Source organism: Emys orbicularis, chromosome 8 (genome assembly GCF_028017835.1).
Source record: "Emys orbicularis isolate rEmyOrb1 chromosome 8, rEmyOrb1.hap1, whole genome shotgun sequence".
Taxonomy (NCBI): domain Eukaryota; kingdom Metazoa; phylum Chordata; order Testudines; family Emydidae; genus Emys; species Emys orbicularis.
In genome coordinates, this window is record NC_088690.1 from 75,108,682 (window position 1) to 75,179,069 (window position 70,388).

Consider the following 70,388-nt stretch of genomic DNA (forward strand, 5'->3'; position numbering starts at 1 on the left):
AAATTATAATAGCCTAATCAATACAATATCAGGTGCTATTAATTCAGAAATAATGAAGATGTAATACTACACCATGGCAATGAGATGTTGTTCTAAAGTATAGGATCCAAGAGCTTCTTTCTCTGACTCTGAGGCACCTCACTTACCCACCCACCATATTGATACAAAACCACACTGGGGAGATTCTAAGACTATTTGCAAATCTGCAGAGTGAGGACTGCCCTTATTTCCCACTGACCACAGTGAAAGCTGCGGGAGTTCAGAACGTTGCACAATTATGAGCCCTAAGCACTTGGATAGTGATTGGGAAAAACATTCGCTTCCAATACAAGATATTTGATTCCCTTTCAAAGGTGCAGAGTAAACCTCTCGCCCACATTCTTACTATAAAGTAAAATAGAAACAGCTAAACTAGATTAGCCGAGGAAAAGTTACAGTGGGCCTTAGATTAACTTTAGCAGCCTCTGGAGGTTACACATGCGTCTCACAAACCAAGACTTCAACCACTAATGTGTATAAAGTCCTAATACCTCCCCCACAGTGGAGCGATTCCACGGTCTCTTGAGGCAGAACACTGAATTAAATATACACTTGTTCAACGTGATTACTTTAATGAGAGGTATCCCTGGGATTCCTTTATGCCAACCAAAAGCTAAGGAGCATTTACATCTTGGACATCTACTTCCGGGAGGACACTGGACAAACTATGACACTTTTCAAAGTCACTTAATTTAGGGAATAAAACATGGCGGAACAGTGGGGATTCGTTATTCCTGCCGTTCAGGAACAGCTCACTAAATGCCGACACAACACAGAGGGACATAAAGTCGCGTTGACCGCCACAGCTGCAGCAGCCAGGTAAAAGCCAGTGGTTTGTACCTATCTCGAGCTGAGAGCTGACCACACATTACCGAATACATGTGAGAGGGCTACATTACCTCGCCGGGAGCGGGACACCTGCTAGCTGTGTCTATTCTCTGATGATATAATCCGGGCTCGCAGTTTTTCACAGTGTTCTGCCGGCTCCCAGTGGGACTGGGGGCGAAGGGCTTTGTGCACAGAAGATCACTCTGGCGGGAGTCCGTGGTAAGATACACCTGCTGGTAGAAGTTCGGAGGCACATATCCACCCCGGACAGCGTCTATGCGGGTGAAAGGCCCCGGCGTTCCGTACAGGGAGCTCCTGGAGGAGCTGAAAATCTCCTTCGATTGCCTCCATTTGTAAACTTGAACAATGCTCACCCCTATGACCGTGACAAAGAAGGCCACGGAGACCAAGATCACAGCCAGGATTAAATAGAAAGTCAACTGCTTCTTTTTGTCTTGTGTGGGGGACACATCAGTGAGGTCCGTCATGGCCTCCTTAGCAGTCTCCGCTACGGCTATGGTGATGGTCGCGCTAGAGGACCGGGCTGGCTCCCCATGGTCTTTGACCAAGATGACCAAAGTGTGCTTAGGAGCATCGCCCTCCAGCAGCTGGCGAACGGTGCTTATCTCCCCGCTGTGCAGTCCCACCGAAAAGAGGCTGGTGTCGGTGGCCTGAAGAAGGGTGTAGGAGAGCCAAGCGTTGTATCCCGAGTCCGCATCCCAGGCCACAAGCTTGGTGACCACGTGCCCGGCGCTGACTGTCGGCGAGATCATCTCGAGGTGCAAGGAACTGGCGTTTGGAGGCGGGTATAACACGCTGGGCGCGTTGTCATTCAGGTCCGTAACAAACACAGTGACAGTGAGCTTGGTGGCGAGCGCCGGGAGGCCGTCATCGCGGACATGCACTGTTATTCTGAATTCCATGATGTCTTCGTGGTCCAGGGAGGGCAGGGCACAAATGGTGCCGTTCTCCGGACTGATAGAGAAATACCCGCCAACGACATTGCCCGAGGGGCTGTTTTCCAGGATGGAGAAGGAGAGGCGAGAGTTCTGGTTCAGGTCTGGATCCCAGGCACTTACGTTAAATATTGGCGCGCCAGGGAGGTTGTTTTCCGCCACATACACCTGGTAGGAGAGCTGGGGAGATTTGGGGGGGTTGTCGTTGATATCTGACACTTGCACTAGTATCTGGCTTTCCGCCCAGAGTGAGGGCGATCCCGAGTCCCTGGCTGTGACGGTGATGTTATACTCCGACACAAGTTCCCGATCCAAAGCTGCTTTGGTTTTCAATGTGTAGTAATTCTTCAGGGAGGAACTGAGTGTGAAAGGGATGCCAATGGGCATCAAGCAGTTTACCAGACCGTTATCTCCAGAATCCAGGTCAGTGACGCTTAGCAAAGCTATCACTGTCCCTGGGGCGGCGTCTTCAGGCACCGGGCTGTATACTGACGTCACTGTGATCTCAGGGGCGTTGTCATTTACATCAATGATTTCCACCAGTACTTTGCAATGAGCCACTCCCGGATTAGAGCCCTTGTCTTTAGCTTGTATATAAATCTCATAAAAAAACGTTTCTTCGTAATCCAGAAGCCCTTTGACCCTCAGTTCTCCAGTAGCGGAGTCCAGGGCAAAGAGCTCTCTCACTTTGGCAGCGGTGTGACTACTGAAGGAGTAAACTATATCTCCATTGGGCCCCGCATCCAAATCAAAGGCGCTGGTTTTGACCACCAGAGTATCTGTTCGGGTGTTCTCCCTTACGCTCGCCCGGTAGGTAGTCTGGTTAAAGACCGGGGCATTATCATTAGCGTCCAGAACATCAATGTGGATGTGCACACTGGCAGATCTCGGAGGGCTTCCCCCATCCAGTGCTGTGAGGACCAGCTGCAGTTCTGGTTGCCCCTCCCTGTCTAGCTCCTTTTCCAGCACCAGTTCCGCATATTTGCTGCCATCCCCTCGCGTCTTCACATTTAACACAAAATGCTGGTTGGCGCTGAGCTGGTAGGTCTGCAAAGAGTTACTCCCCACATCCGAGTCTTGCGCGCTCTCTAGTGGGAAGCGCGCTCCAGGCGCCACTGACTCACTGACTTCCAGCCTGATTCGGCTGGCCGGGAAAGCTGGGTCGTTGTCATTGATGTCCTGGATTTCCACTGCAGCGCTGTATAGCTCCAGCGGGTTCTCTAGCACAATCTCAAAGCCCAAGGTGCACGGAGACAGCGTCCCGCAGAGTTCCTCCCGGTCTATCCGCTCCTTCACAAACAACATCCCGCTCTTCAGATCTGCCTCAAAGTACCTCTTGCTGCCTCCAGACACCACCCGGAGCCTGCGATCCGGCAGCCGCTTGAGCTCCAAGCCCAGATCAGCTACCACATTCCCCACCGAGGAGCCTTTTTGCGTTTCCTCGGGTATGGCATAGCGAATTGCTGCGGAAGCCCACTCCGAAACGCCAGACAAAAACAACAAACTAAGTACTTGCCATTCAGTTACCCAGCGGCTCCTTCCAGCAGCGCGTTTCATGTCACTGTCGGGCAACTTCTTAGCCAGGCGTTTGCACGGTCTATTTCCCTTAAAAATCCTCAGCTCGTCCCTTCATACTGAGACCCGGTAAGTCCCTGGACTGGGCTATGTGGCTGAGACTCGGGCATTGGTTTCCGGCACAGCTCCCGCTCGGCTCTCACTGTCTCTGCCTCGTCCCGGTTCACAGCAGGAAGGGCCGCCAGATCCCCAGCTCCTTCATTGGCCAACAGCGGCACACAGAGTCCCAGCCAATAACTGCACGGAGAACTGCTCCAGCAGGCTCCCAACTACTGCGCGTGCGCAGTCCAAGGACCGTTGTCTAACTTGTCACATCGCTACCCAGTGGTCATGGGAACGCGGTGTCACAGTTGGGGTTTAATACAAAACTAAACACGTCAGAAGAAAACGCATTTACCCAGGCACATAGGAATTTGGGATTTAAGTGGTTTCGCACTTCTGTGTATGTCCTAGGAAGGCACATTTCTTAGAGCCATAACACATCGTATCACAGCTCTGAAAGCCAAGGAAATATTCTCCTCCTACTCCTACATGCTGATCTCCCACTGACATAGTGTGGATCAAAACAAATCATTTACTTAAACTAGATATCTCATCAGAGAAACCAACGAAAATATCATGTCAGCCTAACCTCATAGACCTATTTTTCCAGGTGGGACAGAAAACCACACGCAGGCAGCAGCAAAGGGTAAAAATAAGCAGGGGCGATGAAGTGAACCAAAGCATTTGTAGTGCGCAGAAGACAGGTCCGCTTATAACAAGGAATGAGAGACGCCAGTGGTAACGGAGCGTGTGGGAACAGGAGGCGAGAGGTACAGCACAGGGTTGAGGGGTCACTAACAGGTGTGTGCAGGGCAGGGGAAGGCGAGGAGCAAGTGGCTTACGAGGTGGAAAGGACAGTGGGAGGCCACAGAGGAGTGGGGTCGGGAGGGAAGAGAGGCAGCAGAAGTCCCGTTACAGTCACAGTAGCGGGGACATGGAGAACCAGTGAGAGCAACTGCTATAGCGAGGAAGGTGCTCCATTGCGGGCACATTCCTTGACTTTGCCTGTCTGAACTGGAAGTGGAAATGGATCAATACTATCGTACATGCTATTTCAGCATCTTTTCGAAGCGGTTTCAAAGGGGCACATCTTAACCGAGTTCCTGCCCCTCCCCTTTCTCGGATGACTTCGCCCCATTGAGTCTTCCGGAAGACTCTGCAGATTTTAGTTAGAATGACGCGCTTGCTTCGAACGCCACATGATTTGACTGTCAACAAACCAGCAACTACCACGTGGGTAGGAGGATAATAACGATAACGATGGGCCAAATTCTGCAAAGGGTCTCGCACTGGACGCTCCCTTTGACTTTAGGAAGCCAGTCATCGTTCATAGCCAGGGGGAATCAACCGGCCCAATAGTCTCTATGATTCTCATCTCCTCCCATTGATTGGTCTCTTCGCAAATGACCATTTCCGAGCTACACAAGACGCCAGAATATAGGCGTCTAGGAGACGTTCCTAGCACCTGCCCTGCCCCCCTTCGATCCAGACAGTTATAATCACACGACAAACAATATAGCAAACCGAGGTGAAGACTATGAGGCAAGCTCACAAAAACACAGGGATTCCTATTTAACTATCCCGATATGAATTAGGAGGAAAGGTTAAAGGAATTAACTGACTTAGCCTGAATAAGTGCAGGAGGGGTGATCACTCCAGCAGAAAAGAAAGCTAGCTTAAAACTGCAAGGAGAAATGCCCATAAAAGGGGGGCATATCTTGCAGTTGATATCTGTCCTCTCTCTTGCTCTCGGTCTATCTGTAAACCTTAGGTTTTCCATTAGCTTCCGTCATCCTACCACCCAAGAGGTAAAGTCATCCGCCAAGGGTGAAGAGAGGCAGAAGCACAATCATTGAATATCGGATTTGTATTCCCAGCACTGTGCTCCGGTAAGGTGTTGGATAAGGGGCTGTAAATAGCCTAAAAGCACCTCCACACGTGGAGGCGGGAAGCAGCTGGCCCCGTACAAATCAAAGCAATAATTCGGTAAATTGGACCGAGGAGTGGAATGGGTATTGCAGAAAGCGGGGTTATGCAAAACTGCAACCTTGCAACCGCAGAGCGGTGGGATCTTATGGCAATGTCACACTTCTCACCCATGGCGCACATACAGCATTAAGCAGTAGGCAGGTACCTCAGGGCTGGCTGGCAGCTTTCATCATGTGGGTACTTGGCAGTTGACCCTGGCTTATTTAGTTTATGCTTCTGTTGCCTGTGAAGCCCACACCCAGGGATGGGCAGATGGGAGCCTGCGGTTCTGCCTTCTGACCTTTGGCCAGACCCTCTTTTCTGGGTTCCATGCCCCTTTTCTGTGGGTGCGCCAGCTGTGTGCACCTGTCATACTGAACTGGCCACACTTTACTCCCAAAGAGAAGCTACAAATCATCCCCCTTTTCATGTAAGCTATCCTCCTTTGGCGGATAAGATATATTACCTTTTCTTTTTTCTTGTCTATTTGCCATTCAACTGAGGGGATGATTGGACCAGAGACCTCTGAGATGAGGATCATCCCATTAATATTCAAAGGCGATTGTATCCGAAGGAAAAGGTCTGCATAAACTGGCCATTAGGAGTAAATAATACATTAAAAAAAAAAGTGGTGGTGGTGGGGGGGGGGGGGGGGTGTGAGGATGAATTCAACTGGGAAACCGAAGAGTTTCCCTGCCGGAAAAGGAGAATTTAAAGTGGAATCCTTTGCTTATTGAGGTAATCATGGCAAATTATTTGGAAGCCATTCAGGATGAGCTTAACGACTACATATAAGGAGTAAGATGCAAAAAATATACCTCACAACATTTTCAACTGCAGAGACCTTAATGGAACCCCAAACTTCCAATCCCCCACTCACACCCACCGATTTCCATCTCAACTCTAACTGCCAGTCCTCTATTTGCCTTTGTCAGCCAGAGCGTCTGGTTTTCTCACTTAAATCTTGACCAACATAACATAGTTTGAAATCTACTGGTGTAGAGTGAGTGTCCGATATTTGCGCTAGATAATCTAATTCAGCTGTTCTCAAACTGTGAGCTGGGACCCCAAAGTGGGTCCTGACCATCTGGTCCGGCTCTACTGTTTTTGCCGCCCCAAGCAGCGCAGGGGCAGTCAGTGTACCATTAGGGTGGCAGGTGTGTTTCCGCGGCGGCAGCAATTCGGCGGCAGCTTCTGTCTTCAGCCGGAAGACAGAAGCCACCGAATTGCTGCCGCGGGCAGCTGAACATAGAAATTGCCGTGGAGTTGCCGCCGCCGAAATGTGCGTGCCACCCTAATGGCACACGGACTGCCCCCGCCGTCTACGGCGGCAATTCGGCACACTGCTTGGGGCAGCAAAAACACACGGACTGCCGCCCCTTGCAGATTGCTGCCCCAAGCACCTGCTTGGAATGCTGGTGCCTGGAGCCGGCCCTGCCAACCATGTTTTAATGGGGTCACCAGGGCTGGCTTTAGACTTGCTGGGGCCTGGGGCTGAAGTCAAAAGTCCGACTCCCACCACCCAGGGCTGAGGCCAAAGTCTGAGGGCTTCAGCCTTGGGCAGCAGGGCTCAGGTTACAGCCCCCACCTGCTTAGGGCTGAAGCTGTCAAGCTTTGGCTTCAGCCCCCCGTCACAGGGGTCAAGGCTCGGGCTTCGGCTTTGGCACCCCTGCCCAGGACGGAGGGCTTGGGCTTCAGTCCCCCTTCCCGGGATCTTGTAGTAATTTTTGTTGTCAAAAGGGGGTCGTGGTGCAATGAAGTTTGAGAAACCCGGATCTAATTCAATAGGCCATTTGCAAACTGATTAACCCCATCATGATACAAAAGGTGCACCAGGATCATGTTACTGTGCTACCACATTTTGGACCAAATTAATCTCTGGCTGCCTTTTTGTTTATTTTGATATGGTATTTTTTGTTAACAATAATTTGTGATTTTATTGTCTCATGATTAGAGAGTTAGTTTAATTATGTGTCAGAACAGAATTACTGTAAGTAAAGATATCAATACAATTAGTACCTAAAACTGCAACATGTAATTATGTAATCATGATACTGCAAAAAAATCAAATCAAATCAAATAAACTTGAGCAGAAAACGCAGTACAAAAGGCATGATAAAAAAACATTAAAGTTTTGGCAATTTCCAATGTATTTTTCACAAATTACTTTGCATCACAGAACTAATCAATAATGAGCAGCCCTCAGCAGACCCAGGATGAATGCAATTCTAGATGTTCATTAGCTTACCTGAACCTTATCTAAACTATTTGAAGCTCTTTAGGCTGCAAAATTTGGCTGGAAATTTACATCTGGGTAAAGTGGGTATGAAATACTACCAATGCTGTCACCAGTGCAAATGACTACACAACAGAGGATCAGACCCCTTGTACTCATAGGCTTTCACATGTGCTTTCAATTCCAGGCCTGAACAGAAAGCAGAAGTGAAAAAAAACCTATCTACATATTTCAAAAGCTTTAGCATTAATTTTGTTTTAAACATGGGTGATGGATGAGGAAGTTAGTTTGCCCACACTTGTTCAGCTATTTTCTTTAATACCTACAAATCTGTTTTGAACACTAAACTCTGTCAAAAGTGCATTAAGCCACTTGAGAGATTTTGATCACAAATACATTTGTTCGGTTCTCACCTTAAAGTGAATGAACTGATATTTAAAAAAAAAATCCCCCACCACACACACAAACCCACAAATTAGTTATCCATTTACACTTTATGTGAAGTTTATGTTGGGAATGAATTTTTACTACTGACATGCAAACCCTTGGAAACAAGGTGTCTAATGGAAATGATGCACCTTTAACTCTGGAAGGATTACCTGCCACAGGTATTTTATGGTCCTATGTACAAATCTTTACAATAGTCTGTCCACTGTCATTCTTCCCTGAAACAGATAGTCAACTACTGTATTGAAATTTTAATTTCTCTTACTGTAATCTACCTCTGTCTCTTCTAGTTATACTCACATCCTTTCTTATAGGCCTCTCTGCAGACAACTTGCTGTTATTTCCCGCCCCCCCCCCAAAGATGACTTAAGAGAGAGAGAACCAAAGTTCATCACAGTCACCCCTTTCAAAGTAGACTTGAACGTTCTCACCATTTTTCTGCTCTGGTACAAAAGATTTAGATGGTACCTCAAGTAAAATTGATGTTGGAAACAATAAAATATCCTGACTTTATAGAAACACCTTTAACTATTTTTCAAACATATTTATGGCAATTTCTTGACTTTTGTTTACTGAATAACAATTTTCATTTCCAAAGTATATACTGCAATTATGAAAAGCACCTTTAATCTTAATATATGTACACAAAAAGAACAATTATTCAGTAGCTTTTCTGCATAATATCTATAGAACAGTGGAAGTATTTCATACAATTATGGTTTATACCCATTTATTAAATGCACAATCACAATATTTCAAAAGTCTGTATTTCGATTGAATGAGCGAGGTGAGCTCTAATTCTTTCCAGTAGAAAACCCCATACTCAATGTTCTTTATCTCTATTTCTCATTTAAGTTTCTAAGGTCCTGAAAGTCTACCACGTGAGCTAGCAAGAGGAAGAGGAGTCTAATTGTACAAATTACCTATAGATGAGAAAGCATGCCATCCCAGACCTCAGTACAAGCTCATATACTGGAATACCAGCAGAACATATCTTTCCTGCTCACTGTGCCATTGTGGAGGTATTTTGATAGGTGGATATCTGTAATACAGAAGCTTAGTGGGGACACAGCAGTATGTTTATATCAATCTGCCACATAAAATGACTTCATAGGTTTTTGCTATCATCTAGGGCACATACCGTATTTTCATAAATACCAGTTTTCTTTTCATAGAATCATAGAACCATGGGGTTAGAAGGGGCTGCAAGGATCATCTAGTCTAACCCCCTGCCAAGATGCAGGATTTGTTGCATCTAAACCATCCAAAACAGGTGGCTATCTAGCCTTGTTTTAAAAACCTTCAGTGTAGGAGCTTCCAAAACCTCTCTAGGCAGTGTGTTCCATTATCCTACTGTTCTTATAATTAGGAAATTTTTCCTGAGATTTAATCTAAATCGGCTATGATGGAGTTTGAACCCACTGCCTCTTGTCCTACCCTTTGTGGCAAAAGAGGACAATTTTTCTCCATCAGCCTTTCATATTTGAAGACCGCTATCATGTCCCCCCTTAATCTCCTCCTATCCAAGCTAACCATACTCAGGTTTCACCAGCCTTTGCTCAGATGGCTTGCATTCCATCCCTTTGATCATATTTGTCCCTTGCCTCTGGATCCTTTCCAGCTTCTCTACATCCTTTCTATACATTGCTGACCAAAACTGGACACAGTACTCCAGCTAATGCCTAACCAGCACCGAATAGAGTGGTACTATCACCTCCCATGACTTGCATGCTATGCCTCTTTTAATGCAACCCAAAATTGCATTTGCTTTTTTTGCAACAGCATCACATTGTTGACTCACGTTGAGGCTGTGATCCACCACAACTCCCAGATCCTTTTCAGTTGTACTGCTGCCAAGCCAGTTATCCCACATTATGTGTTGGTGCATTTGGTTTTTCTTCCCTGAGTATAGCACCTTATATGTGTCTTTGTTGAATTTCCTTTTCTTGTTTATAGCCCAGTTCTCCAGTTTGTCAAGATCCCGTTGAATTTTAGCTCTATCATCTAAAGTGTTTACAACCCCCTAGCTTTGTGTCATCTGCAAATTTGATCAGTATGCTCTCTATTCCTACATCCAGGTCATTAATAAAGATGTTCAATAACACAGGACCCAGAACAGAGCCCAGCGGAACCACACTTGAGACCCCCTTCCAATCTGACATCATTCCATTAATAGTTACTCTTTGTTTGCCGTTGCTTAACCAATTATGTTTCCACTTAATGATAGTTCAGCCACCCCCACATTTCTCCTGCTTTCTTATCAGAATGTCATGTGGCACTGTGTCAAAAGCCTTGCAAAAGTCCAGGTATATTATGTCCACTGCATTCCCTTTTAACATTTTCATCAAAGCCATCATCACAATTGACTCTAACTGACAAACTTGGCAGAATCAGCCAGCAAGACAAATCCAGACAGAGCCATGGAGACAAAATTACCCTTTCTTCCCCAGATGTGCTCCTCCAGTTCGCAGCTGGAGCACATTGATGGGTATGGCATGGGGGGAAATGTCCACTTCTGCTCCCCTGGGTATGAGGATGAAAAGAGGATTTGAGTCTCCAAGACTGTTGTTAAGCACCTTTCACAAGCACTACAATCTGTTCAAAATTGTAAAAGGTAAATACATTCAAAACCACAGAAACTAAAATTCTAGCTGAAACAGCACCTTGAATCATAGAATATCAGGGTTGGAAGGGACCTCAGGAGGTCATCTAAGTCCAACCCCCAAATTAATGGATGGAGATATCCTGTCTCCAGAAGGGACCTTGAAAGGTCATTGAGTCCAGCCCCCTGCCTTCACTAGCATGACCAAGTACTGATTTTGCCCCAGAACCCTAAGTGGCCTCCTCAAGGATTGAACTCACAACCCTGGGTTTAGTAGGCCAATGCTCAAACCCCTAAGTTATTCCTCCCCCCATATAGAATATCAGGGTTGGAAGGGACCTCAGGAGGCCATCTAGTCCAACTGCCTGCTCAAAGCAGGACCAATCCCCAGACAGATATTTTCCCCAGATCCCTAAATGGCCCCTCAGGGATTGAGCTCACAACCCTGGGTTTAGCAGGCCAATGCTCAAACCACTGAGCTATCCCTCCTGCCCTTTGCCTGCATTAATGATGCACTTTGGACACAAGTCCCACTGGGACTTGCTCTTAGATCCACTGCCCTTGCCGAATCCTTGGCCCTGAGTACAGAGTTTTGCAATACTCAGTGAAGTCGGGAGTACATAATATAACACAATATATATAGTATCACAAAGAGGAGAGGGTCAAGAGTCTTAATTTAAGGACACCTGAAGTAAAGGGAATAAATTTAGAAAGTTAATCTCAGGTTAAATATTAGGAAAATGCTAATGAGTGTAAGAAAGACAAGGTGGGTGAGGTAATAACTTTTAGTGGATCAACTTCTGTTGGTGACAGAGATAAACTTTCCAGTTTATGTAAGATCCAAAGATCATCTCTCTCACCCACAGAAACTAGTCCAATAAAAGATATTGAGGGGAGGGATAGCTCAGTGGTTTGAGCATTGGCCTACTAAAGCCAGGGTTGTAAGTTCACTCCTTGAGGGGACCATTTAGGGACCTCGGGCAAAAATCTGTCTGGGGATTAGTCCTGCTTTGAGCAGGGGGGTGGACTAGATGACCTCCTGAGGTCCGTTCTAATCCTGATATTCTCTGATATTACCTTACTCACCTATCTCTCTAATATTCTGGGTACAACATCACTGCCTTATAACAATATAGGTATAAAGACATTTGAAATAATCTGCTAAAGTAGATTGTGGAATTACGTCATCTGGAGATGTTCAAGGCTGTCATATGACACATCTAAAATAGGGATGCTTTAGAGAAAATATTGGCACAATACAGGGGAATGGTCTAACCTACTATAGTTCCCTTTGGACTCGAATAATTCCCTGACCGCAGACTTTCCACCACTAGAGACTGAAAGTGTCTGAAATAGTAGTTGGTCCCATACAACAAATAAACTCGGACATATTCTTTATCGAAAATAGTAAAATAATCTATGAAAATGTTTTACATAAAGGACACTGAGAACCTTCCATCTATTCTGAGAAGGGAAACATTCATTTCTCCTATATCATAATGCAGATGATGCTGATCAGAATGAAACTGAAAAGTTTAACAGGATTTTCACTTAACTCTTATAACACTTGTTTATGCGGTAAAATTTAGATCTATTTGCAGTCTACATACTTGCTGCAGAATTACAGGGAAGCACTACCCAGATTACTGGTAGAAATATTCTCTACGTTAGCAAGACTTGCATTTCATGAAGGTGTCTCACCTGTGCCTGGCTGTCAGAGCTCAGGTTTCCCCTGCCAGACTGATTCCCCATGCCAGAATCCTCATCAGAAAGGAGAACGTCGGTCAAGGCCTTTTCGCCCGGTTTGAGAAAGGTGAACTCGTTCTGCCCGGAATCGGCAGCTAAGCACACCTCGTAGGAATAGGGCAACTGCAAGGTCCCATTGCTGTAGTTGCAGGAGAATTTGGGGCCGAGACTAGAATACAGATCCGGATAGTAAGATCCAAAAACTGGGGGAGTTCTAGGTCTCCTACATTTAAAAATTAAAACTGATATCGCTGTAAAAAAGAATAAAAACGAAATCAAAGCTAGAGCTACCACCAAAATAATAGTAAAGCCAGACTGAGATTCTGAGTCACTCGATTGGTCGCTGATTTCCGGAAGAGCCTCTTGGAAGTTCTCAGCAAACACCAGGTTGAGAGTCACTGTGGCGGAGAGAGGCGGCTGCCCGTTATCCTTCACCAGGGTGACCAGCCTGTGCTTCACAGCATCTCTGTCCGCAAAGGCGCGGGCTGTCCGGATCTCCCCGCTGTGCAACCCCATGCTGAAAAGCGCCGGTTCAGTGGCCTGGAGCAGATGGTAGGAGAGCCAGGCATTGTGTCCTGAGTCAGCATCCACCGCCACCACCTTAGTCACCAGATAACCTGCCTCGGCCGAGCGAGGGACCATCTCGAACAAGGCGGAGCCATCGGCTCCGAGGGAAGGGTACAGGATGCGAGGGGCGTTATCATTCTGATCCAGAATAAACACCCTGACAGTGACATTGCTGCTGAGAGGCGGGGACCCGCCGTCTTGGGCCTTCACTTGCATTTCAAACTCCCGGAATTGCTCGTAGTCGAAGGAGCGCTGCGCATAGATAGCTCCGGTCTGGGAGTTAATGGAGATGGAGGAAGAGAGAGGCACCTCCTGGAGGTTGCTGCTCAGGATGGAGTAAGTGAGTCGGGCGTTCCGGTCCAGATCCCGGTCTGAGGCTTTTACACTGAAAATAGAGGCCCCCGAGGGATTGTTCTCTGGCACATAGGCGATGTAGGAACGTTTCTCAAAGACAGGGGCGTTGTCATTGATATCCGAGATCTGCAACAGGATGGTTTTCTGGGTGGAGAGTGGGGGAGAGCCGTTGTCTGTGGCGGTGATTGTGATATTGTACTTCGGGGTCCTTTCCCTATCCAGGGTGCTGTCTGTAAGGAGCTTGTAGTAATTATTAGAGGAGGATATTATTTTAAACGGCAACTCGTCTTGGAAATGACAAAACACGATCCCGTTGTCTCCAGAATCTTGATCGATTACATTGATCAGAGCTATCACTGTCCCGGGCACTGAGTCTTCGGGAATGGGGCTGGCCAGGGATGCGACTGTCACCTCCGGGGCATTGTCGTTCTCATCAAGAACCTCGATTTCCACTTTGCAGTGTGTCACTAGTCCGCCTCCATCCTTTGCTTCTACTACCAGGGTGTAGTCACGTGTCTCCTCAAAGTCCAAGGGCTCCTTTACAGTAATTTTCCCGGTTTCTGGGTCCAGACTGAATTTCTGACGGGCCTTTTCTGGAATGTTGCTGAAGACGTAGCTGATCTGAGCATTTGAACCTTCATCGCTGTCGTTGGCTTTAACCTGAAGCACTAAAGAGCCCGTCGGTGTATTTTCCTTCAGGCTGACTTTGTAGAGCTCCTGAGTGAAGACAGGGGGGTTGTCATTGGCGTCGGTGACATTAATCCATATCTGGGCGGTCCCAGTTCTCTGCGGCTCTCCCCCATCCACAGCCGTGAGGAGCAAGTGAAGGCTGCTCTTGCTCTCCCGATCCAGGGGTTTCTGCAGCACTAAATCTGCATATTTATTGCCATCCCGGCTCTCTTTGACTTCCAGGATGAAATCCTGATTGGGGCTCATCTGATAACTCTGCAGAGAATTAATCCCAACGTCAGGATCTTCAGCATTTCCAAGAGCAAATCGAGCCCCTGGCAAACTGGATTCACTGATTTGTAGATCGATGCTGTCTTTTAGGAAAAGCGGGGCATTGTCGTTAATGTCCTGGATCGCGACATTTATGTGGAAAACATTCAAGGGATTTTCCAGCACAGTTTCGAAATTTATGATGCAGAGTTGAGATGTCCCGCATATCTCTTCCCGGTCTATCCTGTCATTCACATAGACGTTGCCACTTTCCCCATTCACGCTGAAGTATTGCTTTTTAGCTGCAGAGACAACACGGAGCTTCCGGTCGGGCAGTTCTCTCACACTCAGCCCCAAATCCTTGGCGAGATTCCCCACAAGGGAACCTTTCGCCATTTCCTCAGGAATCGAATAACGAATCTGCTCCGAGACCGCCCGGCAAAACAAAGCGAATAGGAAGAGAAACAGCAGCACCTGCCGTGTGACTGCCTGGCCCGGCTCTCTGATTTCCATCCCAGTCTCTGTCAGCTTTACTCTCTCCTCTCTTGCTTTATTTTGATTACGTTAGTTGTTCGGAAATCCCATCAGGCTGAAGTAATCCGCGGTAAGGGAGAGTAAATTGAGCTCCGATTGTCTGCTTAACGGTACGTTGTGCTCTGAGGAGATTCCTTTTCATAGAGAGACGGTGACTGTCTCCCTGCAGTTTCCTCTGCGATCTGCGCTGTATGATGGAGCAATCGCAGCGCAGGAGGCTCGGATGGATCTCCGGCTCCAGCCCTGGCTCCGCATTGGCCAACAGCGGCACTCCGAGTCTCAACGGGAGAACTGCAATAGCAGCGATCTTATCAAGGCGCCGACACAGCTCTAGCGACTATAATGAAAGAATTCCCCCTTGCCAAACACTGTTTTCTAAGTCTATAGCATTATAACATTGTCAAATGTGAACAATTGCATCTCCAGTTAACTATGGACTTCATAGTTCTTTTTGGTATGAGTTTATATATACTCAAGTTAAAGTATACCAAACCGCTATTTTATGGGGAATGGAATAATGGAACAGTGGGAAGGGTGACTGTGCACATCTTTATCTACACAGGACTATTATTGAGAAGAGGAAAGAACGTTCTAACAGTTACAATTGTTTCCACATATGGAATCACAATTCCCACACACCCACATTTCTGTGAGCTCCAACAAATAATAGTTCTGAAAAATTTGACAGAAATGTTTTAATATTGTAAAAAGAGAAGAGTACCTCGGTCTAAACTTGTGAGCAAAACAAATTTTGAGTGGTTTACTTTAAGGTCCTTTTTGTCCGCTTAAAAAATTCTGGTTTTCCTGTACAACAAACAAACAAAGAAAGGGAAAAAAAAGAGAAAACTCTCCCATTAAACGAACACTGCATATACTTCTAAAAGCTAAGAAAAGGGCCTGTTGTGGTAAATTACAATATATTTCAAAAGTAGGCTCAGTTCTGTCATTGAACCAACCCCAGGAACACAAATGTTACCAGAAGAACGCTTATGTGTTCCAAACATGAAACGTTCTGAAACCATGACCATGTTCCTGTAAAATCCCTGTATTCAAAGGCCTTCCCGTGATGCAAAAATAAATTAAATAATCAAAGATGGCAACATAAAAAAGAACAAAATTATCTATAACTATATAACCACAACTCCAAAGATATTTCATTCACTTATCTCTGTATTAATACAAATGGTTTACAAACACATAATGCTTATTTAATAAAAGAACTTAAGAAATTTTAGAATCTATTTTTCCTATGTTAATTAATAAAACTGTAAAAGCGTCAGTACAGTATGTCACTATACATCGTAATTTGTTAAGGCTCAAAATTAAGACACAACAACATTATTATTGAGGAAAATATTAAAAATCTTGATTTAATCTAGTCCTCTTTAAAAGCTATGTTGTCCTAGATTAACAGTAATATACTTTCTTGAAAGCTAAATTTCTAACAAAATAATCAGCTATGCAGGCACGTGTAATCTTTCCGGCAAAGAACACTATTCCACACAACTGAATAAAGATTTTGTCAGGCAGCTCCGGCTCTACTGTTTTTGCCGACCCAAGCAGCGCGGGGGCAGTCAGTGTGCAGTTAGGGCGGCAGGCGCGTTTCCCCGGAAGGGGCAATTCGGCGGCAGCTTCTGTCTTCAGCCGAAAGACAGAAGCCGCCAAATTGCTGCCGCAGGCAGCTGAACATAGAAACTGCCGCGGAAACTTGCGTGCCGCCCTAACGGCACACAGACTGCCCCCGCCATCCGCGGGCTGCTTGGGGCGGCAAAAACACAGGGACTGCCGCCCCTTGCAGATTGCCGCCCCAACCACCTACTTGGAATGCTGGTGCCTGGAACCGGCCCTGGTGTAAGGGTGAAAACAAACCTCTATTTCTTAAGAATAAGGGAAGGATATTAAGATACCTGTTTGTAACACAAATTCCAGAAAATCATTCATTTGACAAATCTAAAAATAGCACGACATTGGCTTTCTAGACAATAGCAAAGAAAATGCCAGGGCCTTCCGGTGACACTCAAAGCACTCAATGGAAATCACTCAGTTTATTCCAGAGAAATACACACACTCTCCCTACCCTCCCTCTCTCCAGCGTACGGACACATACATTAGTATCTTTACTGATTAGCCGTCTAGAAATAAAAAGATACCAACAATTTCAGATAAAAATGATAAAGCTCCAAAGTTATAGGCTCACCTGAAACGAGGTCTGATCCCCGTTATAAGTGCTTAATTCTTCAGTAACTACAGTAGGATCCTTTATCTCACGAGTCTGCTGACTGGTAACAGTATTTGCATAGTTTGATTTGGGAAAGTTGAACTGGCTCTTTCTGGAGTCCGTGGTGAGAGAAACCTCATGCGAGTAGGAGTGAAGAAAAGCTCTGACTCCATCGATCCCCACAAACTGCGAGACGGGAACTCCACTGAAAGTCACACCCGAGGAGTCAAAGAGCTGCGAGTTTCTCCACCGGCGGAGCCTCAGGGCCAGTAACACTATGATAAAGGTAAAGAACAAGCAGGAAACGGAAGCCACAGCGATCACCAAATACAAGGTGAGGTTGGACTGGGGATCTGCAGGAGCTGAGGGGCTGCTTAAATCGGAGAGGATTTCGGAGATGCTGTCAGCCACCACCACCGTGACAGTGGCCGTGGCAGTGAGAGGGGGCTGTCCGCTGTCCTTCACTAAAACCACCAGACTTTGCTTGAGCGCATCTCTGTCTACAAAGTAGCGCGCTGTCCTGATCTCTCCGCTGTGGAGTCCCACACAGAAGAGCCCCGGCTCTGTAGCCTTCAGCAGCTGGTAGGAGAGCCAGGCGTTCTGCCCGGAGTCTGCATCCACCGCCACCACCTTAGTGACCAGGTAACCCGGCTCGGAGGAGCGAGGGGCCAACTCCACTCCCGTGGAGCCATCGGTGGGAAAGGAGGGGTGTAAGATGTCCGGGGTGTTGTCATTCTGATCCAGTATAAAGAGAGTGACGGAGACATTACTGCTGAGAGGTGGGGAACCCCCATCCTGAGCCTGCACTTGGAACCGAATCTCCCGGAACTGTTCGTAATCGAAGGAGCGCAGAGCGTAGAGAGCCCCAGTCTCGGAGTTAATTGAGATGGAGGAGGACAAAGGCACTTCGCTTCTGTCTCCTTCAATAATGGAGTAAGTGACTCTGGCATTTTCCCCCCAGTCGGGGTCATTCGCCTTCAGGGAGAAAATGGAGGCTCTTCTCGGGTTATTCTCCGTGACGTAGGCCGTGTAGGATGTTTTATCGAAGAAGGGGGCGTTGTCGTTCGTGTCTAAAATCCGGAGTGGGATCGTGGTGGTTGTAGAAAGAGGAGGAGTCCCATTGTCCGTGGCGGTCACTGTGATGTTGTATGCTGCCACCTGCTCCCTGTCCAGGGCTCGGTCTGTCACCAGACTGTAATAATTATCGAAGGGTTTCTTCAGCTCGAAGGGGAAGTCGCTGGGTATGGAGCACGTGACCTCCCCGTTCTCTCCGGAATCTAGATCTTGTACATCTAAAAGAGCGATCACAGTCCCGATGGGAGAGTCCTCGGGGATCGAGCTGATGAGAGACCTGAGAACGATTTCCGGAGCGTTGTCATTCACATCGCTAACAACGATTAAAATTTTGGACCTGCCAAAAAGGCCTCCCCCGTCATGCGCTTGTACCTCAATTTCATATAATGATGCTTCCTCAATATCCAAGTTTCCCACGACTGTTAGTTCTCCCGTGTTCGAATCGAAGCGGAATATTTTGGAAGCTTTGTCTGTGATTTTTTTGAATGAGTATATCACCTGTTTGTTTATGCCTTCGTCCAGATCAGTGGTTTTTACTGTAAGAATTGTGGAACCATCCGGGACATTTTCCAAAACGTTCACTTTATAGACAGACTCACTAAAAACTGGCGCGTTGTCATTTACGTCAAGAGCAACAACGCGGATTTGCGCAGTGCCGGATCTGACTGGATCTCCCCCGTCAGTGGCTGTGAGGACTAGATCGTGAACAGCTTGTTCTTCCCGATCTAGAGACTTTTCCAGCACCAGTTCGGCATATTTAACTCCATCGGTTCCCGTTTGCACATCAAGAGAGAAATGTCTGTTACTGCTGATTTGATAGCTCTGGAGAGAATTAATGCCCAAATCTGAGTCATGGGCATCACTCAAAGGAAACCGCGATCCCGGTGTTGTTATCTCGCTGACTTTTAACTCAATTTCTTCTCTCTGGAAGCTGGGAGCATTGTCATTAATATCTGTGATTTCAATTTCAACTCTATAAAGCTTCATTTTATCCTCCACTATAACCTCACAGTTTAACAAACACTCCTCCAGCCCGCCACAGATCTGCTCTCTGTCTATCCTCTCCGTGGTTATTAAATGGCCGCTCTTAAAATTCAAAGCAAAATACTGGGTCCTACCTCTGGAAGCAAAGCGGACTGCGCGGTCTGAGAGCTGCTTTACATCCAGCCCCAGATCCTTTGCGACATTCCCCACGAAAGTTCCTATCTCCATTTCTTCCGGAATCGAATAGCGAATCTGCCCAGAAGCTGACTCCCAAACGGTAGCCAACATAAAGCAGAACAGGGCTCGCCCTTTGCAGTGCCGCAGCGTTTGAGTTTCTGGCATTCCCATGCTGATATGGAGACGCCGCGTTTGGATTTTATCTTTGGAGGAATGTTTCCGAAAATATTTATAGTTAAAACCAAAGCCACTTGCAGCGAATATCACCGTTTAATTTTCATACCCGATGAGTTGAATCTGATCTCTGTGGTTTGTGCTCTGTGTAACAGCGGGGCTGGGCTGGCTGGATCTCTCAGCGCATTTCTCTTCCTGATTGGTGAACAGCGGCGCTCAGAGTCCCAACCAATAACTGCACGCGCTTCCTGCTGGAGCTTTTAGACTGATAGTTTATTGGAATTTTAATTTGATATTCAACATTCTACCCTAGGTGGTTTCTCCTAGTTAGGGATATATGAGAGCTTGAAATGCTCCCAAGTAATGAAGGTGGTCAGGAATCTGGGTTGTTATGCACAAACATGTAGAGATAATGATTTACGTGTTTTTAATATGTTTATGCGTGAATTACATGTGAACTGATTTGCCTAGGATTATTATGTCTATATCTATGTTTTTCCATCTGACTGTCCTTGGTGGTGCACTTATGCTCGTTTAGTAAAGTTCTTACTGAGTTGAACATTAGCAACATTAAATATTATATTTTTATATTCAGTTATATTTGGCTGTTCATGTTTGTTACTTCATTCACGTTATTCATTTCTATCGCAATGGATATAATATGAATGGAAAACTCAGGGTGTACCATGTATGGGTGAGCTCTATCTAATAGAGGATATGAAATTATTTGTATTCCATATATTTTCCAGTTTTCACTCTTAGTTATTTAATACCTAGTAAATAGGGAGGCTATTGGCTTCCCAGAAAACTCTAACACAAGAAGAAGATATGTAACTATAATTCACTAACTGAAAATACAAAAGTACATTTATTTGTGTATGTATATACACACCACACATACATACACGCACACACATACATACACACAGATATACACCACATGTGCTATAGAAATGTCAATGTGATAAACTAAAAAGCCACGTGAAAAATAAAATCACAGGATCCTTCATCCTTCGTTTATCAGCACGGTTGAGCACTTCAACTGCATTTTGCCCACAAAGTCCCCTCTTCCTGGACAACATTCCAGACCTCTGAGCAGCTTCAAATATCCGCCATCACTAAAACATCAACCAGCCGAGGGAAATTCCCCTCCCCCCAAATGAGGAATATGCCACTCCTCGCTACTCCTAAAAACAATCGTTCTGGGCCCAGGCCCTTGACAGTCAATATTTACCATACCCCCGTGACAATTCTCATTGTCGAAATCTCGCCATCGGGAGATCTAGACTCAGGGTCTCTGGGCAGAACACATACATCTTTCCAATGTAACCCAGCACTTGCTTCTAGTTCTGGAAAATGCGTCTGGAAAGTTTTAAAATATTATGTATTTCTGTATATCAAGACTTATAAAGCACATTTTAAGAAACTCGATGGCTCCCTATTATCCCAAAGCATTTGGAATCATGGGAATTAAAGCAACCTGGCCTGATAGGTGTAGGTATAGGGGGAAAAGGCCCAATGACCATTTTTAGACTTTCCAAAACATTTGAAAAACAGTCTTGCTCTGCGGGATGTATGGCCATGTACAGAATATAGGATAGTAGGGCAAAAAAGATTTATCATTACTCGTCTGGGAGGAGCGGCAAAATTCACTCATGGCTTTGCCACAGGTGAGTAATGAAGCCATCACAAATCCGTATAACTGAAAGCGTTTATATCAAACCCGAAAACCAGGCTATATAAGCGACATTAAGCAGAGTCCTCCAGGGGTACTGGAGGAGTAAAAAGAGTATCTTTATATATTTGTGACTATATCATCTGTCCAAGATATTGTAGAACATTAATCAAAGAAGACTTCTGCAAAATAAGCTGAATGTAGAGGGGTTATTTTAAAAAAATGTATGCATTAAAATGAATTGAAACATTTGCTCTGTAAAGATATATCTTTTACCTGAGGTAGCTACATATTTATTGAGAATGAAGTTATTATAAGGACATGTTCTGAATGAGAGGAAGGATGCTCACTCTTAAAAGAAAAAAAATAGGTTGTAGTTAAAACAGCGGGTTGGGATTTAGGAGTCTTGAGTTTGATTCCGAACTCTGTTACGGACTTCTTTTGTGATCAACAGGAGGTCTACTTTTACTTAAAATCATCTGTAAAATGGGGGTAACCTTACTCTAGGTTCCAAGAATGTCATGAGAACAAATTCATACATGTTTGTGATACGCCTAGATGCCACATGAGGCACTATAGGTAGAAGCCTTTAAAACAAACAAACAGACCCAAAACAAAACAACTCCCCCCCAAACACCTATTTCACAATGTGTTCCTATACTAGAAGACGCCTGGTTTTCATTTACAATTATTCATTCAAAGATGGATAGGAAAATATATAATGCATGAAAACGGAAGCTCACCTCCACAACAGTCTCTGTCTCAGCTTTTAAGTTGCTAGATCCATCGCACATAAATACCGTCCCTGAGCTGTCACTGCACAGAATATTCTCGTTCATCTGCACAATAGGCTGCGCGAAAGTGAATTCATTCATTCGGGCGTCTGAGGATAAACACAGCTGGTAGGAATAAGGCAAAGTCCCATCTTGATAGTTTGGTGAGAACATAGAGCTGGTCTTGGAATAAGGGTCAGGGCCAAAACACTGAAGTAATTTGGGTTTCCTTGACTTTCTCAATTTCATCATAATGGCCAGTGTCACTGTCAGGAGAAACAAAAATGAGATCAAAGCTAGAGCTACCACCAATATAATAGTAAAGCCAGACTGAGATTCCGAGTCACCCGATTGGTCGCTCATTTCCGGAAGAGCCTCTTGGAAGTTCTCAGCAAACACCAGGTTGAGAGTCACTGTGGCGGAGAGAGGCGGCTGTCCGTTATCTTTCACCAGGGTGACCAGCCTGTGCTTCATAGCATCTCTGTCCGCAAAGGCGCGGGCTGTCCGGATCTCCCCGCTGTGCAGCCCCATGCTGAAGAGCGTCGGTTCCGTGGCTTGGAGCAGATGGTAGGAGAGCCAGGCATTGTGTCCTGAGTCAGCATCCACCGCCACCACCTTAGTCACCAGAAAACCTGCCTCGGCCGAGCGAGGGACCATCTCGAACAAGGCGGAGCCATCGGCTCCGAGGGAAGGGTACAGGATGCGAGGGGCGTTATCATTCTGATCCAGAATAAACACCCTGACGGTGACATTGCTGCTGAGAGGCGGGGACCCGCTGTCTCGGGCCTTCACTTGCATCTCAAACTCCCGGAATTGCTCGTAGTCGAAGGAGCGCTGCGCATAGATAGCTCCAGTCTGGGAGTTAATGGAAATGTAGGAGGAGAGAGGCAGCTCCTGGAGGTTGCTGCTCAGGATGGAGTAAGTGATTCGGGCGTTCCGGTCCAGATCCCGGTCTGAGGCTTTTACACTGAAAATAGAGGCCCCCGAGGGATTGTTCTCTGGCACATAGGCGGTGTAGGAAGGTTTCTCAAAGACAGGGGCGTTGTCATTGATATCGGAGATTTGCAACAGGATGGTTTTCTGGGTGGAGAGGATGGGAGAGCCTTTGTCTATGGCTGTGATTGTGATATTGTATTCCGGAGTCCTTTCTCTGTCCAGGGTGCTCTCTGTGAGAAGCTTGTAGTAATTATTGGAAGACGATAAAATTTTAAACGGTAAATCTTCTTGTAAACGACAGGAGACCTTCCCATTTTCTCCGTCATCTCGGTCTCGAACTTTGATCAGAGCTATCACTGTCCCGGGCACTGAGTCTTCGGAAATGCGGCTGGCCAGGGATGCGAGTGTCACCTCCGGGGCATTGTCATTCTCATCAAGAACCTCGATCTCCACTTTGCAGTGTGTCACTAGTCCGCCTCCATCCTTTGCTTCTACTATCAGGGTGTAGTCACGTGTCTCTTCAAAGTCCAAGGGCTCCTTTACTGTAATTTCCCCGGTTTCTGGGTCCAGACTGAATTTCTGACGGGCCTTTTCTGGAATGTTGCTGAAGACGTAGCTGATCTGAGCATACGAACCTTCATCGCTGTCGTTGGCTTTAACCTGAAGCACTAAAGAGCCCGTCGGTGTATTTTCCCTCAGGCTGACTTTGTAGATCTCCTGAGTGAAGACGGGGGGGTTGTCATTGGCGTCGGTGACATTAATCCATATCTTGGCGTTCCCAGTTCTCTGCGGCTCTCCCCCATCCACAGCCGTGAGGATCAAGTGAAGGCTGCTCTGGCTTTCCCGATCCAGGGGTTTCTGCAGCACTAAATCTGCATATTTATTACCATCCCGGCTCTCTTTGACTTCCAGGATGAAATCCTGATTGGGGCTCAACTGATAACTCTGCAGAGCATTCTTCCCAACGTCAGGATCTTCAGCATTTCCCAGGAGAAAACGGGCACCTGGTAAAGTAGATTCACTCATCTCTAGTTTGATATTATCTTTTAAAAATCGCGGGGCATTATCGTTAATGTCCTGGATCGCGATATTTATGTGGAAAATATTCAAGGGATTTTCCAGCACAGTTTCGAAATGTATGATGCAGAGTTGAGATGTCCCGCATATCTCTTCCCGGTCTATCCTGTCATTCACATACAGGTTGCCATTTTCTTCATTCACACTGAAGTATTGCTTTTCCGAACTGACACGGAGCTTTCTGTTCGGCAGTTCTCTCACACTCAGTCCTAAATCCTTGGCGAGATTCCCCACAAGGGAACCTTTGGCCATTTCCTCCGGAATCGAATAACGAATCTGCTCCGAGACCGCCCGGCAGAACAAAGACAATAAGAAGGGAAACAACAGTACCTGCCGTGTGACTGCCCGGCCCGGCTCTTTGTGCCTGGTATCCATCCTCATCCCTGTCAGTTTTACCCTCTTCTTGCTGTCTCTCCCCTTCTTTTTTTAATCAGATCAGGTAATGAAAATCCTCATCAGGCTGATATAATCCGCGGTAAGAAACAGTAATTGGAGTCCGGATTGTTTAACTGTGCAGAGCGCTGTGAGGGGGTGTTTATTTTTCTCAGCAAAGCGTGTGTGCAGTCTCCTTGCTCTGCTTTCTCTCCCATCTGCGCGGTGTGACGGAGCAATCGCACTGCAGGAGGCTCGGATGGATCTCCGACTCCAGCCCAGGCTCCGCATTGGCCAACAGCGGCACTCCGAGTCTCAGTCCGAGAACTGCAATAGCAGCGATCTTATGAAGGCGCCGGTGCAGCTGTAGTGATTATTGTGGGTTATTCTGTATAGCTAAAAGTCATATTGTAATTGTATAGAAGAGAATGAAACCATTATCAAGTACAAAAATATGAATCTCTGTATAGAAACGTAGATGTCAACTCGACATTGCCTTTTGTGTATGTATGTGTGCACCTATCGGTCTGTGAATATTGTAAGCCTAATCCTTCTTTAACTTTTCTTTCACGTTGTTAGTAGTATGTATGCGTGCGCGCACACATATGTCATAAACAGGTAAAAGAGCTTTTCAGCATTTACAATGACTTCGTTTAAATAATCATATCCCCTGCGAACACACACATGGGTGAGATCCAGATAAGGATAGTTCTATCAAGTTTGACAAAAAGCAGTAGAAACCTAGAATGACAAGAGCCGTTGTGGGTTCTAAACCGCTGCCTAAACTTTTGAATAGAACCATTCTTAGAGTTTAGAGCCTTTAGTTTGTCTTTTTCTTTCAAAGTAATCTGCCTCCTCAGAAGAGAGTGTTTCTAAAATAACTAAGAAAAGTTTCTATTCTCCTACACTTTAATGTAATTATACAGTAGGCCATATTCTCCCATAGAACCTCACTAAAGAACGTAGTAAAAAGTTCCCAGAAGCTCTCTCAGGTTTACAAAATATAGGGCATCTCAGAAAAGGCAAAAATGTTTCCCTTAAACCTCTGTATTCAAAAGTTTTCTTAGGATGTAAAGCTAAAGTAAGTCTGTCAAATATTCCTACACCAATGAGACGTAAATCTAGCTACAACTACATGCCTACTAGACTGAAGAAATTTAAATAGCCATTTGATCACTATTAATACATTTACTATGGAAACATAATTTGTCTTAGCTAAACGTTACTAAGATGTTTTAGAATCTAATTTATAATGCTAACAATGCCACGAAAAACACATCAGTATAATCTGTCACACATATTTATCAATCTGTCAAGGCTCAAATTTAGGACAAAAGAAAATTACTATTGTAGGAAACCTAAAATGATGTCAAAACTGTCCCTTCATCATAAATATATATTTATATAACCTAATGTAATTTTTATGAATTTTCAACGTCTATGCCTTTCAGTTATGAAAGTTTGCAAAAACCCTGTTTGGACTGAAATAAACTGGGTTGCAGAATAACATTGTACAGACCTCTGTTATAAAATATTCATTTTACTTTGCACTAAATATGTATAGTCGCTAGAAATCAATGTTTCCAAAAATATACACGAATTTCCACTTGTTTGTAATATTTCAGGCAATTAAAACTCTCCAGTATCTCTGATTAAATAAACTACCAGATTTGCAACAAACGTATATTTCATAGGAATTGGTAAAAGGGAATTAGGAGATCTCCTTTCTATGGAACAATAATGGACTTAGATGTATCTATCGACCAAATGTTCAGTTGACTAGTGTGACGTTGGCAGACCAGGTGCCAGCTTATGCCAGAGCCCCAGGCCAATTCACTTGTGTATTAGTATAGATCAATGTAATTGTAAAATGTATAAGGGTGTATTTGGAATTTAAACTTCTTGAAAACTAGTGGGATGTTACTTGCATTGTTTTCTCTTATATGTATCCCAATGTAGTAGCAAACATTACATTGTGGATACCCCTGTAACTAAATAACCCATCAAATGAGCCATCAAACAAGCAAGAAGCCTTGTGAAATGCAAATGAAGAACTGTAACAAAAAACCTGCTAATATCAAAGCAAGTGGTCATTGTGTGTGAGGATCAGAGGTCAAAGACTCAAAATGGATTCCTCACTCTCCCTCATCAAAGGAAAAGCCCACATGTGTAGTGACACTGTCAACTTGTTTTCTGTGAGAAGAAGCTCTAAGTATGGATTCAAGGAAAGAGCTTTCATGTCTGGACTGTTTGGACTCTTAGAGGGAAGTGTACCAGATGCAAAGCAGAGATCCCCAGAGACAATCTAGGAACCCTGAAAAGACTTTGGGAAAACTGGCAGTTTAGTACATCACTGCCACCTAGGGTGACCAGATGTCCTGATTCGATAAAATCGGGACTGTCCCAATATCGAGCAGTTTGTCCCGCGTCCCGACCGAAGTACGGCCGGGACGCCATTTGTCCCAATATTTTGTTTTGGGTGGTTTGTTTTTTTTTCCTTGTTGGTTAGACGGCAGTGACAGGCAGGGGGGAGCGCCTTTTCAATTGTTACACTCACCCGGGTCTCGGCGGCACTTTGGCGGTGGGTCTTTCAGTCGCCAATGGTCTTCGGCGACATTTCGGCGGTGGGTACTTCCTTCTTTGGTGGCAAGCTTTATTACCCACCGCCGAAATGCCGCCGAAGACCGTCAGCAACTGAAGGACCCTCCGCCTAAGTGCCGCCGAAGACTCGGACGGGTGAGTGTAACAATTGAAAAGGCACTTCCCCTGCGGCGGTCCCGATATTTTTGAATTCTCATCTGGTCACCCTACTGCCACCATTTGGAGTTCCAAACAGTGACTCACTTGTAGATATATTTTACCTGCTTTAACTGCTTAATAACTCTTATTTCCTTTTCTTAGCTAATAAACTTTTAGTTCGTTTACTACAGAATTGGCTGCTAGCACTATCTTTGGTGTAAAATCTAGAGTACCAATTGATGTGAAGTAAGTAACTTGTCTCCTGGGACTGGGAGCAACCTGATGTAGTGTGATTTTTGGTTTCATTTGATTTGTGATTTTATCACAAAGTCCAGTTTGTCAGGATGACAAGATAGACTGGAGAGTCTGAGAGGACTTTCTGTGACTCTATGATAAGACTGGTATTGTGATCCAGGAGTTCACATTTGTTACTGGCTTGGTGAAATCTAATTATAGAACACATCACCAGTTTGGGGTGTCTGCCCTGCTTTTGACAGTCTGCCCTGACATAGGAGCTCACAGTTCCTGTGCCGGTGTGGATGTGGTGCTCCTGATTCTCCTTCACTGAATATCTGTGTTTTAATTCTGTCTTTGGCTGAATGTTACCGGTAATGTTGATAGTTAAACCAAAGCTAAATTCATTCCTTGAATATTGTTCTTTACTGTTCAGTCCAGATCCCTTGAGTGCAATGCTTAATTTGTAATAAAAGAGGTGCTGGGGCTCAAGCAATCTTTTTACTTTCATAACTGTCCTAGCAATCCCAGAGGTGCCGGGACTCAGTCCTGGCAAGCCCTGGCACAAATTAAACACTGGGTGAGTGTGAATCTGATGTCTGTGTTCTGTGCTGCTTAACAGCCAGGCTGGGCTGGTTGTATCTCTGATCACGTTTCTCTCCCTGATTGGTGAACAGTGGTGCTCAGAGTCTCAATCAATAGCTGCCGAACCTCCATGCTGGAGTTTTTGACAAGTACTTTCATTTGAGAGTTAACATTATAAATATACTGTTTTCTAATTATTATGTACATAAGTCTGAAGTATTCCCAAGGAATAAAATATGTGTTTGTAGGACTGATTATTACTTATGGTTTAATTTTGTTTATTTTGTTTGCTTGACTATGAATTACAAATACATAACATGGTCCAGAATTATCATATATACAGTTGAATTTGAGATTTTATATATATATATATATGTTTCTCAAATTCAACTCTCCTCTGTGCATTTCACTCTTACGATGCATTGTGCAATTGCTAAATACTTATATCTTTGTAGTAAACTTATACCTGACTTGTACATCAGTAGATGTACTATTTCACATTTTTGTATTATTTGATTTGTTCATTTTTGTCATTTAAGTCCATTCTTGCACTGTGGATTAAATATGAATAAAGGACTCAGGAGTGCTATCTATACATTGGCTTTATCTATTCAGTGATAAAATAATTTTTACTCTAATATTTATCAGTATGGTAGTCGTCATACAAAGTTTTATAGTATCTAGAACAATGGAGAGCTATTGGAAATGCTACTGAAGAATGCTACTTCAAGGGGAATATATATTCCAATAATGCAAACATTTAAAATATAAAATCACACATATGGGACACACGCATACTAGTAACATCAATGTGATCAATTGCTGAGACATATGGTGAGTAAAATCACATAATACTACAGCTTGTCGTATACTTTTGAACACTCTGAGCACTAATACACCTATTCCATGGCAAAAAACATCTAATATTATAAACATTTGAGAAGCTAACACAAAATCGCTATTTTAAAACTACCAACCAGACAAGTACATGTTTCCCTTTTCCCCTCCAAAGTGGTATATGACCTTTCTCACATAAAAAAATCAAAGAAATAAACTACAATAAAAACACTGGCCCCTGGGCCCATAGTAGTCAATAGCCAGTGAGACTAGGAAGAGTCTACTTCTTGCAGGCTAGAAATAGAAGCACTGTCTGTTGCTGTTGAAAAGGAGTTATAGCATTCCAGTGGTACCCAGTACTTGCTTCTATCTTGGGAAAGTGTAGAAAAACTGGTTCTTAAAAACATTACTCATGCCACGTCCAGTAGGCCTCAACTGAACACTGATAAATGCTTAGCTGGAAATCAGTCTGGCTCACCTTTGTATTAGTATTGTTAAAACAGGTATTAGATTTATAAAAATGTGTTTAGTGTTTAGACTTTATTAAATGCTTGTAAATTGCTGCATGCATTAATCTCATTTATAATCTCTGTACCCCATGTTATAAAGTAATATTAAAGTGTTTGCTCTGTAACTGTATAAGTGCTTGCTCTGAAACTGTAAACCCACACAGTCAGGAGAGAAGCAAGTGTGAAATACTAGTTTACCAGAGGAGATGTTAGCTCCTTCCCAACAAAAGAAGGCCTATAAACACCAGACAAACCACTGTGGAACATCAGAGGACAAAAGACTTTGTTGATTTGTTGCTCCTCCCACACAGGCACTAAGAGCAGACATGCATGTGGACTCCTCCAATCAGTTTGAACTCTGGGGGAAGGGCATAAAGACCTCTGACAAGAAGAAACTGAATCTCTTTGCAGCTTGGACTTTGGGAGGGCAAGATTTCTAAGAATAAGCAAGGGATCCACAGCTGCTTAGCCAAGGTTAGCCCTAAAGGACATATAGAGCTTCCATATTAGAGCAGCTTCTATCACCTTATGAAACCTAAGACTGTAACTCATTTGTCAGTGCATGTTTATTTGCTTTAATCTTGTAAATAACTCTCTAATTTCTTTTTCTTAATAAAATTTAATACATCTGTTTAATAAATCTTTAGTTAATTTATTGTAGGCCTGGCCACAAGTGCTGTCTGCAGTGTAAGGATCCAAGGTGCCATTGATCTGGGGTAAGTGATTGGTCCTTTGGGACTGGGAGTAACCTGAATATTGTTATGATTTTTGGGGTAAGGGACTATCAGAGAGGTAAGCTTACCTAGGTAGCAAGACAGACTAGAGTACCCCTGGGGACTGTCTGTGACTCCATGTTCAAACTGTAATAATGCTTGAGGAGCTTACACTTGTTATTTGGTTGGTGAAATCTAACACAGAACTCACAACCAGTTAGGAGTTTTTGCCCTGCATCTTAACAGCCTGTCCTGTGGTTGGTACTCAGGCCTTTGAGCCACTCCAGACTGCTTAAAAATTATACATTTACTTTTATACACAAAGACTTTTTAAATGCATCATTTAAAGGTTAAACGGGTCTGGATTCACACCCCTACTGAACAGTTGGACTGATGATAACTAAGGAAACCTAACTTGAACGGGCAGTTACAAAGAAAAAAAGTCCCATTAATTTTTTTAAAACTCTGTACATTACTTGTAAAACAAATGTCCCCCTTGTAAGATATAGACATAGACAGATTACAGGAAGAGGTGTAACAGTTTTATCATAACTTCCTTTGAATGACCCGCATAACGCTCTAATAGCTTTGCCACTGTTGAGTAATTCAGCCACCACAAACTTATGCCAATAAAACTTTTATATCACACCACAAAATCATGTTACATAAGGAACACCTAAGGGGTGGGTCATCAGTGGAACAATAGAATCTTTATATGTTTGTGTCTATATTAACTAATCAGGTTCCTATCAAACTCTTAGCAAAAATTGCTGCAAGAGAAGCAGTTTAATCGGTTTTTTTTTACATCTTTATCTTACAGTTGTTCCCATTGTGCATCAGCTCCTCCCCAGTAAAATGGGTAAAATAAAGCTACTCTAAAATGCAGGACTATTGTGGAAACAACTTATTAGTGTTTCAGAGACGCCAATTGTGTGCACCACAGAACAGTCTAAAAACCACTACGGTTCAATTTCACAATGACCTCCTACACTTCTTAAAGATGAAAAGAGTTACTTTAAAATCTTCAAACAAAGATGAATATGAAATTATAAGTTCACCAGCTCACCTCCGCAGCAGTCTGCGTCTCTCAGCATGTAAACTACTAGATCCATTGCCCATAAATACCATTCCAGAACTTTCACCGCACAGAATATTATCTGCTACCTGGACATTTGGTTTCAGGAAAGTGAGATCATTCTTCCTGGCATCTGAGGATAAACAGCTGGTAGGAATAAGCTATCGGATCAGAGGGAAGGGTACAGGATGCGAGGGGTGTTATCATTCTGATCCAGAATAAACACCCTGACGGCGACCCTGCTGAGAGGCGGGGACCCGCCATCTTGGGCCTTCAGTTGCATTTCAAACTACCAGAATTGCTCATAGTCGAAGCAGCGCTCCACATAGGATTTGAGTTTTATCTTGTGCTCAATCGCAGAATTCCTCTCTGATATGAACAAGTCATTTATCCCCATTGTGGCGAGCCTTATCCTTAACATGGGGATAACTTTCGCTGTCATGCACCTGAGAACAAATTCTGAGACCGCAAATACTATGGCAATGGCGCAAAAGAAAAGCCTAAACACATTAAGGCAGTATTTCACAATGACTGCGTACTCTCTATAAAGATAGCAATGAGGCATCAAAACAGAAACTTACCTCCCCAGCAGTCTCCGTCCCACCATGTAAGCTGCTAGCTCCATTGCCCATAAACACCGTCCCTGAGCTGTCACTGCACAGAATATTCCCGTCCATCTGCACATTCGATTTCAGGAAAGTGAAATCATTCTTCCTGGCGTCTGAGGACAAACACAGCTGATAGGAATAAGGCAAAGTCCCATCTTCATAGTTGGGTGGGAACATAGAGCCGGTCTTGGAATAAGGCTCAGGACCAAAACACTGAAGTAATTTGGGTTTCCTTGACGTTCTCAGTTTCATAACAATGGCCAGTATCACTGTCAAGAGGAACAAAAATGAGATCAAGGCTAAAGCCAGCACCAAATACAACTGTAAATCAGACTGAGATGCCGAGTCACCCGATTGGTCGCTCATTTCTGGAAGAGCCTCTTGGAAATTCTCAGCAAACACCAGGTTGAGAGTCACTGTGGCGGAGAGAGGCGGCTGCCCGTTATCCTTCACCAGGGTGACCAGCCTGTGCTTCAGAACATCCCTGTCCGCAAAGGCGTGGGCAGTCCGGATCTCCCCGGTATGCAACCCCATGCTGAAGAGCGTCGGTTCCGTGACCTGGAGCAGATGGTAGGAGAGCCAGGCATTGTGTCCTGAGTCAGCATCCACCGCCACCACCTTAGTCACCAGATAACCTGCCTCGGCCGAGCGAGGGACCATCTCGAACAAGGCGGAGCCATCGGCTCCGAGAGAAGGGTACAGGATGCGAGGGGCGTTATCATTCTGATCCAGAATAAACACCCTGACGGTGACATTGCTGCTGAGAGGCGGGGATCCGCCGTCTTGGGCCTTCACTTGCACTTCAAACTCCCGGAATTGCTCGTAGTCGAAGGAGCGCTGCGCATAGATAGCTCCGGTCTGGGAGTTAATGGAGATGTAGGACGAGAGAGGCAGCTCCTGGAGGTTGCTGCTCAGGATGGAGTAAGTGAGTTGGGAGTTCCGGTCCAGATCCCGGTCTGAGGCTTTTACACTGAAAATAGAGCCCCCCGAGGGATTGTTCTCTGGCACATAGGCGGTGTAGGAAGGTTTCTCAAAGACAGGGGCGTTGTCATTGATATCCGAGATCTGCAACAGGATGGTTTTCTGGGTGGAGAGGGGGGGAGAGCCGTTGTCTGTGGCGGTGATTGTGATATTGTACTCCGGGGTCCTTTCCCTGTCCAGGGTACTGTCTGTGAGGAGCTTGTAGTAATTATTAGAAGACGACATTGTAGTAAACGGAAAATCATCCAGTAAATGGCATGAGACATTTCCATTATCTCCAAAATCTAGATCATTAACACTGATCAGAGCTATCACTGTCCCAGGTACTGAATCTTCTGGGACAGGACTGGACACAGATGTGAATGTCACTTCGGGGGCATTGTCGTTCTCATCAATAACTGCTATTTCCACTTTGCAGTGTGTCACTAGTCCGCCTCCATCCTTTGCTTCTACTGCCATGCGATAATCACGTGTCTCCTCAAAGTCCAAGGGCTCCTTTACTGTGATTTTTCCATTTTCTGAGTCCAGGCTGAATTTCTGAAGGGTCTTTTCTGATACCTTGTTAATAATGTAGCTGATCTGAGCATTTGAACCTTCATCGTTGTCGGTGGCTTTAACCTGAAGAACTAAGGAGCCCGTCGGTGCATTTTCCCTCAGGCGGACTTTGTAGAGCTCCTGTGTGAAGATGGGGGGGTTGTCATTGGCGTCGGTGACATTAATCCATATCTGGGCGGTCCCAGTTCTCTGCGGCTCTCCCCCATCCACAGCCGTGAGGATCAAGTGAAGGCTGCTCTGGCTTTCCCGGTCCAGTGATTTTTGCAGCACTAAATCTGCATATTTATTTCCATCCTGGCTCTCTTTGACTTCCAGGATAAAATACTGATTGGGGCTCAACTGATAACTCTGTAGAGAGTTCATCCCAACGTCAGGATCTTCAGCATATTCAAGGAGAAATCGAGCCCCTGGCAAACTGGATTCACTGATTTGTAGATCGATGCTGTCTTTTAAGAAAAGCGGGGCATTATCGTTAATGTCCTGGATCGCGACATTTATGTGGAAAACATTCAAGGGATTTTCCAGCACAGTTTCGAAATTTATGACGCAGAGTTGAGATGTCCCGCATATCTCTTCCCGGTCTATCCTGTCATTCACATAGACGTTGCCACTTTCCCCATTCACGCTGAAGTATTGCTTTTTAGCTCCAGAGACAACACGGAGTTTCCGGTTGGGCAGTTCTCTCACACTCAGCCCCAAATCTTTGGCGAGATTCCCCACAAGGGAACCTTTGGCCATTTCCTCGGGAATCGAATAACGAATCTGCTCCGAGACCGCCCGGCAGAACAAAGACAAGAAGAAGGGAAACAGCAGTACTTGCCGTGTCACTGCCCAGCCCGGCTCTCTATGCCTGATTTCCATCCCAGTGCCCGTCAGAATTCCTCTCTTCTTCCTGTTTCTTTTTCTTTGTTTTCATTACATTAGAAAGGATGGAATCAGCGGTAACGTATCGCAGCCAGAGCCCGGATTGCCTGTTGATTATGCGTACAGAGAGCTCTGAGGATGTTCCCCTTTCTCAGGCAGAGTGTGAAGGCTATGCTCTCTCCGATCTGCGCTGTGTGACGGAGCAATCGCCCTGCAGGAGGTTCGGAGCAATCGCCCTGCAGGAGGTTCGGATGGATCTCCGACTCCAGCCCTGGCTCCGCATTGGCCAACAGCGGCACTCCGAGTCTCAACGGGAGAACTGCAATAGCAGCGATCTTATTCAGGTGCTGGTACAGCTCATGTGACTACCATGGGAGGTTTTCTTTTCTGCTTACAATGTATTCTATATGTACAGCATTTAAAAAATGATTGTCCCTAACTGTAAACAAGTGAATCACAGAATAGATGTAAACAATAAAAATAAATAAAAATAAAAATAGCCGTAAATGCTATTTGCATATGCACACGCGTATCTATCCATCTGTGGATAGTGCCAGGCCTTAGTTTTCTGTGCCATATGTATGCATGTGATGGGTCTGATTCTTTAATTATATATTTGTATGTATGTGTGTATGTATATATGAATATGAATAATGACAAGAACTTTCCAACATTTATAACAATTTCTATTTAAAGAATCACATCTACCACATACCTGAAATACACCCAAAGATACTTACCTATTGTTGGACACAAGACAATATTTTTAATACGAGAATGACATGAGCGGCCGCAGGCTCTAAACCTCAAAGAAAACTTCTGAGCGAAACAATGCTCTTACACTTGGAGCCTTATTGTCCTTTTTAGATTCATTTTTTCTTCAAAAAAATCTGCCCACTCACAGAAAGTATTTCTAAATCAACTAAGGAAAGGTTCCAGTCTCATAAACTGAACTGTAAGTACGCACTAGACAAAGTTCTCCTATAGAACTGCCCTAAGGAAATACAGTAAAAGGTTGCCAGTCATACCCTCACGTGTCTCAAATTTCAAGCATCTCTGGGAAGTTAAAATTAGTTCTAATAAAGCCGTGTGCTCAAAATCTATCCTATGATGCAATGAAAAAAAATCTTGAAATATCCCTACACCAATAACAGATAAATTTAATTATAATTATAGGTACAGTTCACCAAAAATAGACAAAGGTAGTGCCAGGTTTTATATCAATCGCTATTTCATCGGAATTGATTTAGAATCTCTCTTCTTTATAGCTCGGTACAAACATTAGTGTACACACACACACATTTTATTTATATGTACTGACCAAATACTCCGCTGGTTATAATACCACCTAATCTAATTCCAAATGAATTACAAGTGCCTTTACTGGTTCCACACATGTATTTAGACCATAAAACAGCGCCAAAAATATTAGCTCACCTGAACCGAGGTCTGATCCCCATTACTAATGTTTAATTCTTCAGTAACTAGAATAGGATCCTTTATCTCACAAGTCTGATCACTAGTCACTGTATTTGCATAGTTTGATTTGGGAAAGTTGAACTGGCTCTTTCTGGAGTCCGCGGTTAGAGAAACCTCATGTGAGTAGGAGTGAAGAAAAGATCTGACTCCATCGAGCCCCACAAACTGCGAGACGGGAACTCCACTGAAAGTCACACTCGAGGAGTCAAACAGCTGCGAGTTTCTCCACCTGCGGAGCCTCAGGGCCAGTAACACTATGATAAAGGTAAAGAACAAGCAGGAAACGGAAGCCACAGCGATCACCAAATACAAGGTGAGGCTGGACTGGGGGTCTACAGGAGCTGAGAGGCTGCTTAAATCGGAGAGGATGTCGGGGATGCTGTCAGCCACCACCACCGTGACAGTGACCGTGGAAGAGAGAGGGGGCTGCCCGTTGTCCTTCACTAAAACCACCAGACTTTGCTTGAGCACATCTTTGTCTACAAAGTAGCGCGCTGTCCTGATCTCGCCGCTGTGGAGTCCCACACAGAAGAGCCCCGGCTCTGTAGCCTTCAGCAGCTGGTAGGAAAGCCAGGCGTTCTGCCCGGAGTCTGCATCCACCGCCACCACCTTAGTGACCAGGTAACCCGGCTCGGAGGAGCGAGGGGCCAACTCCACTCCCGTGGAGCCATCGGTGGGAAAGGAGGGGTGTAAGATGTGCGGGCTGTTGTCATTCTGATCCAGTATAAAGAGAGTGACAGAGACATTACTGCTGAGAGGTGAGGAACCCCCATCCTGAGCCTGCACTTGGAACCGAATCTCCCGGAACTGTTCGTAATCGAAGGAGCTCAGAGCGTAGAGAGCCCCAGTCTCGGAGTTAATTGAGATGGAGGAGGACAAAGGCACTTCGCTTCTGTCTCCTTCAATAATGGAGTAAGTGACTCTGGCATTTTCCCCCCAGTCGGGGTCATTCGCCTTCAGGGAGAAAACGGAGGCTCCTCTCGGGTTATTCTCCGTGATGTAGGCCGTGTAGGATGTTTTATCGAAGAAGGGGGTGTTGTCGTTCGTGTCTAAAATCCAGAGTGGGATCGTGGTCGCTGTAGAAAGAGGAGGAGTCCCATTGTCCGTGGCGGTCACTGTGATGTTGTATGCTGCCACCTGCTCCCTGTCCAGGGCTCGGTCTGTCACCAGACTGTAATAATTATCGAAGGGTTTCTTCAGCTGGAAGGGGAGGTTGCTGGTTATGGAGCACGTGACTTCCCCGTTCTCTGCGGAGTCTAGATCTTGCACATTTAAAAGGGCGATCACAGTCCCGGGGGGAGAGTCCTCGGGGATCGAGCTGATGAGAGACCTGAGAGCGATTTCGGGAGCATTGTCATTCACATCGCTAACAACGATTACAATTTTGGATCTGTCAAAAAGGCCTCCGCCGTCATGAGCTTGTACCTCAATTTCATATAATGCAGCTTCCTCAAAGTCCAGATTTCCCACAATAGTTACATCTCCCGTGTTCGAATCCAGTTGAAGTTTTTTGGAAGCTTTGTCTGTGATTTTTTGGAAAGAGTATTTCACCTCTTTGTTGACTCCTTCATCCAGGTCAGTGGCTTTTACTGTAACAACCGTGGAACCTTCAGGCACATTTTCCCAAACGCTCACTTTGTAGACAGGCTGGCTAAAAACTGGGGCATTGTCATTAGAATCGAGAACAATAACGCGGATTTGCGCAGTGCCGGATCTGACTGGATCTCCCCCGTCTGTGGCTGTGAGGATTAGATTGTGAACGGCTTGTTCTTCCCGGTCTAGAGACTTTTCCAGCACCAGTTCAGCGTATTTTATTCCATCAGATCGCGTTTCTACATCCAGTAAGAAATGCCTGTTACTGCTGAGTTGGTAGCTCTGGATGGAATTTAGTCCCATATCCGGGTCCTCTGCCTGACGCACAGAAAACCGTGATCCTGGCGCTGTTGTTTCACTGATTTTTAAATCTAATTCTTCTGACTGGAAGCTGGGAGCATTATCATTAATATCTGTGATTTCAACTTCGACCGGAAAAAGATTCATTTTATCCTCCACTATAACCTCACAATTTAACAGACACATTTCCATCCCACCACAGATTTCTTCTCTGTCTATCCTTTCCGTGACGTATAAATGGCCGCTCTTAAAATTCAAAGCAAAATACTGTGTCCTACCTCTGGAAACAATGCGAAGGGCGCGGTCTGAGAGCTGCTCTACATCCAGCCCCAGATCCTTTGCGATGTTCCCCACGGAAGATCCTTTCTGCATTTCCTCAGGAATCGAATAGCGAATCTGCCCAGAAACTGCTTCCGAAACGGCAATCAATATAATGCAGAATAGGACGCGAGCTGTACAGTGCCGGAGCTTTTGTGCATGAGCCATTTCCTTGCTGATGTAGCGCCGCCGATTCTCTGTCAGGGAATGTCTCTGTTTGGATTTTATCTTTGGTCAAATATTTCCGAAGATATTGGGTATCAAATCAGGAGCCAATTTCAGCCAGTATCGTCCATTAATGCTTAGCCCAGAGTCTGATCTGTGTGTTCTGTGCTGTGTAACAGCGGGGCTGGGCTGGCTGGATCTCTCTTCGCGTTTCTCTCCCTGATTGGTGAACAGCGGCGCTCTGAGTCTCAACCAATTACTGCAGTAGCTCTGCGCTGGAGTGTGTACATTGGTATTTATATTTGACATTTAATCTTTTAAAATATGCTACGTTCTGTTTTGTAGGTAAATAGGGGAGTCCAATATATCCCCAGAAAACAAATAAATTGTTGTCGGAGGCGAATCTGACTTTATTTCTTATACAGAGTTACTGATATATATTTGTAATTTTAATATGTTTTCTATGAATTACACATACATCGATTTTGCCAGAGTTATTCCTCTCTTTTTATATGTGGCACTTCAATCTAACTGTGAATTTTATGAGAATTTCTCTCACTAACTGTATAGTTGTAATATACTGATTTCCTCGTTTCGTAACCTTATACCTGACTTGTACATCTGTCGCATTAAATAATATTTTGTTCACATTTCAGATATTTTGACTCAGTCAAATTTGTCATTAATTCACTATATTCATTATCAGCTCATTTGATGACATAGAAATATAGGAGCCATACGAGCGCTATCTTTGGGTAGGCTCGTCAAAAGGGTGATACAAAAATTGTACAATAAAGTTTCACATTCAGTTTTATAATAGCTATTACAATAGGAGGCTGTTACCTTCCTGGAAAAACTGCCACAAGAGGAATATATATAAAGTCAAAATACGAAAGGATACACGAGTGCATGTATGTACACAGCCAAAACACATACACAGACACGTATATATGTGATGTTAATATCAATTTGATAAATTGCAGAGCAATATGATTAATAAAATCACATGATTCTTCAATTTCTCATGCATATTTGACCACTTCAGCTGCACCCTGGCCACTATTGCACCCCCTCCAGGAAATTTTCTAACATTCCAAACCGCTAAAATGCTTCAATAATCTGAAAATTTGAACTATACACTTTCCAGGGAAATTATGGACTATGCGCCTTCCCCTACCTTGAAATATTTAAACTGTTCCGAGACTCATGGTAGCTAATATTCAGTTCAGTCATAACTCAGGGACAGTTGGGTCCATATCTCTAGATCCTGGAGGGCTATAAGTAGATCTACCCTATTGCAAAGGAGTTTAACATTCTCAGTGGACTCAGCACTTGCTTAGGAGGGCTCTGGAAAGTGCAGAGAGCCGTCCCCCAAAAATGCCAGTTAAATGTATAAAAAGGCTTTTAAATATCATTTTACGAATATTTATGGCTCCCTATGATCCCCTGAATATTTGGATTCACGGTAGCTAAGAGAACTTGGTGTGACAAGTGCAGATAAAGACAGAAAAATAGCCCTATAATAGTTTTTAATCGCTCAGATATTTGTAAAACACTTTCCTCCACGTAAATGATGTGCCATATCCAGAACACATTATGGTAATGTATTAAGGTTATATCATCACTCATGTAAGCTGACCTGCAAAATTTCCTCATCGCTCTCCCACTGGTGAATAACAAAGTCATAACAAAAAAACGTAGCTTTATATGATACCATATCCAAATATCATGCTATAAAATTCACAAGAAAGAGGCAAGACATTGGCCAAACCATAAGCGCACTTTCTATAATTGCGATTATAACAACTTCAAAACTTTTGGCACTTTAAACTTATGACACTTTTAACAAAGAACAGTTCAAAAGAAGCATATTGAAGAGTATTAATTAAAATTTACATAATAAAATTAAAAGGCTGTCCTATTTTTCTCTGTCGTTAGCAGAAGCACATCATACTGGCGAGCAGGTATATAATCTCGCTGAATAATGCACTTATTTAATTTAAATATTTTCAAATGAGACAAAATATGCTCGTTGGAAAGAGCGAATGGATTTGCAGTTAAGCAACTGTATAGGGCCTTAGAACATTTGAGTTTTATCTTGTGCTCAATCGCAGAATTCCTCTCTGACATGCCTACGTCACTTATCCCCATTGTGGTGAGCCTTATCCTTAAAATGGGGATAACTTTCGCTGTCATGCACCTGAGAACAAATTCTGAGACCGCAAATACTATGGCAATGGCGCAAAAGAAAAGCCTAGACACATTAAGGCATTTCACAATGACTGCATACTCTCTATAAAGATAGCACATGAGGCATCAAAACAGAAACTCACCTCCCCAGCAGTCTCCGTCCCACCATGTAAGCTGCTAGTTCCATTGCCCATGAATACCGTCCCTGAGCTGTCACTGCACAGAATATTCCCGTCCATCTGCACATTCGATTTCAGGAAAGTGAAATCATTCTTCCTGGCGTCTGAGGACAAACACAGCTGGTAGGAATAAGGCAAAGTCCCATCTTCATAGTTGGGTGGAAACACCGAGCCAGTCTTGGAATAAGGCTCAGGACCAAAACACTGAAGTAGTTTGGGTTTCCTTGACGTTTTCAATTTCATCACAATGGCCAGTATCACTGTCAGGAAGAACAAAAATGAGATCAGGGCTAAAGCCAGCACCAAGTAAAACTGTAAATCAGACTGAGGTGCCGAGTCACCCGATTGGTCGCTCATTTCCGGAAGAGCCTCTTGGAAGTTCTCGGCAAACACCAGGTTGAGAGTCACTGTGGCGGAGAGAGGCGGCTGCCCGTTATCCTTCACCAGGGTGACCAGCCTGTGCTTCACAGCATCTCTGTCCGCAAAGGCGCGGGCTGTCCGGATCTCCCCGGTGTGCAGCCCCATGCTGAAGAGCGCCGGTTCCGTGGCCTGGAGCAGGTGGTAGGAGAGCCAAGCATTGTGTCCTGAGTCAGCATCCACCGCCACCACCTTAGTCACCAGATAACCTGCCTCGGCCGAGCGAGGGACCATCTCGAACAAGGCAGAGCCATCGGCTCCGAGGGAAGGGTACAGGATGCGAGGGGCGTTATCATTCTGATCCAGAATAAACACCCTGACGGTGACATTGCTGCTGAGAGGCGGGGATCCGCCGTCTTGGGCCTTCATTTGCACTTCAAACTCCCGGAATTGCTCGTAGTCGAAGGAGCGCTGCGCATAGATAGCTCCGGTCTGGGAGTTAATGGAGATGTAGGAGGAGAGAGGCAGCTCCTGGAGGTTGCTGCTCAGGATGGAGTAAGTGAGTCGGGCGTTCCGGTCCAGATCCCGGTCTGAGGCTTTTACACTGAAAATAGAGACCCCCGAGGGATTGTTCTCTGGCACATAGGCGGTGTAGGAAGGTTTCTCAAAGACAGGGGCGTTGTCATTGATATCCGAGATCTGCACCAGGATGGTTTTCTGGGTGGAGAGGGGGGGAGAGCCGTTGTCTGTGGCGGTGATTGTGATATTGTACTCCGGGGTCTTTTCCCTGTCCAGAGAAGATTCCGAGACGATTTTATAATAATTGCGAGAAGAGGACACTATTGTAAATGGCAGACTCTTTGGAATGTAACAGGTGACCTGTCCGTTTTCTCCGGTATCTCGGTCATGGGCTTTGATCAGAGCTATCACTGTCCCGCGCACTGAGTCTTCCGGTATTTGGCTGGACACGGATGTTAATGTCACTTCCGGGGCGTTGTCGTTCTCGTCAAATATTTCTATTTGAATTTTGCAGTGAGCAGTTTGTCCACCCCCATCCCTGGCTTCCACTTCTAGCATGTATGTGTTTGTTTCTTCAAAATCCAAATACTCTCTATTTGTAATTCTTCCGTTCTCGGGATCTAAATGAAATACTGTACGAGCATTTTCCTTCGCGTTGCTGAATGAGTATGTGATTTGGGCATGTACCCCTTCATCCTTATCCGTGGCTTTCACCTGAAGCACGAAGGAGCCCCGAGGTAGGTTTTCCCTCAGACTGACTTTGTAGATCTCCTCAGTAAATTCGGGAGGATTGTCATTGGCATCAGTGACATTAACCCTAATTTGAGCCGTCCCGGATTTGACTGGATCTCCGCCATCCACGGCCGTCAGGATCAAGTGATGGGAACTTTGTTTTTCCCGATCCAAAGATTTTTCCAGCACTAATTCTGGGTATTTATTTCCATCCGTGCTCTCCTTCACAGCCAGGGTAAAATGCGGGCTCTTGCTGAGCTGGTAACTCTGTACTGAGTTGATCCCTGTATCTGGATCTTGCGCTTGTCGGAGGGGCAATCGCGTACCCGGTACTGCTAACTCAGTGATTTCTAATCCGATGTTACTCTTGATGAACCGCGGGGCATTATCATTAATGTCCTGGATTGCTACATTCACATGGAAAGCATTTAAAGGATTTTCCACCACCGTTTCGAGTGTCAGGACACAAAGGGGTGTCTCCCCGCATATCTCCTCCCGGTCTATCCTGCCATTCACATACAGGTTGCCATTTTCCCCATTCACACTGAAGTATTGCTTTTCCGAACTGACACGGAGCTTCCGCTGCTGCAGTTCTCTGATATTTAATCCCAAATCCTTGGCGAGATTCCCCACAAGGGAACCTTTGGCCATTTCCTCAGGTATGGAATAACGAATCTGCTCCGAGACCGCCCGGCAGAACAAAGAGAATAAGAAGGGAAACAACAGTACTTGCCGTGTGACTGCCCGGCTCGGCTCTCGGCGCCTGATTTCCATCCCGGTCTCTGTCAGATTTGCTCTCTCCTTTCCTTGTTTGTTTTGGTTACATCTGTTGTTTACTATCCCATCTGGGCAAAGGAATCCGCGGCAGAGGGGTAAACGTTCCCGTATTGTGTTTTCTAACGGCCGTGCCCTTTTCTTAGCCAGACTGTGAAGGTCTCTCTGCTGTTTCCTCTGCGATCTGCGCTTTGTGACGGAGCAATCACACTGCAGGAGGCTCGGATGGATCTCCGGCTCCAGCCCTGGCTCCGCATTGGCCAACAGCGGCACTCCGAGTCTCAGCCCTAGAACTGCAATAGCAGCAATCTTATCAAAGCGCCGGTGCAGCTGTACTCACAATCATTCATGGAGGTTTTCTTGTTTTGTTTTGTGTTTTGTTCTTCTAATTTGCGTGTAAATGCAAAACATGTAGTATAGTAAAAACATTGCCGTGAATATAAACATCTGTGTTTCCTAATATAAGTATAAAAGTAAAGTCTAAATGCTTTTTGAATACAGATAGAAACAAAGACAGATATAGATATGTGTGTGTGTCTATTTATTGATAGTGTAAAACTTAAAAATCTTGAGATTTCTTTGCCTTTGTTTGCATATATGTTTGCGTGTATGTGTGGGTGTACGTCTTGGTGTGTGTCAGTGTAATGAATATGTACAAGAACAACAATTTCTATGTAATAACCACATCCTCCGCAAACACTCCTATGGGTGAGATTCTGCTAAGCACAGTTCCAAAGCGTTTGACAGAAAACAATAGTTTTAAAACCCAATAGCACGAGTGATTGCGGGTTCAGAATATAAATCTAAACTCCCGAGCAAAACTATTTTCGTGGTTAGCCCTTATTGTCACTTTTAGGTTATCTTTCCTTCGAAAGTAATCTGCCCACTCACAATACAATGGTTGTTTCTAAAAAGTACTAAGAAAATTTCTCTTGAGTTGAACTATAATGAAAAACCAGGTGCTTTTCTCTCGTAGAACCGCGCTAAAGAACACTTTAATAGTTTTCCAGAAAGTCCAAAAACTAAACATGAATGGAAAACTTAAATAAATCCTAGAGAGCCAATGTATTCAAAGTCTTCCCAGTGATACAAAGACAAAGGAGACCGTCAAATAACGTAAGTATAATCACGTGCCCACTATTCAAACATATTTGAGTTAGCCTTTCTCTGATTGCTTTAAACAATGTGCTATGGAAACATATATTACTATTTTAATAAAAAAAATACAATAAATGTTAGAATCTTTTCTGTTATTGGACTAACTTCTGTTGGTAAAAGATACAAGCTTTGGAGTTTACCAAGAAGAGTTCGGTGTAATCTCGAATGCTTGTCTTTCTCACCAACGGAAGTTGGTCCAATAAAAGACAATACTTAACCCATCTTGTCTATCTAATATACTGGAGCCAACTCGGCTACAACACCACATAGAGAATCTTTTCTGTGCCAACTACATGCTATAAAAACATATTACTGTAATGTGTCATCAATTTCTCTCAAATTCTCAAGGCTCAAATATAAGACAAAAGAACATTATTGTTGCAGAAAATTTAAAATAATGTTGAAATAGTCCAGGGATCGGCAACCTTTGGCACGCGGCCCGCCAGGGCTGCGGGAAGCGGCAGCCAGCACATCCCTCAGCCGGCGCAGCTTCCCGCAGCCCCCTTTGGCCCGGAGCAGCGAACCGCGGCCAGTGGGAGCCGCGATCTGCCGAACCTGCCCGGCCTGCCAGGGTGCTTACCCTGGCGGGCCGCAAAGGTTGCGGACCCCTGAAATAGTCTCTTCTTCTTAATCAAACATTTACATAACTTTAGCTTCATGATTATGCATTTTTACCCTGCATTATTTGCAATACGGAAAGTCAGATGAAATCATATTTGGAGTTAAATACACTGGTTTATAAAAATAATTTAATATTGAGAACTGTGCTGTCACTGAAATATTTTGCCCTTCAGTAACATTCTTATTCTCTCTGAAAATCTATGTTTCTGAAAATATAGGAAAATTCCCTTACTTTGTAATATCTCACGTAAGGTAACGTATATAGTATCACAGATTAAAGGCAGATTCAAGTTTTGAACAAATCACCGTTTCATGAGAACTTCAAAAGGGAACTAGGAAATCTGTTTTCTAAATGGGTTCACAATGTAAATATTATTACACAAAATATATTTATATATACATAGCCGTCCAATACTCTGAGGACAACATTGACTCCAAACTCAATTCCGAATAGCATGCCAGAGTCTGGTTCGGATGATCAAAGCTTTAAAAGAAAAACATCTAGTATAACCGAGACTCTCTCTCCCCCCAGATTCTCTCTAATACAGGCCCCCAAATACTTGATGCACTCAGTAATTCTCTAGCGATTAACAGCTAGCTATATTTACAAATATAAATCACAAGATTAAGCAGATATTAGCTGACCTGAATGGACGTCTGATCCATGTTACTGTCTAACTCTTCAGTAATTAGAATAGGATCCTTTATCTCACAAGAGTGCTGACTAGTCAGAGTATTTGAATAGTTTGATTTGGGAAAGTTGAATGGGCTCTTTCTGGAGTCCGTGGTGAGAGAATCCTCATGTGAGTAGGAGTGAAGAAAAGCTCTGACTCCATCGAGCCCCACAAACTGCGAGACGGGAACTCCACTGAAAGTCACACTCGAGGAGTCAAAGAGCTGCGAGTTTCTCCACCTGCGGAGCCTCAAGGCCAGTAACACTATGATAAAGGTAAAGAACAAGCAGGAAACGGAAGCCACAGCGATCACCAAATACAAGGTGAGGCTGGACTGGGGGTCTGCAGGAGCTGAGAGGCTGCTTAAATCGGAGAGGATTTCGGGGATGCTGTCAGCCACCATCACCGTGACAGTGACCGTGGCAGAGAGAGGGGTCTGCCCGTTGTCCTTCACTAAAACCACCAGACTTTGCTTGAGGGCATCTCTGTCTACAAAGTAGCGCGCTGTCCTGATCTCGCCGCTGTGGAGTCCTACAGAGAAGAGCCCCGGCTCTGTAGCCTTCAGCAGCTGGTAGGAAAGCCAGGCGTTCTGCCCGGAGTCTGCATCCACCGCCACCACCTTAGTGACCAGGTAACCCGGCTCGGAGGAGCGAGGGGCCAACTCCACTCCCGTGGAGCCATCGGTGGGAAAGGAGGGGTGTAAGATGTGCGGGCTGTTGTCATTCTGATCCAGTATAAAGAGAGTGACGGAGACATTACTGCTGAGAGGTGGGGAACCCCCATCCTGAGCCTGCACTTGGAACCGAATCTTCCGGAACTGTTCGTAATCGAAGGAGCGCAGAGCGTAGAGAGCCCCAGTCTCGGAGTTAATGGAGATGGAGGAGGAGAGCGGAGTTTCCTGGACCTGACCGTCGGTAACAGAGTAAGTGACTCTGGCGTTCTCCCCTTCGTCGGGGTCATTGGCCTTCAGGGAGAAAACGGAGGCTCCTCTCGGGTTATTCTCCGTGACGTAGGCCGCGTAGGACGTTTTATCGAAGAAAGGGGCGTTGTCGTTCGTGTCTAAAATCCGGAGTGGGATCGTGGTGGTTGTAGAAAGAGGAGGAGTCCCATTGTCCGTGGCGGTCACTGTGATGTTGTATGCTGCCACCTGCTCCCTGTCCAGGGCTCGGTCTGTCACCAGACTGTAATAATTATCCAACGATTTCCTCAGCTGGAAGGGGAGGTTGCTGGGTACGGAGCACGTGACCTTCCCGTTCTCTCCAGAATCTAGATCTTGCACATTTAAAAGGGCGATCACAGTCCCGGGGAGAGAGTCCTCAGGGATCGAGTTGGCGAGAGATGTGATTGTTAATTCTGGAGAGTTGTCATTGTCATCGCTAACAACGATCACAATTCTGGATCTGTCGAAAAGGCCTCCCCCGTCATGGGCTTGCACCTCGATTTCATATAACGCAGCTTCTTCAAAGTCCAAGTTCCCCACGACTATTAATTCTCCCGTCCTTGAATCCAAGTGGAATATCTGTGAAGCTTCATTAGTTATCTTTCTGATTGAGTATTTTACCTCTTGGTGTATTCCTTCATCGGGATCAGTCGCTTTCACTGTCACCATCGTGGACCCCGCAGGCATATTTTCTAAAACATTAACTTTATAGACCGTCTGACTGAAAACTGGTGCATTGTCATTAGCATCGAGAACAATAACACTGATTTGCGCAGTGCCGGACCTGACTGGATCTCCCCCGTCAGTGGCTGTGAGGATTAGATCATGAACAGCTTGTTCTTCGCGGTCCAGAGACTTTTCCATCACCAGTTCTGCATATTTAACTCCATCTGATCCGGTTTGCACGTCCAGGGAGAAATGCCTATTACTGCTGAGGTGGTAGCTCTGGAGAGAATTTATCCCTAAATCTGGGTCTTGCGCCTCCTGCAGGGGATACCGCGATCCCGGTGCCGTTATCTCGCTGATTTTTACTTCCAATTCTCCCGCCTGGAAGTTGGGAGCATTGTCATTAATATCTGTGATTTCAACTTCAACTCTATAAAGCTTCATTTTTTCTTCAACAATAATCTCAAAAGTTAACAGACACTTCTCGATCCGGCCACAGATTTGCTCTCTGTCTATTCTTTCCGTTGTGATTAAATGGCCGCTCTTAACATTTAAAGCAAAATATTGCGTCCTACCTTTTGATACAACGCGGACTCCGCGGTCTGAGAGCTCCTTTATATCCAGCCCCAGATCCTTTGCGATATTCCCCACAATGGAGCCTTTCTGCATTTCCTCGGGAATGGAGTAGCGAGTCTGCCCAGAAACTGCCTCCCAAACGGTAACCAACATAAAGCAGAACAGGGCTCGCCTTTTGCAGTGCTGGCGCCTTTGAGTTTCTGCCAATCTCATGCTGATGTGGACACGCCGCTGATTCTATGTCAAGAAACGTATCTTGTTTCTGTATTTGACCCCCTGATTCCGGTAACGTTGATAGTTAAACCAGAGTCAGTTTCAGCGAATATCTGCCTTTGCAATGTTCAGTCCAGACCCATTGAATGTGCTTCTGATCTGTCAGCGTTCAGTGCTGTGTAACTGCAGTGCTGGACTGGCTGGATCTGTCGTCGCGTTTCTCTCCCTTACTGGTGAACAGCGGCTCTCAGAGTCTCAACCAATAACTGCAGAATCTCCTTGGTGGAATTTTTAACGGTATTTTCACTGGATGGTTAACGCTGTAAATATGATGTTTTCTCATTATTATGTACGTATTCGTCTGAGATACACACAAGGAATAATAATTTTTGTTGTACTGAATCTGACTTTATTAGTTATAAGGATTTAGTGATTGAATTTTGTTTAAATTTACTATGCTTGATTATGAACTACAGATACATAACTTTGTCCAGAGTTATGCATATTGTAAGTGTATATGGATATGTTTCTCCAATCTGTTTCGCCTCTCTGCATTCGACCCTGGTGGTGCGTTGTGCAATTGCTGAATGCTAACATCTTTGTAGTAATCTTATATCTGATTTTTACATCGCTAGATGTATTTCAATTTTTTTCTATATCTGACTTGTTCATTTTTGTCGCTCAAGCCAATATATTCAGTTACTGCACTATGGATCAAGTATTAATAAACGATTCAGGAGCGCTGTCAATGAGTTGGCTATATCTATTCTGTGATATACAATAATTTGTACTCCATATATTTACCAGTCTGGCAATTTTCATATTGAGTTTTATAATATTTAAGACAATGGGAGGTTATTGCAAATGGTGCTAAAAGAATGCTACTTTAAGAAGCATATATATTCCAATAATGCACACATTTCAAATATCAAATCACATAAACACAACACACAGGTAGTAGTCATACAATGTGGTCAATTGCAGAGACAGATGGTGAGGAAAATCACGTGATTTTATCGTTGGTTATACACCTTTGAACGCTCTGCCCACTAATGCACCTCTTCCAGGATAGCGTTTAATATTATAAACCTATGAGCAGCTTAAAAACGGTATTTTAAAACTATCAAAGAGGCAAAGAAATATTTCCTTTCCCCCTCTACAGTGGTATATGTCCTTATCGTCCACAAAAATAAAATAAAAACACGGGACCTAGACCCATGGTAGTCAATAGTCAGTCATACACCAATACTACTTTGAAGAACCCATATCTTGAATTGCAAGAAATAGGAGCACTGTCTGTGCTGCAGAAAAGGAGTCATAACATTCCAGTGGTACTCAGTACTTGCTTCTAGTTTTGGAAAGAGTAGAGAAACTAGCCCTTAAATATTACATATTCACATTTATATACAAAGACTTTTAAAAAGATATTATCTAACTGTTTAAGGCATCACATGACCACTGAACATTTGGACTCATAGTAACTAAGGGAGCCTGGCTTGACAGAGGCAGGTAAAGAGAAAAAAATAGGCCCAACAAAATTTTTAACAAATTTTCCCCTTATAAGATATGTGGCATGGACAGTTACAGGAAGAGGTGTTTTAATGGTTTTATCATCACTTCTTTGGAATGACACACATAACTCTCTAATGGCCTTGCCACTGTTGCGTAAAGTGGCCATCACAAACATATGCAGATAAAACCTTCATATCACACCATAACTTCATGTTATATAGGTGATATGTAAGAGGTGAGAAACTGGTGGAATAATAATAATCTCTTTATATATTTGTAACTAACCTGGTTCCTTTTGAACTTTAAAAAAATTGGTTAAAACTATAGTAAAGAACAGAATTATCAGACACATAGATGAACATGATACATTTGGGAAGAGTCAAAAGGGCTTTTGTAAGGGGAAATTATTCCTCACCAATCTATTCGAATTATTTAAAGATGTCAACAAACATGTGGACAAGCATGATTCAGCTAATACAGTCTACTTGGACTTTTAGAAAGCCTTTGACAAAGTCCCACACCAAAGACTCTTAAGCAAAGTAAGCAGTCTTGGGATAAGAGGAAAGGCCCTCTCTTGGCTCAGCAACTGTTTCAAAGATAGGAAACAAAGGGTAGAAATAAAGGTCAGTTTTCAGAATGTAGAAAAGTAAATAGTGGGGTCTCCCAAGAATCTGTACTGGGATAAGTGCTGTTCATAGGGTGACCAGATGTCCCGATTTTATAGGGACAGTCCTGATATTTAGGACTTTTTCTTATATAGGCACCTATTACCCCTCCTCCCCCACCCATGTCCTGATTTTTCACATTTGCTATCTGGTCACCCTAGCTGTTCAACCTATTCATAAATTATTTGGAAAAGGGGTAAACCATTTGCAGAGGCTATAAAATTCCTAAAGGCAGTTAAATCCAAAGCTAACTATGAAGAGCTACCAATGGATCTCATAAAACTGGGTGATGGGGCAACAAAATGGCAGATGAAATTCAATGTTGATAAATGCAAAGTAATGCACATTGGAAAAAATAATCCCTACTATACATACAAAATGATGGGATCTAAATTAGCTTTTACCATTCAAGAAAGAGATCTTGGCATCGTCATGGACAGTTTTCTTAAAACTGCAGCCAATTAGTTCCTTTTAGCATCCATTTATCATTGTGCTATTTGCCATTTCATACATAATCAATGTAGGCTAAATAGACTGAAATTGTAGGACTGCAGAAGCATAAGACTGCAAGTATTTAGGAATGATGACTGTGTATTAGGTAAAAACAGTGAGGAGTCCTTGTGGCACTTTAGAGACTAACAAGTTTATTTGGGCATAAGCTTTTGTGGGCTATAACCCAGTTCATCAGATGCATGGAGTGAAAAAAAGTAGGCAAGTATAAATATATAGCAGATGAAAAGATGGGAGTTGCCTTACCAAGTGGGGGGTCAGTGCTAACGAGGCCAATTTAATTAGGGTGGATGTGGCCTATTCCCAACAGTTGACAAGAAGGTGTGAATATCAACACAGGGGAAATTATTTTTTGTAGTGATCCAGCCACTCCCAGTCTTTATTCAGGCCTAATTTGATGGTGTCAAGTTTGCAAATTAATTCCAGTTCTGCAGTTTCTCCTTGAAGTCTGTTTTTTAAGGGTTTTTTTTGAAGAATGGCCACTTTTAAGTCTGTTATTGAGTGTCCAGGGAGATTGAAGTGCTCTCCTACTGGTTTTTGACTATTACAATTCTTGATGTCTGATTTGTGTCCATTTATTCTTTTGCATAGAGACTGTCCAGTTTGGCCAATGTACATGACAGAGGGGCATTGCTGGCATATGATGGCATATATCACATTGGTAGATGTGCAGGTGAACAAGCCCCTGATGGTGTGACTGATGTGGTTAGGTCCTATGATGGTGTTCCTTGAATAGATATGCAGACAGAGTTGGCAACAGGGTTTGTTGCAGGGATTGGTTCCTGGGTTAGTGTTTTTGTTGTGTGGTGTGTAGTTGCTGGTGCGTATTTGTTTCAGGTTGGGGGACTGTCTGTAAGCGAGGACTGGCCTTTCTTCCAAGGTCTGTGAGAGTGAGGGATTGTCCTTCAGGATAGGTTGTAGATCCTTGATGATGTGCTGGAGAGGTTTTAGATGAGGGCTGTAGGTGATGGCTAGTGCATTCTGTTACTTTCTTTGCTGGGCCCGTCCTGTAGTAGGTGACTTCTGGGTACCCTTCTGGCTCTGTCAATCTGTTTCTTCAGTTCCCCAGGTGGATATTGTAGTTTTAAGAACGCTTGATAGAGATCCTGTAGGTGTTTGTCTCTGTCTGAGGGATTGGCACAAATGCGGTTGTATCGTAGGGCTTGGCTGTAGACAATGGATCGTATAATGTGGTCTGGATGAAAGCTGGAGGCATGTAGATAAGTATAGCGGTCAGTAGGTTTCTGGTATAGGATGGTGTTTATGTGACCATCCCTTATTTGCACTGTAGTGTCCAGGAAGTGGATCTCTTGTGTGGACTGGTCCAGGCTGAGGTTGATGGTGGGGTGGAAATTGTTGAAATCCTGATAGAATTACTCAAGGGCCTCCTTCCCATGGGTCCAGAAGATGAAGATGTCATCAATGTAGCGCAAGTAGAATAGGGGCACTAGGGGACGAGAGCTGAGGAAACATTGTTCTAAGTCAGCCATAAAAATGTTGGCCAACGAAAGCTTATGCCCAAATTAATTTGTTAGTCTCTAAGGTGCCACAAGGACTCCTCGTTGTTTTTGCTGATACAGACTAACACGGCTACCCTTCTGAAACCTGTGTATTAGATATATAAGTAAAACATGGCTGGAATGCAAGGGTTACAGGCTGAGGCCTGTAACATTTTAGTTTAGCCATACTAGGCCTTGATCTTAAGAATGCTTGACATGAGTGGGGGACATAGGAATAACCCTATGCCAGTCAGGTTAAGAGATTACTGTGAAAGATATGCTAATAGGTAATGTTACAGAAAACTAGATTGCAATAAACCACAATGAACTGTGCAAGATCACGAGACACCTGATTGTAATATTATGGAATGTCCTATCCTGACCACAGGGTACATGTTGTGCATAGATACTAATGAGAATAAGAGGAACTAAGAAACAATCTATGAAAAACTTGACACCCCAATATTCATGAGCTGTGGAAGTACAGATAAAGAAAAGAAGTATATGTATATGCATAAGGTGTTATGCACGGTCAGAAAAACAATACAAAAGAGGTTCACTGGTTGAGAAAAAGTGGGATGACCCCAAGGGATGACCCCCACGGGACAGCCCAAGCAGGAACCATATGTCTGTCAATGGTTGTCTGTTGAGAGATCAATCAGACCCTAGAATATCTTTGAGGATGTGAGTATGACTACAGTCTTAGTCACTGCATGTTTTTTGTATGATTTATATATGCATACATCATTGTAACTTTACTTATTGCTTTAATAAAACTTGTAGTACAGATAAGACTTTTTACTTGTGGTCATGTCTGTGGTCACTATCCTTGAACTTTGTGTGTTCCTAGAGTCTCTAAATTTGAGAAAAACACAAGAGGAGATTTTCAGTCTTTTGAACTTGAAAATGTAGCAACAGGAGCTGAACTCATGGTAGTTTAATACAAATTACTAAATTTAATTTAAAGAAATAAAAAGTCTACAAAACATCTGCTCAATGTGCAATGTGCAAAAAAGCTAACACAATGTTAGGAACCATTAGAAATGGGATAGATAATGAGGCAGAAAATATCATAATGCCACAATATAAATCCATGGTACACCCAAGCCTGAAATACCGCATGCAGTTCTGGTTGCCCAATCTCAAAAAAGATATATTAGAATTAGAAAAAGTACAGAGTAGGGTAACAAAAATTATTAGGGGTATGGAATAGCTTCTGTACCAGGAGATATAAAGGAGTTTAGAAAAGAGACAACTGGGGCGGGGGAGGATAGAGGTATGATAGAGGTCTATAAAATCATGAATGGTATGGAGAAAGTGAATAAAGAAGTGTTATTTACCCCTTCACATAACACAGTAACCAGGGGTCACCCAATGAAATTAATAGGCAGCAGCTTTAAAACAAACTTAAGGAAGTACTTCTTCACAAAATGCAGTCAATCTGTAAAACTCACTGTCAGGGGGTATAAAGCCAAAAGTATAACTGGGATCAAAAGAGAATTAGATACGGTCAAGGAGGAAAAGTCCATCAGCCACGATTAGCCAAAATGATCAGGGATGCAACTCATGCTTTGGGTGTCCCTGAACCTCTGCGTGCCAGAAGCTGGGACTGGATGACAGGGTATGGATAACTTGATAATTTCCCTGTTCTGTTCATTCCCTCTGAAGCATATGGCATCAGCCACTGTCAGAAGAAAGGATATTGGGCTACATGGACTATTGGTCTGATCCAGTATGGCCATTCTTCTTATTATTATTATAAGCTAGGAAGATTTCTGCTAAAGAAGCAATTCAATCATCTTGCTTTTTAATCTTTATCTTCAATAAATTTGCATTAAGACTTTTCTCTATCATTACAAAAAGTATATCTTATTGGAGGAAAATAAATACTTCTGGATAATACAGTTATTCCAAGCAACTTCTTTGAAATGAAAGATAGGATGTTCTTCCATTACAAGAGGAGTTGATTTGTAGACAAAGCACTGGACTCAGACTTGGGAGGTTTGAGTTCTATTTCTTCTCTGTCAGAGATTTCCACTCTGATTTGTGGCAAGTCATTCCCCTTGTATTCAACTCCTCACCAGTAAAATGGATAATAACGCTACTCTAAATTGCTGGGGTGTATTGTGGACAACATCACTAGAAGAAAAGATATTTTAGACTTGATTCTGACCAACAGAGAGGAATTGGTAGCAAATTTGAAGGTGGAAAACAATGTGGGTCAGAGTTATCATGAAATGATATATTTCATGATTCTAGGGAAAGGAAGGAGCGAGAGCAGGAGAATAAGGACAAAGGACTTCAAGAAAGCAAACTTTAACAAACTCAGAGAACTCATAAGTAAGGAGAAGAAAATCTAAGGGAGAAAGGAGTTCAGGAGAGCTGGCAGTTTCTCAAGGAGACAATATTAAAAGCACAACTGCAAACTTTCTTGATGCAAAGGAAATATAAGAATAAGGCACAAAATGAGTTACTCCAAGAAAGAGACTTCAAAGTCAATAAAAAGAGGGTCTTTTAATACATTAGGAGCAAGAGAAATACAAAGGAAAGTGAAGATCTTCTACTTAACAGCGAAGGAGGCCTAAAAACTGTTGACATCAAGATGGCTTAGGTATTTAATACCTATTTTGCTTCAGTCTTCACTAAAAAGATTAATGGTGACTGTGATGTTGCACTCCATATGATTTTATGAAAATATGCTAATTAGTGTGAATATAATGTAACTAGAATATGCTTCATGCAAAAGGTCTCTTGTAAGGTATCATTACAACATACTGAATATGGTCATCCTATTTGTATAAATGTATCATTCTTGTATCTGAAACTATAAAGCTGAAATATAACTCTGAGGTCTATTGTAATTATGCAAAGTGTGGGCCATTAATGGTGGTTTGGAATCTTAATGGCTCCCATCAACTAGGACAATTGGTTGTAAATGGCTCTGTTTACTTGCAAGCCTTCCTGTGAGTCAGGCCAGGAAGAATGAAGGCTTGGGGTCTCACAGGACGTGTGACCATGTCACCTGGTACTGGAATCCATCTTAAACCTGGTGTTTTTCCATTTAGAAGGAGGGAGGGGGGGACCCAGAGAGACAAAAGATTCCCGCCTTGTGCCAAAGCTATTTAAGGGGGTGGAACAGAACAAAGGGGGTTCCAGTCATGAGAAATCCCCTAGTTACCACCTGAGCTGGAGCTAACAAGAACTGTACCAGGGAAAGGATTGGGCCCAGACTAGGAAGGAGTCCAGTCTGTGAAAGAAGCTTATTGGAACATCTCTGGGGGTGAGATTTCATCTGTAATCAGTTTCTTAATGTATTAGGCTTAGACTTGCATGTTTTGCTTTATTTTGCTTGGTAACTTACTTTGTTCTGTATGTTATTATTTGGAACCACCTAAATGCTACTTTTTATACTTAATAAAATCACTTTTGCTAATTATTTAACCCAGAGTAAGTAATTAATACCTGGGGGAGCAAACAGCTGTGCATATCTTTCTATCAGTTTTATAGAAGGTGGACAATTTATGAATTTACCCGGTATAAGCTTTATACAGAGTAAAACGGATTTATTTGGGGTTTGGATCCCATTGGGAGCTGGGTGTGTGGGTGCTAGAGACAGAAACACTTCTAAAGCTGTTTTCAGTTAAGTCTGCAGCTTTGGGGCGAGTGGTTCAGACCCTGGGTCTGTGTTGGAGCAGACTGGTGTGTCTGGCTCGACAAGACAGGGTTCTGGAGTCCCAAGCTGGCAGGGAAAACGGGCTCAGAGGTAGTCTCATCACACCAGGTGACAGTCCCAAGGGGGTCTCTGTGATCGAATCCGTTACAGTGACCAGATAATTAATACAATGAATATTAACAAGAGAGAAGATATGATGCTGATAGACCAGGTGCCAGCTCATGCTAAAGTCCCCAGGTCTCAATTAAACACTGAACAATACATACCTAAAATCAATCTGGGTCACCTATGTCTTAGTATTGTTAAAACAGATATTAGAATTATAAGAACATCTTTAGACTTTATTGAATGCTTTTGAGTTACTGCATGCATTAATCTAATTTATAACATCTGTAACACATATTGTAAGGTAATCTTTGAGCAGCTGTAGTGTGAGTCTCTGTGACTGTGTAAATCACCACACAGGAGAGAGACATCATCTAGTCTGAAGGGCTGATATTCAAAAGAAGGTGTTATGCCCTTCCCAGAAGGAAAGATCCATCAGTACCAGATAGACTATTGTGGATCCTTGCAGCTGGAATTTACCTATATTTCATCAACAAGAGGACAAAAGACTTTTGTTGTTTTGGCCTTCTTCCTATGAAGATGAGTCATGTAAGCAGACCCCTCTGTCACATACTGGCAGCGGCGGCTCCAGGCACCAGCGCTCCAAGCGTGTGCCTGGGGTGGCAAGCCGCGGGGGGTGCCCTGCTGGTCCCTGCGAGGGCGGCAGTCAGGCAGCCTTCAGCGGCATGCCTGCGGGAGATCCACCGGTCCCGCGGATTCGGCGGCAATTCAGCGGTGGGTACGCTGAAGCCGTGGGACCGGCAGACCTCCCACAGGCATGCCGCCGAATCCGCGGGACCGGGGACCTCCCGCAGGCATGCCACCAAAGGCAGCCTGCCTGCCGTGCTTGGGGCGGCAAAAAAGCTAGAGCCACCCCTGCATACTGGGGCACAATAAAGACTGGGTGGGGGGCTGTGTCAGCCCTTCCCTGCAACTGTGGGTGCCTTACAGTGCCTTGCCATAGTAGCTCCCACCTGGGCCACTCACAAACAGCTTCCAAGCCACACCCTGAGGTCTCTGTGTAACTGCACCCTGCCAGCTACACCCTGGCTCTCACCAGCCTTGGCTATACTGTCCTGGCTCTCACCACCCTTGGCTATACTGTCCCAGATCTTCATGTCTTATGCTGCCTAGCCCTTTCATAGAAACATAGAATCACAGAATATCAGGGATGGAAGGGACCTCAGGAGGTCATCTATTCCAACCCCCTGCTCAAAGCAGGACCAATCCCCAACTAAATCATCCCAGCCAGGGCTTTGTCAAGCCTGACCTTAAAAACCTCTAAGGAAGGAGATTCCACCACCTCCCTAGGTAACGCATTCCAGTGTTTCACCACCCTCCCAGTGAAAAAGTTTTTCCTAATATCCAACCTAACCCCCCCGCACACACACACACACACACACACACTGCAACTTGAGACCATTACTCCTTGTTCTGTCATCTGGTACCAGTGAGAACAGTCTAGATCAGTGGTCCCCAACCTTTTTGTGGCCAGTAGCACATTCATGTTTTCAGAAGAGTGTGGCGGGCACCAACAATTTTTCAAGGCTTATTTTGTATTTGTACATTAAATAATACGAAAAACATCATATTTAATATTACACAATATATGAATCCATAAGCTAAAAAAGGTAATTTTTCATGTAAAAGGTATTAATTAAATTATTCAGCAATTACTCTTTCACCTTACCATGTGAATTTGCTCTTTTTTATCTACCTGTAAGAAAAATTAAGGAGTTTTTACAAAATAAATATCATAAACATTCGGTCCATTCTGCAGAGGCGGAGCGTTGTTTGTTTGTTTGTTTGTTTGGCGGCAGTTCTGGGCAGTGTAGAGAGAAGCCTGAGAGAAGCTGCGAGGACAGAGAACACCGGCGCCCGCAGCCTGCAGCCCCGGAGTACTCTGTCCCCAGCAGGTGCAGGGCCCTCGCTTCTCTCCCCTGCTGGGCACTAGGCGGGCCCCGCACCTGCCGGGGACAGAGAACACCAGCGCCCGCAGCCTGCAGCCCCAGAGTTCTCTGTCCCCGGCAGGCACGGGGCCGTGGCTGCCGGGGACAGAGAGCACCGACGCCCGCAGCCTGCAGCCCCAGAGAAGCCGGAGAGAAGCCGCAGCCCCGTGCCTGCCAGGGACAGAGAACACCAGCGCCCGCAGCCTGCAGCCCCAGAGTTCTCTGTCCCTGGCAGGCGCGGGGCCGTGGCTTCTCTCCCCGCTGGGCACTAAGCGGGCGCACATAAATGCCCTGGCAGGCGCCATGGCACCTGCGGGCACCATGTTGGGAACCACTGGTCTAGATCCATCCTCTTTGGAACCCCCTTTCAGGTAGTTGAAAGCAGCTATCAAATCCCCCCTCATTCTTCTCTTCTGCAGACTAAACAATCCCAGTTCCCTCAGCCTCTCCTCATAAGTCATGTGCTCCAGCCCCCAATCATTTTTGTTGCCCTCCGCTGGACTCTTTCCAATTTTTCCACATCCTTCTTGTAGTGTGGGGCCCAAAACTGGACACGGTACTCTAGATGAGGCCTCACCAATGTTGAATAGAGGGGAATGATCATGTCCTTCGATCTGCTGGCAATGCTCCTACTTATAAAGCCCCAAAAGCCGTTAGCCTTCTTGGCAACAAGGGCACACTGTTGACTCATATCCAACTACTCGTCCACTGTAATCCCTAGGTACTTTTCTGCAGAACTGCTGCCTAGCAACTCGGTCCCTAGTCTGTAGCAGTGCATGGGATTCTTCCATCCTAAGTGCAGGACTCTGAATTGTCCTTGTTGAACCTCATCAGATTTCTTTTGGCCCAATCCTCCAATTTGTCTAGGTCACTCTGGATTCTATCCCTACCCTCCAGCATATCTACCTCTCCCCCCAGATAAATGTAATCTGTGAACTTGCTGAGAGTGCAATCCATCCCATCATCCAGATCATTAATAATGATGTTGATCAAAACTGGCCCCAGGACCGACATCTGGGGCACTCCGCTTGATACCAGCTGCCAACTAGACATGGAGCCATTGATCACTACCCATTGAGCCCGACGATCTAGCCAGCTTTCTATCCACCTTACAGTGCATTCATCCAGCCCATACTTCTTTAACTTGTCAGCAAGAATACTGTGGGAGACAGTATCAAAAGCTGTGCTAAAGTCAAGGAATAACACATCCACTGCTTTCCCCTCATCCACAGAGCCAGTTATGGCTCATCATAGAAGGCAATTAGGTTAGTCAGGCATGACTTGCCCTTGGTAAATCCATGCTGACTGTTCCTGATCACCTTCCTCTTCTCTAAGTGCTTCAGAATGGATTCCTTGAGGACCTGCTCCATGATTTTTCCAGGGACAGGTGAGGATGACTGACCTGTAGTTTCCCGGATCCTCCTTCTTCCCTTTTTTAAAGATGGGCACTACATTAGCATTTTTCCAGTCATCCGGGACCTTCCCCGATTGCCACGAGTTTTCAAAGAGTTTTCAGAGCCAATGGCTCTGCAATCACATCTGCCAACTCCTTTAGCACCCTTGGATGCAGCGCATCCAGCCCCATGGACTTGTGCTCACCCAGCTTTTCTAAATAGTCCTGAACCACTTCTTTCTCCACAGAGGACTAGTCACCTGCTCCCCATACTGTGCTGCCCAGGTCAGCAGTCTGGGTGCTGACCTTGTTCACAAAGACAGAGGCAAAAAAAGCATTGAGTACATTAGCTTTTTCCACATCCTCTGTCACTAGGTTGTCACCCCCATTCAATAAGGGGCCCACACTTTCCCTGACCTTCTTCTTGTTGCTAACATACCTGTATAAACCCTTTTTGTTACTCTTAACATCTCTTGCTAACTGCAACACCAAGTGTGATTTGGCCTTCCTGATTTCACTCCTGCATGCCTGAGCAATATTTTTATACTCCTCCCTGGTCATTTGTCCAATCTTCCACTTCTTGTAAGCTTCTTTTTTGTGTTTAAGATCAGCAAGGATTTCATTGTTAAGCCAAGCTGGTCACCTGCCATATTTACTATTCTTTCTACACATTGGGATGGTTTGTTCCTGCAACCTCAATAAGGATTCTTTAAAATACAGCCAGCTCTCCTGGACTCCTTTCCCCCTCATGTTATTCTCCCAGGGGATCCTGCCCATCAGTTCCCTGAGGGAGACAAAGTCTGCTTTTCTGAAGTCCAGGGTCCGTATTCTGCTGCTCTCCTTTCTTCCTTGTGTCAAGATCCTAAACTTGACCATCTCATGGTCACTGCCTCCCAGGTTCCCATCCACTTTTGCTTCCCCTACTAATTCTTCCCTGTTTGTGAGCAGCAGGTCAAGAAGAGCTCTGCCCCTAGTTGGTTCCTCCAGCACTTGCACCAGGAAATTGTCCCCTACACTTTCCAAAAACTTCCTGGATTGTCTGTGCACTACTGTATTGCTCTCCCAGAATATATCGGGGTGATTGAAGTCCCCCATGAGAACCAGGGCCTGTAATCTAGTAACTTCTGTTAGTTGCCTGAAGAAAGCCTCATCCACCTCATCCCCCTGGTCTGGTGGTCTATAGCAGACTCCCACCAGTACAAACATATTAAGTCCATAATTCCTTTAAGGAAATAGTATGCAATTTTATTATCTTAAAGGGAGTTACCCAGAGACTTCTATTTCAACACATTAGATTAGATAAAACAGTAAAACAAATATATTAACTACAAAAAGATAGATTTTAAGTGAGAACAAGTATTGCAGCATAAAAGTCAGAAATGGTTACAAGAAAAACAGAGATAAAATGCTTACTAGTATCTATTTAAGAAACTATCTTAGTTGCAAAGCACACTTTTTCACCACATGCTCCAGCAGATTATTGACCAAGGTCAGGACCCCTCCCCCAGAGTCCAATGGCTGTTTCCTTTTGTCTTCTCAGGTGCTGAAAATGATGTGGGCAGCGAGAGAAAGAGGGATCCCTTGGGGTGTCTGTCCCTTCTTTTTATAGTTTCAGTCCCCCCCTTGAAAAATATTTCCAGCTGAGATCCAGGAGACAAAGAGTCCATATGGAAGGATATTCCATGGTGGTTTTTTTACCTGTTTGAACTTCCTTTGTTTTCCCTCACTGCTCGATGACTCTGTTTACTGCTTAAATGCAAATTAAGGCAAGCACACATTCCTTCTTTTGTTTAGGACAGACCTGATTTCTGCTTGGGCAGGGCTGTAGAACATGTGTTCATAACATCATACAGGGGAATTTTATAACTTCACATACAATGTTGCCACACATATTTTACCAGTATATTACTGACCAGCAAATTTTGAGTTTTCATATGAAACCTTACAAGGCTTACGTTGTACAGAGATTATTAGGATAATGTGTAGAGTGTGAATATAGGGGTGTATTCCATCTCACCCTCCCACCAGCGGTTCTTGCAGCTGAGAGTACATGCCAGGAGGGGGATAAAAGGAACTTTATCTCTATGCTGCTTGAACTCTGGGTGCAAAGTGTTTCTAGGCATAAGCAAGAGATCCCTAGCTGCTATGCTTGGATTACCCTCAAGAACATATACTGCTTGCTTATTATGGAAGCTTCCATTAGTTTTTAAAAATAAAGATTGTATCTCATTTGTGTTTCTATGATTACCTGCTTTAACCTTTTAAATAAATCTTGGATTTTCTTTTCTTATTTAATAAATCTTTATATAGTTTATTATAGAATTGGATAGAAGCCAATTGTCTTTGGTGTGATATCTACAGTGCAATTGACCTGGGGTAAACGACTGGTCCTTTGGGACAGGGAGTAACCTGAATATTGCTGTAATTCTTGATGTCAGGGACTATCTATCAAAAAGGTAAGCTCATGTTGGTGGTGAGACAGACTAGTACGTAAGGGGACTATCTGTGACTCCATGTTAAAGCTGTCATAGTGCCTGAGGTGTTTACACTTGATATTTGTTTAGTGAAATCTAAGTATAGAACTCACAGCCAATTTGGGGTTTGTGCTCTGGTTCCTAATAGTCTGGCCTGAGTTTGGTACTTACTCTCTTGAGTCACTACAGGCAGTGATACAGAAGGAACACAACCCAAAATAGGGAAAGAACAGGTGAAAGAATGTTTAAATAAGTTGGTAGGGCCTGACAAAATTCATCCTACAGTACTTAAGAAACTAGGTGAAGCAATCTCAGAACTGTTAGCAATTTTCCTTGCGAACTCCTAGGGGACAGATGAGGTCCCAGAGGACTAGAAAAGGGCAAACATAGTACCTGTTTTTTAAAAGAGGAACAAGAATAACCGGCGGAATTATAAACCTGTCAGCCTAATTTCAATACCAGGATAGATACTGAAACTAATTATTAAACAATCAGTTTGTAAGGTTCTAGAGGACAACAGGATTATAAAGAATAGCCAGCATGGATTTGTCAAGAACAAAACATGCTAACCAACCTATTTGCCTTCTTTGACAGGGTTACTGGCCTTGGGGAATGGGCGGAAGTGGTAGATGTGATATATATTGATTTTAGTAAGGTTTTTGACACACTCCCACATTACATTCTCATAAGCACAATAGGGAAATGCCGTCTAGATGAAATTTGTATAAAATGGATTCACAACTGGTTGAAAGACCTTACTCAAAGAGTAGTTATTAATGGTTCATTCACAAACTGTGAGGATGTATTTATTGGGGTCCTGCAGTGGTCAGCCCTGGGTTCAATATTATTCAATATTTTCATTAATGACTTTGATAATGGAGTGTAGAGTACACTTATAAAATTTGCAGATGACACCAAGATGGGAGGGCTTGCAAGCTCTTTGGAATACAGGATTATAATTCAAAATGACCTCTACAAACTGGAGAATTGGTCTGAATTCAACAAGATGAAATTCAATAAAGACAAGTGTAAAGTACTTAGGAAGGAAAACATCAAACACACAGCTACAAAATGGGGAATAATAACTGGCTAGATGGTAGTACTGCTGAAAAGGATCATGGGGTTATAGCAGATCACAAATTGAATATGAGTCAACAATGTGATGCAGTTATGAAAAAGGCTAATAACATTCTGGTGTGTATTAACAGGACTGTAATATGTAAGACATGGGAGACAATTGTCCCTCTGTATTCAGCACTGTTGAGGTTTCAGCTGCAGTACTGTGTCCAATTCTGGACACCACACTTTAGGAAAAATGTGGACAAACTGGAGAGAGTCCAGAGGAGAGCAACAAAAATGATCAAATGTTTAGAAAACCTGACCTATGCAGAAAGGTTAAACAAACTGGGCATATTTAGTCTTGTGAAAAGAAGACTGAAAGGGGACCTGATAACAGTCTTCAAATATGTTAAGGGCTGTTATAAAGACAATGGTGATTAGTTGTTCTCCGTGTCCACTGAAGGCAGGACAAGAAGTACAGTAATTGGCTTAATCTGCAGCAAGGGAGATTTAGGTTAGACTAGGAGAACCTTTCTAACTATAAGGGCAGCAAAACACTTGACTAGGCTTCCAAGGGAGATTGTGGCATCCCCATCATTGGAGGTTTTTAAGAACAGATTGGACAAACACCTGTTGTGATGCTGGCAAACTAGGTGCCAACTTATGCCAAGATCCCCATGTCTCATTTGAATATTGACAAACAGGTAGCTGGAATCAGTATAGCTCACCTGAGTGTTAGTATTATTAAAACAGGAATCAGAATGATAAAAATGTGATTAGTGTTTAGAATTTATCGAATGCTTGTAAGTTTCTGCATGCATTAATCTCACTTACAAAATCTATATCCCACATTGCAAGGTAACATTTAAGCATTTATATTATAAGCCTCTGTAAGTCACCAGACAGGAGAGAAACATTAACTCCTGTTAAATACTAGTCTCCAACAAAAGATGTTATGTCCTGCCTGGCAAAGAAGGCCCATCAACACCATAACAACTATTGTGGAACATCAGAGGACAAAAGATTCTGTTTATTACTCTTCCCCCATCCCCCATGAATAGGAAACCTTCAAATGAATTCCTTCCAACAGCTGAGTTTGCAACTTAAAGCAGAAGGGAGGAAGGAATCAGAAACCCTAACAAGGAGGAACTGTATATTTATGCTACTTAAACTCTAAGGGGCAAGGATTACTAAACATAAGCAAAAGTTCCCAAGTGCTTAGCCAGTGTTAGCCCCAAGGAACACATAGAACTGGCTTATTAGAGAAGCTTCTACTACCTTTTGAAACTTAAGACTGTAACTCATTTGAGTGTGTATATTTAGCTGTTTTCATCTTTTCCTAGTTAATAAATGCTTAGATACTTTATTATAGATTTGGCTACTAGCCTTGTCTTTGATGTGAGACCTAACGTGCAATGGATCTGGGGTAAGTGACTGATCCTTTGGGACTGAGAGTAACCTGAATATTGCTGTGATCGTTGGTGGAAGGGACCATCTATCACAATGGCAAGCTTACCTTGGTGGTGAGACAGATTGGAGTATCCAAGGGGACTGCCTGTGACGCCATGTTAATGCTGTTAAAGTGTTCAAACTTGATAATTGGTTGGTGAAAACTATATATAGAATTCACAGCCAAAGGGGGGGGGGAGAGAGAGGGGATTGTGCCCTGTTTCCTAACAGTCTGTCCAGGCTCTTGATTCATTGCAGAACAGCTTGACACCTGTCACGGATGGTATAGGTTTCCTTAGTCCTGACACGGTAGAGAGGGCTGGGAGGTCCTTGCCAGTCTTACATTTTTATATTTTCATTATTCTATGATTAATTCATGTTTCAGAGATTCCAGTGATGTGTACCACATAATAGCCAAAACAATTACTCACGTTCAGTTTCACAATGACCTCCTACACTCCTTGAAGAGGTAAACATATAATTTAAAAATCTGCAAACAAAGATGAATATGAAATTGGAAGCTTACCTCCCCAGCAGTCTCCTTCTCAGCATGTAAGATGCTACTTCCATTGCCCAGAAATAGCATCCCAGAGCTGTCACTGCTCAGAATATTCTCTGCTATCTGGACATTAGGATTCTTCTTGCAATTCGAGGATAAACACAGCTGATATGAATAAGGTAAAGTTCCATCATCATAGTTCAGTGCGAACCTATGGCTAGCCTCTGAATAAGAGTCAGGACCAAAACACTGAAGTAATTTAGGTTTCCTTGAACTTCGCAATTTCACCACAATGACGAGTGTAACGGTCAGGAGGAATAAAAATGAGATCAAGGCTAAAGCCAGCACCAAGTAAAACTGTAAATCAGACTGAGGTGCCGAGTCACCCGATTGGTCGCTCATTTCCGGAAGAGCCTCTTGGAAGTTCTCGGCAAACACCAGGTTGAGAGTCACTGTGGCGGAGAGAGGCGGCTGCCCGTTATCCTTCACCAGGGTGACCAGCCTGTGCTTCACAGCATCTCTGTCCGCAAAGGCGCGGGCTGTCCGGATCTCCCCGGTGTGCAGCCCCATGCTGAAGAGCGCCGGTTCCGTGGCCTGGAGCAGATGGTAGGAGAGCCAGGCATTGTGTCCTGAGTCAGCATCCACCGCCACCACCTTAGTCACCAGATAACCTGCCTCGGCCGAGCGAGGGACCATCTCGAACAAGGCGGAGCCATCGGCTCCGAGGGAAGGGTACAGGATGCGAGGGGAGTTATCATTCTGATCCAGAATAAACAGCCTGACGGTGACATTGCTGCTGAGAGGCGGGGACCCGCCGTCTTGGGCCTTCACTTGCACTTCAAACTCCCGGAATTGCTCATAGTCGAAGGAGCGCTGCGCGTAGATAGCTCCGGTCTGGGAGTTAATGGAGATGTAGGAGGAGAGAGGCAGCTCCTGGAGGTTGCTGCTCAGGATGGAGTAAGTGACTCGGGCGTTCCGGTCCAGATCCCGGTCTGAGGCTTTTACACTGAAAATAGAGACCCCCGAGGGATTGTTCTCTGGCACATAGGCGATATAGGAAGGTTTCTCAAAGATAGGGGCGTTGTCATTGATATCCGAGATCTGCAACAGGATGGTTTTCTGGGAGGAGAGGGGGGGAGAGCCTTTGTCTATGGCTGTGATTGTGATATTGTACTCCGGGGTCCTTTCCCTGTCCAGGGTGCTGTCTGTGACAATTTTATAATAATTATTGGAAGACGATATTATCTTAAACGGCAAATCATCCTGCAAATGGCAGGAGACCTTTCCATTATCTTCAGAATCTTGATCCTTAACATTGATCAGAGCTATCACTGTCCTGGGCAGTGAGTCTTCTGGGACTGGATTGGACATGGATGTGAGTGTCATTTCGGGGGCATTGTCGTTCTCGTCAAGAACCTCGATTTCCACTTTGCAGTGTGTTACTAGTCCGCCTCCATCCTTTGCTTCTACTGCCATGCGATAATCGCGTGACTCTTCCAAGTCCAAAGGGTCCTTCACTGTAATTTTCCCGGTTTCTGGGTCCAGACTGAATTTCTGACGGGCTTTTTTTGGAATATTGCTGAAGACGTAGCTGATCTGAGCATTTGAACCTTCATCGTTGTCGGTGGCTTTAACCTGAAGCACTAAGGAGCCCGTCGGTGCATTTTCCCTCAGGCTGACTTTGTAGAGCTCCTGTGTGAAGATGGGGGGGTTGTCATTGGCGTCGGTGACATTAATCCATATCTGGGCGGTCCCAGTTCTCTGCGGCTCTCCCCCATCCACAGCCGTGAGGATCAAGTGAAGGCTGCTCTGGCTCTCCCGATCCAGGGGTTTCTGCAGCACTAAATCTGCATATTTATTGCCATCCTGGCTCTCTTTGACTTCCAGGATGAAATCTTGATTGGGGCTCAGCTGATAACTCTGCAGAGAGTTCATCCCAACGTCAGGATCTTCAGCATTTCCCAGAAGAAAACGGGCACCTAGTAAAGTAGATTCAATAATCTCTAGTTTGATATTATCTTTTAAGAAACGCGGGGCATTATCGTTAATGTCCTGGATCGCGACATTTATGTGGAAAACATTCAAGGGATTTTCCAGCACAGTTTCGAAATTTATGACGCAGAGTTGAGATGTCCCGCATATCTCTTCCCGGTCTATCCTGTCATTCACATAGACGTTGCCACTTTCTCCATTCACGCTGAAGTATTGCTTTTTAGCTGCAGAGACAACACGGAGCTTCCGGTTGGGCAGTTCTCTCACACTCAGCCCCAAATCCTTGGCGAGATTCCCCACAAGGGAACCTTTCGCCATTTCCTCAGGAATCGAATAACGAATCTGCTCCGAGACCGCCCGGCAAAACAAAAACAATAAGAAGGGAAATAACAGTACTTGCCGTGTGACTGCCCGGCCCGGCTCTCGGCGTCTGATTTCCATCCCGGTCCCTGTCAGATCTGCACTATTCTTGCTGTCTTCTTTGTTTTCATTAATCCCTTCCGGTTAAAGAAATGTGCGATCACGTAGTGCAAATAGAGTCCTGATTGTCTTCTTAGCTGTACAGAGCGCTCTGTGGCGGTTCCTTTTTCTCAGCCGGACTGTGAAGGTCTCTCTGTTGTTTCCTCTGCGATCTGCGCTGTGTGACGGAGCAATCGCACTGCAGGAGGCTCGGCTGGATCTCCGGCTCCAGCCCTGGCTCCGCATTGGCCAACAGCGGCACTCTGAGTCTCAGCCCGAGAACTGCAATAGCAGTGATTTTATTATGGGCGACGAAGCAGCTCTAGGACTCTCGTGGGAGATATTTTTTTTCTGTTCAAAACGTATTCTAAGTGTACAGTGTTGTAAAACGATTTATCTTAATTGTAAACAAGTGAATCACAGATGAGATGTAAAAGTCTCGACTATAAATACTGTGTACGTATGTTTGTGTGTAGCCATTCATGGATAGTGCAAACCTCGGACATTCTTGAGTTTTCTGTATCGTTTGTGTGGTGACAGTGATTCTTTCAGTATATTTATATCTGTATATCTGAATATGAATAGGTAGGAGAACTTTCCAACATTCACAACAAGTTCTATTTAAAGAATCACATCTACCATAATCACTAATACCCGTGAGACACAGCCAATACTGTTTGACAGAGTCAGCATTTTTAACACGTGAATGACATGAGCGCACATGAGTAGCCGCGGACTCTAACCCTCAAAGTAAACTTCTGAACTAAGCCATTTTCTGAGTTAGCTTTAGAGTCTTATTGCCCGTTTTAGCTTCTCTTTTTCCTTCAAACTATTTGGTCCACTCACAATACACAGAGTGTTTCTAAAGCAACAAAGGAAAGTTTCCATTCTCAAATTGTACTATAAATACACACTAGGCAGAATTCTCCTACAGAAACAGAACTGCACTAAAAAGCACAGTAAAAGGTTTCCAAACATACCCTGAAGTGTTCCAGATTTGAAGCATCTCTGGAAAGGTAAAATCAGTCCTAGTAAATCCGTATATTAAAAATTGCCATACGATGCAAAGATAAAATAATACTGTCAAATATCCGTACACCACTGACTGATAAGTTATCTATAATTATCGGTCCACTCACCGTGGAAATTTCAGTTAGACATTTTAAAATTATTTTTAATCCATGTGGTGTTGAAAAACATATCTCTTCCTAGATAAACATGACTAAGAAATGTTAGAATATTTCTTCTAATACTAGCTATGTTTAAAAGCATTAGTATAATCTGCCACACATATATGGCAACTTCTCAGGGCCCCAAACTAGGACACAAGAATATTATTATTACAAGAAATGAAAAAAATGTTCAAATAGTATCTTCATCCTAAATAACTATTTATAACTGTTGCTCCCTTTTCACTCCAGCTGCTGGTCAAATTTCTGGGCCCTGGGGAGGTTTCAGCTGGAAGCAGAAGTTGATGGAGTCTGGTATTTTCTTTGATGCAGACTTATTTATTTACAGTGAATGTACAAAGACCTTCTTCTCCAAAGACAGGAGGACCGAAGAAAAAAAGGATCAGACCCAAGACTCTTTAGCCAACACCAGACTCAAAAGTTCTCTCAGTTTAGTGTCTGTGCGTTATGCCTCTCCTCCATCCCCCCACACAAACATTACTCAGCAACAGCCCTCCGCCCACTCACTCCAAACTTCCGGGTGGGTTCACAACCCCCTTTTGTTTTAGGTGAGGGGCTTCCCATTAACTTATACTGACAGCTACGTAACTTGAAAAGTGTATTCACACCCAGTCTCAAAGAGGTTTATGATGGCTGCAGTCACCAATACCTCTCAGAATAACATAACCTTAATTTCCTCATGGATTTTGAGGGCATATAGTTTGCAATAACATCAAATTGGAATTAAAGTAAGCTGATTTGTAAATTAAAATAATATTGACAGCCAAGCAGATACCTATTCACTCTGCTTTAAAACACCGTTCATATTTTCTGCCAATCTTTTCTTAAAATTATGCCTGAATACCTTTATCTTATTTCAGGCAATGAAAAGTATCCGTTATCATAGATAAAGATAGTGCCAGGTTTTAAATGAATTATTATTTCATCAGAACGCGTACAGTGAATTAAGATATGTCTTTTCTGTGACACAAAACAAAATTTATAAGGTCTGACCAAATGCTCCGGGAGTTACAATGGTTTCCAAAACACTTCCAAATGAATTACATGTGCATTATGCTGAATATAACACCCCCCTCCTATACATTTAGAATATTGCTATATATTCAAAAGTCCTTATATCTAAACACAAATAAGAAAGCGCCAAAATATCTGCTCACCTGAACAGAGGTCTCATCCCCGTTATTAATGTATAACTCTTCAGTCATTAGAATAGGATTCTTTATCTCGGAAGTCTGCTGACTAGTCAGAGTATTTGAATAGTTTGATTTGGGAAAGTTGAATTGGCTCTTTCTGGAGTCCGTGGTTAGAGAAACCTCATGTGAGTAGGAGTGAAGAAAAGCTCTGACTCCATCGAGCCCCACAAACTGCGAGACGGGAACTCCACTGAAAGTCACACTCGAGGAGTCAAACAGCTGCGAGTTTCTCCACCGGCGGAGCCTCAGGGCCAGTAACACTATGATAAAGGTAAAGAACAAGCAGGAAACGGAAGCCACAGCGATCACCAAATACAAGGTGAGGCTGGACTGGGGATCTGCAGGCTCTGAGAGACTGCTTAAATCGGAGAGGATTTCGGGGATGCTGTCAGCCACCACCACCGTGACAGTGACCGTGGCAGAGAGAGGGGGCTGTCCGCTGTCCTTCACTAAAACCACCAGACTTTGCTTGAGCGCATCTTTGTCTACAAAGTAGCGCGCTGTCCTGATCTCGCCGCTGTGGAGTCCCACACAGAAGAGCCCCGGCTCTGTAGCCTTCAGCAGCTGGTAGGAGAGCCAGGCGTTCTGCCCGGAGTCTGCATCCACCGCCACCACCTTAGTGACCAGGTAACCCGGCTCGGAGGAGCGAGGGGCCAACTCCACTCCCGTGGAGCCATCGGTGGGAAAGGAGGGGTGTAAGATGTGCGGGCTGTTGTCATTCTGATCCAGTATAAAGAGAGTGACGGAGACATTACTGCTGAGAGGTGGGGAACCCCCATCCTGAGCCTGCACTTGGAACCGAATCTCCCGGAACTGTTCGTAATCGAAGGAGCGCAGAGCGTAGAGAGCCCCAGTCTCGGAGTTAATGGAGATGGAGGAGGAGAGCGGAGCTTCCTGGATCTGACCCTCGGTAACAGAGTAAGTGACTCTGGCGTTCTCCCCTTCGTCGGGGTCATTGGCCTTCAGGGAGAAAACGGAGGCTCCTCTCGGGTTATTCTCCGTGACGTAGGCGGTGTAGGATGTTTTATCGAAGAAGGGGGCATTGTCGTTCGTGTCTAAAATCCGGAGTGGGATCGTGGTGGTTGTAGAAAGAGGAGGAGTCCCATTGTCCGTGGCGGTCACTGTGATGTTGTATGCTGCCACCTGCTCCCTGTCCAGGGCTCGGTCAGTCACCAGACTGTAATAATTATCGAAGGGTTTCTTCAGCTGGAAGGAGAGGTTGCCGGGTACGGAGCACGTGACCTCCCCGTTCTCTCCTGAGTCTGCATCTTGCACATTTAAAAGGGCGATCACAGTCCCGGGGGGAGAGTCCTCGGGGAT

The 70,388-nt window shown here is 44.2% G+C and overlaps 9 protein-coding genes across 11 annotated transcripts in view; all 9 read right to left on the bottom strand.

The window, feature by feature from the left end:
* Positions 1-929: 929 nt before the first annotated feature.
* On the bottom strand, positions 930-3,380 carry LOC135882914 (protocadherin gamma-C3-like). The gene has a single exon (XM_065409945.1). The coding sequence runs from the start codon at positions 3,378-3,380 to the stop codon at positions 930-932; it is 2,451 nt and encodes an 816-aa protein (XP_065266017.1).
* An 8,975-nt stretch (positions 3,381-12,355) lies between these two features.
* On the bottom strand, positions 12,356-14,812 carry LOC135882915 (protocadherin gamma-B5-like). Its single transcript, XM_065409946.1, has one exon. It carries the CDS (start codon positions 14,810-14,812, stop codon positions 12,356-12,358), a length of 2,457 nt encoding a protein of 818 aa, XP_065266018.1.
* A 2,206-nt stretch (positions 14,813-17,018) lies between these two features.
* Positions 17,019-19,457, bottom strand: LOC135882916 (protocadherin gamma-A4-like). The gene has a single exon (XM_065409947.1). The coding sequence runs from the start codon at positions 19,455-19,457 to the stop codon at positions 17,019-17,021; it is 2,439 nt and encodes an 812-aa protein (XP_065266019.1).
* Positions 19,458-21,827: 2,370 nt separating this feature from the next.
* On the bottom strand, positions 21,828-24,296 carry LOC135882917 (protocadherin gamma-B5-like). Its single transcript, XM_065409948.1, has one exon. The coding sequence runs from the start codon at positions 24,294-24,296 to the stop codon at positions 21,828-21,830; it is 2,469 nt and encodes an 822-aa protein (XP_065266020.1).
* Positions 24,297-31,527: 7,231 nt separating this feature from the next.
* On the bottom strand, positions 31,528-33,990 carry LOC135882073 (protocadherin gamma-B5-like). Its single transcript, XM_065408839.1, has one exon. It carries the CDS (start codon positions 33,988-33,990, stop codon positions 31,528-31,530), a length of 2,463 nt encoding a protein of 820 aa, XP_065264911.1.
* A 1,431-nt stretch (positions 33,991-35,421) lies between these two features.
* LOC135882076 (protocadherin gamma-A4-like) lies at positions 35,422-38,138 on the bottom strand. Of its 2 annotated transcripts, XM_065408842.1 has the most exons (2): positions 38,102-38,138; positions 35,422-37,817 (listed from the first exon to the last, which is right to left on the bottom strand). In XM_065408842.1, the coding sequence occupies exons 1-2, from the start codon at positions 38,136-38,138 to the stop codon at positions 35,422-35,424; spliced, it is 2,433 nt and encodes an 810-aa protein (XP_065264914.1). The 2 variants fall into 2 exon arrangements, with proteins under 2 accessions (XP_065264914.1, XP_065264915.1); XM_065408843.1 differs by lacking the exon at positions 38,102-38,138 and having other exon boundaries at positions 35,422-37,851.
* A 1,983-nt stretch (positions 38,139-40,121) lies between these two features.
* LOC135882072 (protocadherin gamma-B5-like) lies at positions 40,122-42,599 on the bottom strand. Its single transcript, XM_065408838.1, has one exon. The coding sequence runs from the start codon at positions 42,597-42,599 to the stop codon at positions 40,122-40,124; it is 2,478 nt and encodes an 825-aa protein (XP_065264910.1).
* Positions 42,600-45,014: 2,415 nt separating this feature from the next.
* On the bottom strand, positions 45,015-51,554 carry LOC135882074 (protocadherin gamma-A4-like). Of its 2 annotated transcripts, XM_065408841.1 has the most exons (2): positions 51,520-51,554; positions 45,015-47,406 (listed from the first exon to the last, which is right to left on the bottom strand). In XM_065408841.1, the coding sequence occupies exons 1-2, from the start codon at positions 51,552-51,554 to the stop codon at positions 45,015-45,017; spliced, it is 2,427 nt and encodes an 808-aa protein (XP_065264913.1). The 2 variants fall into 2 exon arrangements, with proteins under 2 accessions (XP_065264913.1, XP_065264912.1); XM_065408840.1 differs by lacking the exon at positions 51,520-51,554 and having other exon boundaries at positions 45,015-47,447.
* A 12,620-nt stretch (positions 51,555-64,174) lies between these two features.
* Positions 64,175-70,388, bottom strand: part of LOC135882918 (uncharacterized) — a 7,285-nt gene continuing 1,071 nt past the window's right edge. Inside the window, exons 1-3 of the mRNA XM_065409949.1 lie at positions 69,033-70,388; positions 67,666-67,693; positions 64,175-66,723 (exon numbers count right to left, since the gene is read on the bottom strand). The exon at positions 69,033-70,388 is cut by the window's right edge and continues 1,071 nt beyond it. Coding sequence (XP_065266021.1) covers positions 64,175-66,723; positions 67,666-67,693; positions 69,033-70,388 — 3,933 coding nt within the window. The remainder of the gene's footprint in view (positions 66,724-67,665; positions 67,694-69,032) is intronic.

Coding starts and splice junctions, on each gene's coding strand:
- LOC135882914 (XM_065409945.1), bottom strand. CDS start 3,380: ATGAAACGCGCTGCTGGAAGGAGCCGCTGGGTAACTGAATGGCAAGTA.
- LOC135882915 (XM_065409946.1), bottom strand. CDS start 14,812: ATGGAAATCAGAGAGCCGGGCCAGGCAGTCACACGGCAGGTGCTGCTG.
- LOC135882916 (XM_065409947.1), bottom strand. CDS start 19,457: ATGGGAATGCCAGAAACTCAAACGCTGCGGCACTGCAAAGGGCGAGCC.
- LOC135882917 (XM_065409948.1), bottom strand. CDS start 24,296: ATGGATACCAGGCACAAAGAGCCGGGCCGGGCAGTCACACGGCAGGTA.
- LOC135882073 (XM_065408839.1), bottom strand. CDS start 33,990: ATGGAAATCAGGCATAGAGAGCCGGGCTGGGCAGTGACACGGCAAGTA.
- LOC135882076 (XM_065408842.1), bottom strand. CDS start 38,138: ATGTACACACTCCAGCGCAGAGCTACTGCAGTAATTG. Junction 37,818..38,101: donor CAGAGCTACTGCAGTAATTG/GTTGAGACTCAG, acceptor GGCACTGTACAG/CTCGCGTCCTATTCTGCATT.
- LOC135882072 (XM_065408838.1), bottom strand. CDS start 42,599: ATGGAAATCAGGCGCCGAGAGCCGAGCCGGGCAGTCACACGGCAAGTA.
- LOC135882074 (XM_065408840.1), bottom strand. CDS start 47,447: ATGAGATTGGCAGAAACTCAAAGGCGCCAGCACTGCAAAAGGCGAGCC.